At 35.5% G+C, this 72,089-nt stretch overlaps 5 protein-coding genes across 5 annotated transcripts; 3 read left to right on the top strand and 2 right to left on the bottom strand.

Annotated features, from left to right (window-relative positions):
• The first annotated feature begins 5,732 nt into the window (after positions 1-5,732).
• Positions 5,733-9,340, top strand: LOC104237661 (peptidyl-prolyl cis-trans isomerase CYP38, chloroplastic). The gene is made up of 7 exons (XM_070167633.1): positions 5,733-6,041; positions 6,472-6,758; positions 6,869-7,068; positions 7,829-8,064; positions 8,203-8,345; positions 8,851-8,922; positions 9,009-9,340. The coding sequence occupies exons 1-7, from the start codon at positions 5,852-5,854 to the stop codon at positions 9,234-9,236; spliced, it is 1,356 nt and encodes a 451-aa protein (XP_070023734.1). The 5' UTR covers positions 5,733-5,851; the 3' UTR covers positions 9,237-9,340.
• Positions 9,341-9,903: 563 nt separating this feature from the next.
• On the bottom strand, positions 9,904-16,899 carry LOC104237660 (uncharacterized). Its single transcript, XM_009791843.2, has 20 exons — positions 16,627-16,899; positions 16,363-16,514; positions 15,356-15,393; positions 15,047-15,069; positions 13,985-14,091; positions 13,846-13,897; positions 13,674-13,758; positions 12,986-13,076; positions 12,334-12,372; positions 12,082-12,149; positions 11,909-11,971; positions 11,750-11,805; positions 11,594-11,667; positions 11,370-11,462; positions 11,186-11,287; positions 11,003-11,083; positions 10,836-10,927; positions 10,678-10,693; positions 10,482-10,592; positions 9,904-10,392 (listed from the first exon to the last, which is right to left on the bottom strand). Exons 2-20 carry the CDS (start codon positions 16,483-16,485, stop codon positions 10,291-10,293), a joined length of 1,416 nt encoding a protein of 471 aa, XP_009790145.1. The 5' UTR covers positions 16,486-16,514; positions 16,627-16,899; the 3' UTR covers positions 9,904-10,290.
• Positions 16,900-18,636: 1,737 nt separating this feature from the next.
• On the top strand, positions 18,637-21,517 carry LOC104237659 (photosystem I assembly factor PSA3, chloroplastic). The gene is made up of 3 exons (XM_009791842.2): positions 18,637-19,129; positions 19,908-20,072; positions 21,031-21,517. Exons 1-3 carry the CDS (start codon positions 18,734-18,736, stop codon positions 21,352-21,354), a joined length of 885 nt encoding a protein of 294 aa, XP_009790144.1. The 5' UTR covers positions 18,637-18,733; the 3' UTR covers positions 21,355-21,517.
• Positions 21,518-22,041: 524 nt separating this feature from the next.
• On the bottom strand, positions 22,042-26,593 carry LOC104237658 (formate dehydrogenase, mitochondrial). The gene is made up of 6 exons (XM_009791841.2): positions 26,355-26,593; positions 24,751-24,922; positions 23,396-23,936; positions 22,908-23,032; positions 22,499-22,611; positions 22,042-22,390 (listed from the first exon to the last, which is right to left on the bottom strand). Exons 1-6 carry the CDS (start codon positions 26,445-26,447, stop codon positions 22,277-22,279), a joined length of 1,158 nt encoding a protein of 385 aa, XP_009790143.1. The 5' UTR covers positions 26,448-26,593; the 3' UTR covers positions 22,042-22,276.
• A 10,675-nt stretch (positions 26,594-37,268) lies between these two features.
• LOC138882223 (uncharacterized) lies at positions 37,269-38,230 on the top strand. The gene is made up of 3 exons (XM_070162727.1): positions 37,269-37,407; positions 37,599-37,742; positions 37,857-38,230. The coding sequence occupies exons 1-3, from the start codon at positions 37,269-37,271 to the stop codon at positions 38,228-38,230; spliced, it is 657 nt and encodes a 218-aa protein (XP_070018828.1).
• Positions 38,231-72,089: the final 33,859 nt, after the last annotated feature.

The following is a 72,089-nucleotide window of genomic DNA, read 5'->3' on the forward strand; positions in this document are numbered from 1 at the left end:
ATAAGACAAACAAAATTGGATTAATAAACATCAATGTTTCACATAAAAATAAAAAACATCAAATTAATAAAAGATTCTATTACCTTCTTCAATCTTCTCAATATTATCCAGTGATTCACGTAAATCAATAGGAGTAGACCGCAATCAATTTTGTGCACAGATAAGAGCTTCCACTGTTTTAGGAGTTAGAGAACTCCTAAATGAATCAATTACACGACCACCGGTGCTAAAGGCATGTTCACTAGATACAGTAGACACGGGAATGGCTAAAACATCCTTGGCCAACTTTGAGAGAATAGGATATTTAGTTTTATTTCCTTTCCACCAAGCCAGGAGATCAAATTCAGGTTTCTTTTCTATCAGCTCATCATTCAAGTATTTGCTTATCTCTGATGCATTCTCTGTTTTCTTTAATGATTCCATGCGTTTTGAGAATTGTGAATCAAGAAAGTCTAAACTTTTATCACATTCATCAATATCCATGCCATGAGAAATTTCTTTAGATGTTACATCTCCAACTTTTCCTTGTTCATCTGTATATAATCTCTTATACTCATGATACAACTCATCCAAAGATCCGGCAACACTAGTAGTCCTCAATTTTGTTAAGACATTATCATGGTCATACATCTCACCAAAACAAAATTCCACATAATCTAACTTGTAACGTGGATCCAAAACAATAGCAACAAACAACAAGTAATTAGTCTTATTATTAAAAGACCAATATTTATCAAATTTCTCCATCATTCTCAATGCCATGCTTCTCATGTCATCATCCTCATGAACAGAAAGAGACCCAATTGTAGAATGAATAGCAACCAGTTCACGAAAAAATGTATTAGAAGTAGTATACAATGAACCAGAAAACTTTAATGTCACACTATAAAATAATTTTAGAAATTTCGCAAAGCATCTTGCTGCTTGAAAATCTTCATGCCTAGGAGGACCAATGGTTTTTGGATCTCTTTTTTTTCTTATTCACGTACTTCTTTTTCCCATTTTTCGCTTCTTCACAAGAATTACCAACATCATTGATCTTTAAAATTCCAATAGTTTTTTAATCCTTTTCCTTGTTATATTTTGCATCTTTATTTTCATCTGCCAATCCATTATAACCTCCATCAAAGTACTTTTTATAACTTGGATCATCTAATTCCATCCTTACAAAAGCTTTCTCAAATTTCTCAACATGTTCCAACATCTTATATGTGGAATTCCATCTCGTATCAACATCAAGACAAACAAGATGTTTATAAGAAATCTTCTCTTTTTCTACACATTTCTTGAATAAACTATACTTAGCAGGAGAAGGCCGCACATATCTAATTGCATTTCGAATTCGAATTATGGTCTTATCTTGCTCAGCTAAGCCTTCTTTCACAATTAAATTAACAATGTGGGCAGCACATCTAACATGCATGTATTTATTTTCTAAAATTGAATCTTTCCACTTTACACACTTCATCAAGTAATCAAGACAAGTATCGTTTGAGCTTGCATTATCTACTGTCACTGTGAAAACACTTTCAATTCCCCAATTAATTAGACATTCCTCAATAGAACTGCCAATAATCCGTCCTGCATGGCTCTCAATGAGCTGAAAGTTTAAAATTCTCTTTTGGTACAACCAATCATTGTCAATCTAATGTGCTTTAAGACACATATAATTAAGATTTTGAATTGATGTCCAAGTGTCTGTGGTAAGGCACAAACGATGCTTTTCAATTAATTTTTTCAATTTGACTTTCTCTTTTACGTAAAGCTCCAAACAATCTCTTACAATTGTATTTCTTGAAGGGATTGTGAATCTAGGTTCAAGTGCTTTACTGTATCTTTGAAAACCTTCCCCTTCTACAATCTTAAAGGGCAACTCATCAATAATAATCATCGCATCCAATGCGTTTCTAACTTCTTCTATGTTAAGTGGTTTTGATTTGCTAGTTTCTTTACCATCACCCTTTTCACCTTTGGTGGTGAAATCAGTTATAGATTTTTGATTTTTCTCTCTTTTATAAGGATATAATTTACACCGATCCATATGGCTCCACATGCCTGAAGTGCCATTTCTCCCTGAAGCAACAAGTTCTTTTTTACAATAATTACATGTAGCTTTAACTGGTTCACTTTCTTCTATCTTAGTAAAATGATACCAAACCTCTGTCCCTTGATCACTATTTTTCTTTTGAGGACCTTTTTGGTTAGTTCTTTTTCGTTTTTGAGGTGGTCGAGGAGGTATACCTGTCTTTGGTTCTGTTCTAATATCCTCTGTTCTTCCCTGATTATGTCCATTAGCTTGAAAACTTTGACTCTTGCCCATAGCATTTGATTGATCCATGAATATAACCTGTTAAAACAAATAAAAATGAAAATCATTAGTGATTAAAGAAAGACAAAAATATTTGGTAATTCTCGATGAATAGCTGAAATAAGAAAAATTAAAAAAAAACTGTTTATTATGAAGAATGTATTAAATGAATACTGAAAATATGAATGTTAAACTTAATGTTTATGAATTATGTGATATCACATTCTTGCTTAATTATTTGGCACAAACATCTCTCTAGGTATTATATGAACATAGTGAACTGTCAGAGCATACAGATACTATGATTCAATGTATTAATATTTGCTGGAAATAAGATGTTATATGCCTTATCAAATTTGGCTTTATTTATCAATTGTACTTTTTCTAAGTTGTAGTTTACCATCATATATAAAGAAAACTAAGAGAATAGTTTACTATCATGTATGCTTCCAAAAAGAAAACTACAAGAATAGCTTCAATATCAAATTGGGAAAAAAAGAATAGAAAATATACCTTAGTGTGTGCCGTGTGGAACGTGGGGGTTGAAAGTTCTTTTGTTTCAATAGCAGGCAGCAAACAATGGAGAAACTCAAATAATAGGGCAGCAGTCAATGTATAAAATATATTTATTGTTTCAATAGTAATAGGTTAAAGGTAAATTTGACGTATGGGTATCTTAGTTAATTATTTTCATCAAAATCCACCCAAAGTCCAAGGCCCAAGGTAAATATTTAATTTCTTCAATTTTAGACTTAACATATAAATATACTTTATACATATAATAAAATAATGGTTCGGTTTGTTATTTTTTCGGTATTTTTTGTAAAATAAAAAAACCTACCCTAATATTCGGTACGATTATAAATTTTTATTGAAACCTACGGTTTTACTTAAAAAAACCTAATAATCGGTTCGGTTAGGTTCGGTTCAGTCGGTTCGGTCGGTTTTCAGAATTATTTTGACACCCCTACTGGGCAGTCTACTACTCCTAATCTTCTACATGATTTTTAAATTTTTAGTATTTCGGTATACCGAATTGTCAAGATCCTAATACCGAGGACCGAACCGTTGTACCGAAATACCGAAAATTTAGTACTGAATTGAATCGAAATACCAAAAAAAACCGAAACCGAATTACCGAATTAATTCGGTCCGGTCGGAATTCGGTTTTTCGGATTTTATGCCCACCCCTAATTTGAAACTTTATTACCAAAATTATCCATGTTTTGTTATTTACCCGACCTACACAAATTTTGTTTACAAAGCATATACATTCCACCTTAAAAGGCTCTCAATCAATTATTAGTGTTTTCAATCAAAGGATTTAGTTATACACTTTTTCCTTTTTTCTCTCAATCTTTCTCCTTTCACTCAAGATCTTCCACCCTTTTCATTTCCCTAATCTGTTTGTTTTCATTGGGCATCAATTTTCAACAACTCACACTGCGACATGTCATGGACAGAGCAAAGCAATTTACAAAATCTGGATCGCTTAACAAAGTTTCAATGGTATTACTGAACAATGGGATATCCATACCTTTTGTTATCGGCTTGATCTTCCTGTTTGATGAATGGAATTATGTAATTAATGTGTACGTGCTATATCTTTGTTTCACAAACGGCAATTCACAATCGGCAATTCTCAAACACTGAAATGGATGATCTGAATTGTAGTATTCGATTTCTAAATTCGAGTTCGCATAGCCTAACCCTGTAATAGACTATCCAAAAAATTCTCAATCAATCTCAAAATTCATCTGCTCCATAGTTACTTCAGCCCATGCAAATATGCAATGGCGGTGGGGTGTGTGACAAGCTGGTGGGACTAACACACTACTAACGTTGTTATTCTGTAATCTGATCCAAAAAGAAAGTATACACTGTAAAAATCCCATAATTAATTATGTACATCTGATTCGTTCATCCACGTGCTTTACTGCAACCAGCAGTCCAGTAGTAATATTTTTGAATATTCTCTCGCAACTTTCAAAATTTTATAAAATTAAGATAATAGGAGTATTGGTTTGGCAAATTGAATGACTAACGATTTTGGAGTCCACTTGTATAATAGTTTGTGGTTATTAGCCTCCTACTTTTCCAATAAATCAAATTTATAATTTTATTATACATATGTGTGATTTTACTGTATATTTTCATTTTACACTTCTTACTTATATATATATAAAATTTAATACAACTTATCTACAACTTTCATACATTATTTCTACCCAGTTATATACAACTATAATATCATACAACTTAAATATAATTTTTATACAAATTTTATACAATATGTCTTTTGTATATTTTGTATCTGATTTATATTTATACAACTAATTATATATTATACAACTTTTTTACAACTTTCATACATTATTTCTACCCAGTTATATATAACTATAATATCATACAACTTAAATACAATTTTTATACAATATTGTTCAACTTTCATACAATATTTAAATAAAAAAGATATATATAAACAACAGAATATAATTTTTCTATAATTTTACTACAACTTTACTATAATTTCTGCAGTATAATGTATGTCATGTCTTCTTCTTCTTCTTCTTTGAGTTTCAATCTGAAATTCAGCCAAAATCAAGTCTAATCTTCACCAAAACATCCTCAAAATTGAGATATAAACTCCAAACTAAATTTTCAATTGTTTGCAACAATACTCAATCCAAACAAATAATGATTTTTGAAAATCTAAATTCGAATTTAAAGCTTCAAAGCTTTTTAGTGGCTATCAATGGTGGAATTGCTGGTCTCTTTTCATTTGCTTTACATTACTGGAATTAGGGATTGAGAGATAGAGAGAAACGTAGAGAGAGTTCTCAATTATTTACAACAACACCCAATTCAAATAAATAATATTTTTTAAAAACCCAAATTCGAATTCAAAGCTTCAAAGCTTTTTAATGGTTGTCAATGGTGGAATTGCTGCTTTATTTTCTTTTGCTCTATATTACTGGAATTAGAGATTGAGAGATAGAGAGAGACATAGAGAGAGAGGGCCAGGAGAGAGAGAATAAGGATGAGAAATAATTGATTTCTAATATAAAGGGATACTCAATTAATTCTTAAAGTGTATATAATTGATAAATTTGTATATATAAGGTAATTAAATTGAAACTTGAGTAAAGAGAGTAATAAAGTTTCCAATAGCGCATATGTACTTAAAAATCTCTTTCTATATTGTACCGGCCCAATTCAGTGGTAAAGCCCAGAACCCAGTGGGATATCCAAAGTGAATTGATACACTTATCTTATCCGGAGCGTGAGGTTGACTTAAGTCTCTGTATTTCCCAATTTTATCCTTTCCAGTCATAGCCTTATCCCTTGCCACTTTACTCCTGTCCATTACACCAAAATCTTCAATCCCCATATCTATATTTCTCCTTTAATAATTGGCCACATTTCTGTCTTCTTCTTCTTCCTCTTTTCTTCTGTTAGTTAACAGTTACATTTGTCATTCTTTTTTCCTCCAAACCCTAAATGTCCTCCAGATTTTCTTAACTGTAACTACCTGTAAATTCAATGGCAGCCTCTGTTTCCTGCCACTATTTTTCTTCCCCATTGACAACTTCCAGCAAACCCATCAAGCATAAGCCTTCCCTCAGTTACACCCCTTTTACACCTTCTCAAAATAAAGGGCCGATCCGCCATTTTGCTCCACTATGTTCTTCACAACGTTCACGTTCTTCTGAAATCCAAGAAAAAGAGGCAGGTTTTATTTTTATTTTTCATTTGCATTTCCGTTTTATCTTCTTCTTTTTTTTATGGGTATTCATTTCTTTTGAATGAGCTAGTGGGAATTATACGTTTAAGTTTGGTTTAATTTCAAAATGAGAAATTGAGGTAAATATATTGTTGAGGGCACTTGGCATAGGCCAATTTTGAAGTTTAAGTCATGTAGTTTACTATTGCATCCACTACATCACAATGTTTGTACTTAATATTACAAAAAACAATCAACTGCATATGTGTGTGTGTTTGTGTATAGGGTTAAGCTGGATCCGATGCCTTAACTGTACAATGTTAGCATTTGTAAGTAATGAAAAGACGGCACTTAGCAATTGTTTCTAAAGTTCCCAAATGCATGTTTTAAATGTCTAAGGAACTGTTTTGATAATGTTTTATACTGAAAATGCAGAAAGATTGGTTCTTGTCATTGAAGAAGTGTGCAGTTTCGGTTGCATTGTCAGTTAGTTTGTTAAGTGGAGTGCCTGGTTTGGAATTGTTGAGTCCTGCCCATGCAAGCACCCCCGCATTGCCAGATGTCTCTGTATTGATCTCAGGGCCACCAATTAAGGATCCCGGGGCGTTATTGAGGTATGCCTTGCCTATAGACAACAAGGCAATAAGAGAAGTTCAAAAACCACTTGAAGATATTACCGAGAGTCTTAAGGTTGCTGGTGTGAAGGCGCTCGATTCTGTCGAAAGAGTAAGATGTCATTTGATTTGATGCTCCCGCTTTAATCATTTATTGGCTTGAATCTGCACCTTATGTAGCCTTTTGGATTTGTAACGGTTGTTCGTATTTCAACTGTGTAGAATACAAGACAGGCATCCCGAGCTCTCAAGCAAGGGAAAACCTTGATTGTTTCAGGACTTGCAAAGTCAAAGGCTGACCACGGCGTTGAATTACTAAACAAACTGGAAGTTGGGTTAGATGAGCTTCAAAAAATTGTTGAAGACAAGAATCGAGATGCTGTTGTATCTAAACAGAAAGAATTGCTTAATTATGTTGGAGGGTAAGTATAGCTAGGTTAGTCTACTTATAACAACAACAACAACAACTAGAAGCCCAGTGAGTGGGGGTTAGTCTACTTATAAGAATAAAGAATTTATTGCTAGCTTAGTCTGCATTGCTCTTTGTATGCACATTTTCATGCATCCTGTGAGTTGGAGGAATGCCGTGTCTGGCACTAATTCTCTGTTTGATGATGCATCAGCATGTTGCCTAATTACTGCTACATCGGTTGACATCAGTCAGATACATATGCCTAACGATAAGGTTATGTTCCTTTTTCACCAGATAGTAAGGCTGAGAAAGAGACTAATCATTCAGCGACTTAGTCAAAACTTTCTCTGGTCTTCTGCCCTGAATATGTATTGGGTAACTTGGTTTTAAGGAAAGTCAATTATCCATGTACAGTGTTTTAGTGTTTTCTATGCATACCTAATAGAGTATTCTAATGGAAAAGGTAGCAAAACCTCTGTCCAAAACAAATTTTTTCTACAGAAACTTTGTGAAAGCAATTATTTTATTAGAATTTGTTCAATGGAGACACAGAAGTGTCATTGTAGGGATCAATGTCTAAGTAGGCTACTTATTCCGGTTTGACTACCAAAATATTATTTTTTGTTGGCTATGGACCAATTCTAGGATTAGAAAGTGAGGAGCAAGGACGACTTTTAAAAATGGTGAATTTCCAAAATTATGCTTTGCTCATTTAGACCCCTTGTCATTGACTGCAGCTGAGATCTTCCTGGGGCATTCGATTTCTGCAGTGTTGAAGAGGATATGGTGGATGGATTCCCATATGAAGTGCCTGAAGAATATCAAAATATGCCTTTACTGAAGGGAAGAGCAACTGTTGATATGAAGGTCAAAGTCAAAGACAATCCCAACGTGGAGGAATGTGTATTTCGTATTGTACTAGATGGCTATAATGCTCCGGTTACTGCGGGAAATTTTATAGACTTGGTGGAGAGGCATTTCTATGACGGCATGGAAATTCAAAGAGGTAAGCTTATGGTTTTTGATCTGTTCTTTCATGAAACCAATGGAATAAGTTGTCTATGCAGCAAAGAATGAATGTGCTCTCTTTGTAGTTTTCAGCCTGTATATCTTCTTGAAACTCATTGTTGTGGATGTTCTGCAGCGGACGGGTTTGTGGTCCAGACAGGAGATCCTGAAGGTCCAGCTGAAGGTTTTATTGACCCCAGCACTGAGAAAATTCGGACAGTACCTCTGGAGATTATGGTGGATGGTGAAAAAGTACCATTCTATGGAGAAACTTTAGAAGTAAGTCCATGAAGTTGTCATTTTGCCTCTAAATTTGACCTCTTGGTGTCCTACCCGTGATAATTTATTGTCACTCACAACTTTTCAGTAGAAGTTATATATAGTATCAGAGTAAACGTTGTTGGCCAAGCGATCGTCAAGTCTAATACACCCAGTTTCTTGCGTTGGTCTTCAAAATTACCATAGACCAGTTACTGTGGTGAGAAATGCCACTTGTCCCAATGTGTTAGCCATTGGCATGGACTAGCACTCGGTGAAAAGAAACACGTTTCATCTTCCACAGCACTACACACACCTAAATTGGAAACACAATCACAGGCTTACTCAATCAAGAATATTATCCACTATAGTAAACCAGGCAAAATGCCCTTGATAACACTTCACAAAGATTTCATATTTTCCTGATTATCTTTGCCTTTATCATGAATTCACTTTGCTTCATAGTCTATACATTCCTACTTATTCCTTTTGTATTTAACAAAGTTTTCTGGCATAATACCAACAGGATCTTGGTCTGTACAAGGCTCAAACAAGACTCCCGTTCAATGCTTTCGGAACAATGGCCATGGCTAGAGAGGTGAGATTTTTTTGACTTTCTCCGTTGCTTCTGCCTATTCCATATTGTGTATTTACCAAAAATCATTTGATAATGGTTGCTTACAGGAATTCGAGAATAATTCTGCATCAAGCCAGGTGTTTTGGCTATTGAAAGAAAGTGAGCTGACTCCTAGCAATGCCAATATATTGGATGGTCGATATGCTGTGTTTGGTTATGTGACAGAAAATGAGGACTTTTTGGCAGATCTGAAGGTGGGAGATGTGATAGACTCGATACAAGTTGTATCTGGCCTCGATAATCTTGTGAATCCAAGCTACAAGATCGCTGGTTAAATGTCGTTTTTGTGATGAATAATAGGCATTAACACCTGCATTGGGTCTGTTCACAAAATTCTCTGAAGAGCATAATCATTATATTATCATATTATATTCAGTAATTTCAGTTTCTTGTTTTCAAAATTTCATCTTAACGTGGGGGGGGGGGGAAGCTGTAATCTGAATCCCTAGAATTAGGCCAAAAGGTACAATTTAACTTCCCACTAAATTCAGGAACTAAACGTGGAACAAAATCTTTGTTTAATCGTTCTCCATCCCACTAAAACTTTAACTACAGGCGTATTCTTACTCCGAACTGAGAATTCCCTTGATATTGTCTCAGTTGTATTATAAATTCCTGGGTTATCACGAACCAACCACTCCTAAAGGTCTGCAAAGGTATTTTGGAAGATTAAAAACGTAAATGGAGAGAAGGTATCGTTATCATTCACACATACAATTTGACATCAATCGTATGTATGCAAAGTCAAACTATAATTATCACGAAAAAAAGTACCATAAGAAAAGCCAGATATCGTTGTTCACTAAGAAGCATGACTATTTGCCAGCTAGTACGAAGAAGCATAGGGATAACTAGTGAAGAGTTTCCGAAGATCGATAAGAGAATGCCAAGATCATACGAAGCTGTTGCTCTTCCCTTCAAAAACTAAGAAAACACACAAACTTTAGGTACATCAAACCTCTAATATATAATCACCAACCATTGAGTAAAAGAGAAGGTACATCAAACCTCTAATATATAATCACCAACCATTGAGTAAAAGAGAAGGTACTATGGAAGCATGAGCTTCTGCAATATTCAAAAGTCTATACCAGAATCTGTTGTTCCAATAACGTCTCAATACAAAAAACTGTTACAGAACTGGTGGATATTATAATTTCCAGTAAAGGCTAGCAACTTTCTACAAAAACTCTAGTATAAGACTTGAGAGGCCTTTCACGTGTCAATTGAAGAGTTCTGTACAAATTGGCTATATGTTGCTTGAGATATACTATAATCAAATATATCTACTGTAGAATATACTTTCTAGTGATGACTGAGGGGCAAAAATCATATACGACGTTTTTTCTTCTCAGGTGTTGCATGAACCTGTGCTTTTATTCCATAAGTCTTCAATTGGAAATTTTCAAATGCATCAGAAATAGTTCCCACCTGAAGATTTGAGTAGAATAAATGGAACAGAGATCAGACTTAACAGAGCAGAAGAGATAAAATAAATGCAAAATCTTATCTGAACAGACCAGGTGGGGCTTTTTGGAGTACACCCTCACAATCATATCTTGATATGATGTTGGCAGCAAGTGGCTGATACGATCATCAGGTATAGAGAATTTCTCGTCACTTTCATAATCCTGAATTTCAATCAAAATCATTAACAGTGAGGGCAGGAAATATTGAATTCTTGATACTCAAACTTATAGAAGCCGTAGTCTGTACCTTGAAAAAATGGATACTGGCAGAGGCAACACGTCCAACCAGAGCATATAAAGAAAAACAAACAAAACAAAACAAATTGAGAGGCTCAGAGTGGTTATGAAAGTGGGACAGAGAAATCCTGTGCAAGAACTGTAATCGGTTGATCCATTTTGACAAACCTTTCAAGAGGATTATGCCTCCCACGAGTCAGATCTATCTTCACATTGCTAACAGCAACATCCTCTTCTTTAAGTCTCTCACAGCCACTTTTCTGTAAGATAAAGACTATTACGGCAGAACTACTAAAATCTCTCAAAAACACTACAAACTACCATATATTAGCTACCTGTGAACAGATGATATCATGTGCAGTGACATCCTTGAAATGCTCTATTTTGTCTCTGGGAACAGCATACTCATTACAGAACTGCCATGTGCAAAAACAAGAATTGACTTTAAGCTTCAAATGTTACATAATACTCATATAACGTGCTTAAGCAACAGCCATCAATGTAGATAACCTCAGTACCTGGTACAAATCTCTCCTTCGAACGCGAAGGATCAAATCCCTAGATTCCTTCAGTTCTGGGTCTGGAGCAGTCTCAATCGTTTTCAAGATGGTGTCATCTAACTACTTCCACATGTATAAAGAAATTAAGTTGATGGTTCATGAATAGAGGAGATTTAAGCTTACAAAAAAGGGCCAGGCCAACCTTCCAATATTGAGAAGGATGCTCTATATGAGATGCTATCTGTAGATAATCATTTGCCTTCACTAGTGCATCTACAACCATAAGCTCTATTGCCTGTGCAATGATGGAACATCAAATTGAAAGCCTTCACATACAAGTATATATAACATACAAAATGATGACCTCCAAATTTCACATATGCTAGTGGTAAATCAGAGGACAACTTTGTCAAATTTGCTGTGTACCTTCACTTTAGCATGAGTATAAACAGTTCTGTGTAGATCAGCTCGTGTGGCAAATAACTTGTAGATCGTTAAATCTGAAGATTTATCCATACAAATAGTAAGACCACAAGTCAAACGAGTAAACTAATAAAATCCTGCTAAGACATAAGTACTAACAGTCTTTGGCTCTGTAGCATATCTCATCTCCTAAAACTCTCATTGTTTCCATTAACCTGCAGAAGATGAAGACAGTTACATGGTAAAGAATTATTTTTCCTCTCAGACATCCATCAACAGATGCCACGTAATAATAACCAAGAAGATGAAAGAATAGACCTCTGGAACTGAAAATTGCATCCTAGACCACACGCGCGGCTATCTCGGACAATGTAATCAAACCTGCAAGCAAATGAAAGCCCTTACCAGTCATGCAATGACAGTTCATTCAGTAAATACTGGAAAAAGGGTTGGGGAGAAAAGAACGAATGATCATGGTTGAGAAAACCAACTTGTCAACATCGATTCCATTTCGACCATTTGCCACAATATCATATAAAAACTGCTTCTCCCTTGAGCTCTACGTACCAATCAATCAAATTGAAACAAAGCACAAGTTCAAGATTGGAATATGATGTGACAAGATGAGCATAAAAAGCTAATCTCAGAATAAAGTGTAAATGCATGTTTAATGAAGACGGTCAAATTTTAAGATTCCATTTTTTCTCCTGGTAACTGAGTGTGCTGGGAAGCGAAAGACTTACTTTTGTCAATGCAAACTTGGAACTAGCAAGTATCATTTCCTGTCAATGAATATAGATGTCAATAGGCCACATTTAAAACTCTCCCTGCTTACAACGTAAACAAGTCTAATGATCACTTGTGGCATGTAAGATCAATTGTCTTGTAGCTGCATGAAAAAAATTAGCTTGTACAAAATAACTTCATTATCTCAACCAATGTAGTCATGACATTCGTAGAACTCCTTTACTAAGATCTGACATCACTGAAAAGTATTGTAAATCATCAGAATATTTTAGTGCCAACAAGAAGTTATGTCTTGCAAGTTTTAGTGCCAAAAATGCAACCTCTTTTTAAGAAAAGAGCTCAAATCATCAAAACATCTACCACACTTGGAGAGCACGTCAAATTCATTTTGCTTTCGTTGACAATACAAGTTTCCACAAATACTATATATAATAAGCAAACTAACATTCTCATTGCACATGATGTCAGATGTACCTTGTCAACCATTTAGCATAAACATGTGAAAGAGAACAAAAGACTATCACTAAGTCTTATGCATAAGTTTGAATTTGATAAACACCATATTCTTTAAGCCGGTAAGATAGGTTGTGGGCATGGTTGTCATGAAACCTAAGGTAGCACAGTTGTAATCGAAATAATTCATCTTACCTTGACTTTTTTAATGGTTTCTGAATCAATATCAATATGACGCTCATCAACGATGTGATCAATCATATCCACTGACATTTGCTCATGAGACCTAAAGTACAACATAAGACAAGATGGTCACTGATATGCACCACCCCACGTAATGAGATCACCTCAATATGAGTGCAAGAAGCTTCAAAGAAACTAGAACAGCAAAAAAATAGTTAACTAGGAAGAGATTTTCTCAAATATCGACATTACAAGCAGCAGGCAAGAGTAGACACGAAGAGTCGGAAATCACTAAATAAAATCACCATATTCCAACGTTCTTCACCTTGCTAACTTACAACTTCCGGATTTACAAAACATAATGTATTCTATAAGCATAATCTTTATTTCCTGCGCTAAAGTGGTTAGCTCGAGATTGAGCCATATTGACTAACTGAAGCTAAAAAGGCAAAACTAGGGCTTGACCAAGGAATTGCATCCAAGAAGGCAGTATGAAAGCATTCCTGCTCTAGAAAAGCAAAAAACTATTTATTTCTAAGAAGCTTCAATTAAGATTGAGTATGTTGCAGAAATTGCAAGAGATATCTTCTGTCAAAAATTCAACTATTATTAGCCAAGACAAATTGAATAGCATGAGAATATGACATATATCTTTGAGAGGTACTTAAATAACAGAACGCATTCCACAGAAATGTATTACCAGTCCAATCCATTGCGAACTTTAGGAAGAAACTCGCGTTCAAACAAGTGACTAAAAGGTCCATGGCCTATATCATGCAGAAGACCTAAGAAATTCAACCACAATGGAAGGGGATCATTTATTCTGCAGTAGGCAAGAGTAATCCATGCACGAGGTATTCTATATTACTTACCTGCAAGTTTCACAGTCTGTATATCAAAGTGATCAATTCCAAGCTCCATACCCTATCAAGGAATATTAGGATTACATGAGAACCCTCGGGCAGTATCAAAGTTGAGAAACCAAACTAAATAGTACACACAAAACCATACTTGGTGGGTTTTAAGCTTATTGATAGCTTCACTGGCAATCCAATACACTCCAAGGGAATGCTCAAATCTAGAATGCACCGCTCCTGGATAGACCATGTGTGCCACACCTGAAAGTGCATCCAAGAGCTCATGTTAGTAACAAATTCAAGCCACTACCAGGCTGCTAACTCCTGTAATTGAAAGGTTTCCACCAACATTGAGCATCCGGCAAGAGCCAATGGATGCATCAAGTAGTGAGTGTAAGATAGATGATTGAAATTTGTCCAACAGATAACAAGGATATCATTTTAATAGAAGGTAAAATTTATCCATTAAGTGATAGGAGAATATATTGTCTTAAAACCCTTGGGCTTGCCTCTGCCTTTGCAAGAGGCTCATAAGGAAGATATGCATGCATGGTTTTAAAAGCTAATTATGAGTTCTTAGGTCATCATTTACATGAATATCCAGAATTTGCACAACCTAGATAGCACATGTCTTCATAGAACACTCAGAAAGAAGAGATCTTGCATATTCCTTATGAGGATCCCACGACATTCTGAACTGCAATCACAAATGAGATACCACTAAAGCTGAAACAGACAATTTTCATCTACCAAGTGTGCAATAAATATATTCTTTGGTGCATCAAGTGTCACTGATATTCACAAAGTGAAGCTGAAAGTTGCAGACAATTTCAGTACAGACAAGAACCAAAGATAGTTATAAAATTTATCATAGTTCCGCTAACCAAAATCACTTACATTTTAGACTAATGAATAATACAGGCTACTCATGTCTTTCATGGCACCCCATATTTTACTAATAATTTTAGTGAAAGAACTAAAATTTGGGATGCCAAGCATTTCAGGAGACATGTTGATAATAGATGGAAAACTTCTTCAAATCACACTAGAAATCCCCTATTTAATCACAATGTTAATAATTGATGTTCTAACTTAAGCAAAGATTGTGACCATATATAAAAATGGGGAACAATTATGGTGAAAGATCTCTTCCAAGGATTACCTACTCAGTCATTTCATAAGGAAAAAAAATAGGGGACAAGGGCTAGTAACTTACCTAGTTGTTTAAGATCACGAAGCCTGGAAAACAAAAGAAAAACAGTTCAATAACAAATGTCAAAACGACAAAAATAAATTAAAAGATGACCATCAAGGTCACAGAGCAGATTGCAGCCAATATGAATACAAATACTCAGACAAAGTGACAACAACAATAACTACTACGTCTCAATTCCAAACTACTTAGGTCAGTTATATGAATCTTCCATATCCATGCCACACAACACTCAATTTTCTTAAGACAAATTTGGAGTTCTCTAACAAATAGATGATAATGAAAATACAAGTACAAGATAAAGAGACTTGCCTCTGAAATTGTTCTGTGTCAATGAACTTCAGGAAGAGCTGCAATTCAAGAAAGATTAAACTTACAGTAATTAGCACAAAGCTCACAGCAAAAAGTTAAGAACATGTATAAGAAAAGTGAATGAATGAATTAAGAGTTTAGATCTGGAATCAGGATCAGAAAACTGTACTTATCACACCCTAGTATCTCTCTTGCCTAGTGAACACACTAAAATAAATGCTAGGGTAAAACTTCTTCTTGATATATTGGATAAAATATTTAGACGGGAAGCTGAAGAACTGCATCACAGGTTAACCAAGGACAGGTAAAAACAATTTGTTTTAATCCATTCAATTCAAGCAAATTGAAACATGCGAAACAAATATATGAATTTGACCTCAATATTCTGGAATAGATCATAAATGAAGAAAAAATCATCTCATCTTATTAATTATCATGGTCATTAATTTTTCATTAAATGAAACGAAATTTAGCCATATGCGTAATGACTTTCCTATTTTTACAGGCTTTTCAAAAAAAAAAATATTGTGGACAACAAAAATAAAAAACTACAGCTCAAAATAGTTCTCTATTAATTTATTCAGTTAACAGTTAACAATTTTCTCTTAAATACGAGTAAAATTTTGGCAATGAATACCATAGAAAAATTGTGGATAACAAAACTAAAAATGAATTGCAACTAAAATTAGTTCTGAATGATCATTCATTCCATTGACAGTTATCAATGTTCTAAATTATGAGTATAATTTGGGCAATGACTTATCATAGATAAATTGTGGATAACAAAAAATTACGAACTGCAAGTCAAAATAGTTCTGAATTCTCATTTATTCCATTAACAGTTATCAATTTTCACTAATATACTAGTACATTTTTGGCAATGACCTAGCGCAGAAAAGCACAGCATAACATTTGAAAAATTGAAATAGTTCCATTTAGCACCAAAAAGAAAAAAGAAACCGCTCTAAATTGAAATAGCGCGTAAGTAATCATATACGGAGATATACCGGGTCGATATAGATGTTGCCGTGGACGTTGTCATGGATTTGCTTAGAGAATCTGAGATCTTGAGACGAAGGGAAGTTGTAATTGGAAGAGAAACTGAGGTCTTCATTACAAAAAGCTCCCATACTCACTGTTCGCTCTCTACTTCACCACTCTACACAGCAAAAAAAAAAAAAAACAACGGAAATTTGCAAATAGCAAAATCAATAACATTAGCATTCGCAATTTAAAGGGCACAGTAGAGTAATTACGAAAACGTTACATACCGTTTGAGTTGCTTCAAAGAGAGAGAACCGTTACATACAGTTTGAGTTGCTTCAAGAGAGAGAAACAGAGAGAGAGCAGCTGGCGCCAGAGGAGGACGGAGAATATTTGATTTGCACGAAAATGGGAAGGGAATGTGGGTGTGTTGGGTAGTGATAAAGTAGTGCCGCAAAAGGGCCTTTAATTTTATTGTTTTTTTATTTTATTGCTATTGCTGCTACAGGAAGCGACAATCCGCTGAGAAATTGGGGCCAGAGAGGCATTGCGCCGGTGAGTATTCGCCACCGCTATTTTAAAAGGTATTTTTGGACTCGTCTCGCAGTAGCGATTCGAGGAGGAATCTATCAAAACGCCTCGAGACTAATGCGTGGGACTTAGTACTACGAGGCTTACGCCCCAAGCGTCCGATAATACGTTCTAAACACGTCTAACGCTTAATGTTTGGGACTCGCCCAACAGTTCATATGCAATTTATGTGTTGAATTCACTAATTTGCACTGTTAACTCTCAAAATTCTTTAACAAATAAATGATTAAAGTTCATTTTATCTATAAAAATATAAAATTTTTAAATAACTCAAATAACGAAACATATTATTGCATATTTACTAATTGAGAACATCCCGAGGGTGTATATTATTTGAGTATTTCTTATAAAAATAGATAACCAAAATTTATATCTTTACTTGATAGATCTTCATGTCTTAATTCTATGTCTCTCAAAATTATCATGCATTTTTATTTTAGCATTTAAAAATAATTTTATATTACTCATGAAGAAGTAATATTTTAAATTACAGTATTGAAAAATTTATTGTGTATTTACATTTAAAAACGTAAAATATGCAGTTTGATAATATTTTGTAAGAAATTATAATTTTTAATGTTTGAAAGTTAAAAGGTTGGAGTTAATTTATATTTCATAGTAACTTTAACAGTATTGTATTATTTATACTTGTAAAGCATGCTAAATATTTTATTTTATATGAGTTTCTTTAATTCTTTTTAGTTTTCTTGAACTTTTAATGCATCTTTATATTTTATTGTGTTATAATGCTCTATTATTTTCATAAATTTAAAAAATTAAAGATATGTGGGGCTTACGCCCCATGTCTCGAGGCTTTCGCCTCGTCCTGTATTAAGTAAAACGCCCTACTTCATGCTCTCGCCTTTTAAAACATTGTTCGCCACGACCATTCAGAGGTGATTTTAACATTGAGCTTATTATATCTTTGAAGTTATGCACATAAAAAATTATGCATTCAATTGAACCCGTACACACAACACTACATCCACCCCTGACAACCAATCCGGTTTCGTTCTTAATTTGAACTGACTACTTGCATGATTTGTGGACACACAATTGTATCAACACCTAGATTAGTCTTGAAGCAGTGAATAAATGAATTATATTATAATGACAAATAGTATCGTTTTTTATATTTAAACCTAAGATTTTTATTTTATTTATTTATATATATATATATATATATATATATATATATATATATATATATATATATATATATATATGCACATATTTAATAAAATAAAAAAGTTCACCACACAGTCTAGAGAAAGGTGGAAATATTTTTGGAAAAAAAGTAGATGTTTTAAAGAAGATAAGATGGGTTTAGAACTTTAGATAGCCATTCTAACAGGTTTGCAATTTTTGAAATATTTTCGAAACAAGCAAGTTTGCATTTTTTTGAGAATCAATTTAAGATAAAAAATTTAAGATTTTTATTTAAGTGTACGTATACAATAATAGGAAAAAAAATATTTAAAATAATAAGAAAATTAATTTAATAAAGAAAATAGCATATCAGAATTAACATTCAAAAATTTAGATAAAATTATTACATTATTAAATTTGCAAAATGATATGAAAATATTACTATTACAGAATGAGATAAGATAAAACTTATTTTACCCCTAACCACCCACAAGGGAAAAGCAAAAGTAAATAGATTTTGACTGTATAATAAAAGTGGAGTACTATTTATTTAGAGTAGATAATGAAAATGAGAGTCAGATTCCCAAAAGATAAATGGGAAAGCCAATATCAAAACAAAGATTGAACGTCCACCACATGTAACACACCAGAGAAATGGTGGTTGTTTCCTCTCTTCAAACGAACCTCGATTTTTCTTCGAGTTCCTCCCTCGTCTTCAAACCCATCTCTCCTTCTCTTCTTTACTTTCAACGTTTCTATAGAAGATTTCCCTGCACAAGGAATAATAAAGCAGCTTCTAACTCCTCCAATGGCGGCGCCGTCTTGGTCGTCAAGGCTTATATGGACGAGACAACAAATCCTGTTTCCAGTTTCGTTAATAAGGTCGTTGGTTCACTCCCTGTTGTTGGTCTCATAGCCAGAATTGTGAATGAGGAAGGCGGTGTTGGTGGTGATATTATTGATTTTGCTGAGTTCAGGAGACGGGTTGGTAACAAGTGTTCTATTACTGATTCAAGAGCTTTTTATGAATTTCGAGATCGACGTGGCAAGGTAATTTTGTACTTGCAATCAAAGTGCCTGGCTTACTTATCAATTATTAGCTTTTGTTGCAGATGCGGAGCGACGATTTCAAGTTCTAGATTTTGGAACTACAATTTTAAGTATTAATGACCGGTTCTAAATTTAATATTTATATATGTTTTATGAATTTAAAACACCAAATATACTGTTTGAGCAAAACTTAGTGAGTTTGGCCTGCAACTTATGTTACTTTTTGTATTGAATATCTAAATTTTAATCTTAAGCAAGAACTAATCTAATTTGATTTAGCAACTGAAAAAAGTCAAATTGACTCCCAGGAGAAGTACACAAATTAAGACAGAGATAGTACTTTTTATTGAATCAGCTGCTAATTTGCTGCTTCAACATTGCCACTGCCTTCAAAGCCTCATGCTTTTTTGTGGGTCGTTCCATTTTATATGAAACTATTTTTTGTATGTTCTAAAAAGATTATGATATATTTTTATAATTAGATTAAACACTTTCAACTTTAAACGTCTTATTTCTCCTTTAGTGGCATGTTCTTATAGTCATGGAATTGTTATGACATATTCAAAATCACAAATTGTAAGGGTATTCTTGATATGTACCAAAAGTCTATTTTTCTTTCTTAAACATAGTGTTTAGTGAAATATTGTCATATACAAGTACAATGAAATAGTTCAAGTCTTTTTCTAGTTACTAGCCTGTGAAAAAAAGTGGTGATTATGTATAATATTAAATGTCTAAAGTGAAAAATTGACCTTGATTTTTTTTGCCTCATTGATAGACAGGGGATCCTCTGTATGTGCTACTATGCTGTTGGTTAGCTGCAGTGGGAGCTGGTTTACTCAAATCTGAGGAGATTTTGGAGGGTGTAGCAAGGCTTAGTTTAGCAAATGATATTGAATTTGAAGAGCAAAACTTCATTGCATTGATGAATGAAGCAAGAGAGGTCAGCAAGATTTCATTTGCCAACGATTTTTAGCTTCTTTTCATTTACATTACTTTCAACGCTTATCAGTAAAATACTAAAAATGTATAGCATAATTCTTCCTTAGATACTGTCTTCAAAGCGTACTACGACTTTTGTTTCTGTTTCCTTCTTTTGATGTGGGACTCCGCTTCTATGTTGCTTGAATTCTCCAAAAATGCTGGCACAATCATGTTAGATCTTCCAAAACTTCATAACTTTTGGAGGACCTGACACACACACTCAACAACTATATTGTAGGGTTCAAGTAACATAACTTTGCCTCTCTCTTATTGAGAAGCCTATTAGCAGCAGTGTACCAAGTAACTTGATATTTACAGAGCCTATAGTAAATTTAACATGATACATGTGTTAGCGATTAAACATAATAACTCCTATATCGAACATGATAATAGGATACAAAATACGTATAAATTAGTGAGTAAGTTGGTGCACATGTAAAGATTGATATAGGATAGATTTTCTTTTCTATATCTCTTCCTCAAGATGGTTGAGTCAATGGAACATTTATCACACTCTTGTATCTAAAAACGGCATTATATTCAAGGAGCCAAAGAGCGTGTTTATATAAAGGCTAACAGCAAATAAAAAAATATGATGGGCCCTTCCATTACGAGCTTTAATGGAAGGGCCTACAATCACCGATTCGCTAGATCCACCAAGCACATAATGTGCACGGTTCAATAATCATATATCACACTTATGTTTGGGCTCTCGTTAATGGACTATTGTTATACCGATACACTTAAAATATAAAAAAAAGGCAGCCCGGTGCACTAAGCTCCCACTATGCACGGGATCCGGAGAAGGGTCGGACCACAAGGGTCTATCGTACGCAGCCTTACCCTGCATACTACTATATAAAAAAGTTTAGATGAAGTAAGCCCATGTTTTCTAAGATGTTCCATTACTTTTGCAGAAGCGGGCAAAATTGGGAGCTCCTACCCCTAAAATCCCCATGGAAATTCGAGCTGAGAAAGCTCTGGAAGCGATATATGTATGTTGCTTTGGAAGGGATCTGATTGAAGAAGAAGATGAAAAACTACTAAGTACCATGCTTAGTGCTGTCTTTCCTACAGTCGGGCAGCAAAAGGTAGAAAGCATTGTCAAAGAAAAGGCAAAGAGAGTAGCTGATGGAACTGAAGAAATCAAATATACAGAGCCCAAGCAATTATCAAAAGAAGCAGTTCAGCTGCAAATGAAAGACCTTGAATTTCTTAAGCAAAACAGTCTAAATCAGTGAGGCATGAAACTTGTTATCATCTCAAAGTAAATTTAGGTTCTGGTGCTAGCATCAAGAGAAAGATTATCCCACATATTTTCAGTATACAACATCACATTCAAATGAATGATGCATCTTCTTCACACAATGATGTTAACTAATTTAACTGTGCATGTGTATGCTCCCTGCTCTCTCTCCTTTGTGATCAGTTTACCTTTTCTACTTCCAATATATACAGTAGCTTCAATTTTGTATACAAGAATGGTCTATTACTTGCTATATACTAGAGCAAGCTGAACAACTGTTCAAACGGTTACTTGCTTTACATACTGGAGCTTGGAGGGAATGTCCCCTATTCCACTCATACTTCTGAGAAAAATAATCACTGTGAAGTACCCTATAGTATGATTGATATTGCAGACAAAAACTTAAATATAAATATACCACATTCCAATATGCGCCTATGATAATTTTGGATATGCTCTTCTTGGGTGTTAATTGGTTCATAGAATCCCCCCCCCCCAACCCCCCCACCCCCCCAACCCCCCACACACAAATTATTAAATGATCTCATAGAAAATTAAGATATAGTCATTCGCTACTGCACCATGAAGATGCTTAATAATAGATGAGGCATATCTAAAAAAAAGGAGATACATAAGAGGAATTCCCGAGCACAAACTGCCCAGAACACAAGTACAACCACCATAGCAAGAACATTTCCATCATAATAGGAGTACTCAATGAAGAATTATACATAGATCTCCATAACACAAGGGGACATGTCTACATCACAAATGTGACGCTACAGCCGAATGGAGAAACAGCACTACAATGTTCTAAAGGATGATAAGTAGCCAATTATATCAGATTATTACAGACACGGCTTGCCAGTTTATTTGACAGAGAAGCCTAGACCACAACCCTAAGGTACATAAGTGATTTAGCGATACTGAGGAGCCAGTTCCCCATCCTTGACAATGTAATTTTGTGCTGGGAAATCCTCGCCCTTGAAGTACCTGTCCAGCATATCCTTCGTTCCAGCAGCATACCGCAACTACAAAATTTCCCATCACAAGCTTTTCTCAGTTTTCAATTTTAATGTCGTCAAAGCAGAGAATAGGCAAAGCCTAAAGAAATTGGAGAAAACAGAGTATTTACAAACCTGTGCATCAATGGTAGTCCCTGAAATGTGGGGGGTCATAGCTTGGTTTGGCATGTAGCGCCACGGATGGTCCTTGGGAGCTGGTTGTGGGTACCAAACATCTCCACTGTATCCTAAATTTGGGGGAAAATAACAAAAAGAAGGCGGTCAATATAATGATTATTCTACCAAGGATTCCACAATTCAACAAGATATCTAACTATTTCGAGTTTCAATGTAGATTAAGTTCAAATTATTCCATTGAGCAACAGGAAAAGCAGTTTTGTTAGGGAGAAAGAAAAGAAATAAGCAAGAAAATTTTGAAATTGAAGGAAAAGATCTATGATTTGATGTGTGAATGATGTGTCATTTAATATTAATGTTGCGGGCTCATCTCTTTGATTATGTGTTCGGGTGATATTAAAAATACCTGCAATATGACCACTATTACAAGCATCAACAACTGCTTGAGTGTCCATGATTGCTCCTCGAGCATTGTTTACAATTAGAACGCCCTTCTTCATTTTTGCAATTCTTTCCTTGTCAAACATCCCTCTGCATCACATGGTAAAATTTTTGAGGAATTTGACATATAGCGCATGGAAATAAACCATGACCTTAGTGACATGAGAAGACTGAATCAGCACGGAGAAAAACAACTACATCATCTCCAAGAATCTTAAAAAATACTCCAATGGCAATCATATTTTTCTGGCAACACAAGTGGGCGAGAACATCTATCATCGTACTGACTTCTAACATGCTGACAAAACTCCAAAGAGAAAATTAAAGGAAAAACAAAAAGAAAATATAACTCGTGGCAGTGGTTCATATAGAAAGAATATCAAATGTTTTGTGCATCAAGCCAAAAGGTGAAAGATAACTTGCCCAAGCAATAAATAGACACAGAAACCTTACTTTGTTTTCTCTGTAAGAGGTGTATTGACGACCACTATGTCACATTTTGAAAGCATCTTATCAAGATCTTCCTCAAACTTTGCCCCGATTTGATTCTCTAGCTCCGAGTCCATCTTAACACGATCATGGTAAAGTAGATTACAGTTAAATGGCTTCAATCGTTGAAGTAAAAGTTTACCAATGCGTCCTGCACCCACGGTTCCAACAGTCTTGCCTTCCAAATCATAAGCTCTGTACGCAATGCCAGCAACATTCCACTCCCCATTAATAACCTGATGATGTCCAGGCAGGAAATTTCGGACAAGAATTAAGATTCGCATCAGTTCATCCTCCGCAACTGAGACAACATTGCTCCCAGTGACCTCTGCTACTGTCAACCCTGCAGCAGCAGCAGCTTTCAGATCAACATGATCTGATCCAATTCCAGCTGTCAGCAGAAGTTGTAAATTTTTCGCCTTCTTGATCCTTTCAGCCGTGACATAGGCAGGATGAAAAGGAGTAGTAATCAACACGTGGAGATCAGGAATGTGTTTCTCAAGCTCTGCGGAGAGGAAGTCATGGAACAAAACAAAAAAAATTATAGATGGACAGACACAAAAACTTTATCCCAGGAGAAATTTCTTTCTTTTGACCAAAAAGTCATTTTAAGTAACAGTTATAGAGCATAGTCAATGATTCAAAAGTAAAAAAGAAAGACACAGCGGTTTGTGTATTAGACTTGCACCATTCTCATGATAAATGATATCAATCAAGCATTTATACTAAGCATGTCATCCACCAGAAAATGTTTACTATTATGTGAAAGTGAAAGCATCCATATGTGCACTCTACTAAACAAGCCTCTGCAACTTTGATAAATTCTTGTCTTAATCACAAAATTTACCCGTAGTCTTATCAAACTACAACTAAACTCTTGATGTATAGATGTTTTGCAAATGCACACAGGTATATCATGGGAAAACACTCTTTTTTTCCTTCCTGTAAGGAACTACCTCAGTGTCCAAATTTTACATCATAATTCACTTGCAAGTTGCAACAAAGGACCAGCACTAATAAAGCAGGTATTTTCTACTTGCTTTGCTCTTTATCTAAATAAACGTTCCTGATATGACCGTTCAATTCTCCTCACATGAGCCGTTTATTTAGAAATTAAGCACATATATGCATGTTTTCAATTAAAAGAACTCCTCCTTTTCAGCTGGATTCATGCTCCCAAATTCCATACAGAGAGACTTATGTAAGATTATAGTCGTACAAGAATGAAGGGCCAAGGAATTGTCTTTAGAAATGTGTAGGCATCAATGGAGTAAAGGTTGGGATAGAACATATGAGATTACAGATGAGCAATAACTAACCACAATCTGGTCCTTCTTTGTCAGGAGTGACTATGTACTGATGACCTTTAGATTCTAACCATTCGCGTATCCCCAAGGCATTTTCGGCACAGCCCACAAAGTTGGGATTCATTTCAGCATATTCGTTTGCTTTATAGAAAACACCAACAATCTTTTTGCTACCAGGGGAAGCCTGTAAAATAATGAAGAGAGAAAAAGTGAGTGGACAGACAAACATGAAATTTTTACGGTCATATAGCAAGCTGATATGTGTTAAACTTATAATTGACTACTAAAAACTTGTAGATGCACCAGTTTGTAAGAGATAGACTAGGGGATGATGCTAATTCAAGCTCACCTCAAGGCAATTAAAAGCTTGAAAAGGCTATTATGTTTGATAAATCCATGAAAGACTAAGCAAAATAAGCAACATTCGGTATAACTAGCTTTGATTATTTCCTTCAAGCTAACAATTAATAGGAGTTTTCGTGATCTTCACATAAATTAGGCAATTATGAGAGCCATTTTCCTGAAATATAGGGAGAACAAAATAAAGTACTCTAGTTTAATAAACAAACTAGACATGGGAAATCAGATAATACACCTTTGTCACTTCATTAAATACGAAAAATCACTTAGATCTTATTTGTACCCAGCCAGCTGAAATTATTGTACTGAGGACGAGACAAGATTTTCCAAATCGGAACTAGTACAAACACTCCCGTTTCAATTTATATGACACTTTTCGAGAGTCAATTTGACTAATTTTCAAAGATAAATTGTATTAGATCAACTCAATATTTTAGAGTTAAAATTTAGATAGTCAAAAACTATAGGAAAAGTACTATAAGCTGTAATTCTTGTCTACATTTTAAAATATTGATCTAAGTTCACATATGTTTGAATGTGGAAGAAAAAAAAAATGTTAAAAACGGAGGGAGTAATAATATATTGGAAAATTGATGACACGAGTGCCTAGTGCGTGCACCCTGCTACCATTGTCCTTGAGACCCGTGAAACGTTGTCACTCAGGACCTACTTGATATAAAAAGACCAGAAATCGCACGTGAAAATTCAAGTAAACAAGCATCACGTGTAAAGATCGGAAATAACTGTTGTGGTCTGCCGGCGTTAGATTTTCCGTTAAGGAAAAGCAACCTTTCATATAAAAAATCAACACTATAGTATACCAAATACAAAATTTATTTGACACGTAACAGCTGTAAAAAGGACGCATTAATGAAAAGCTAGTAACTCTCTGCCATCCAGCAGCAGAGCAATTTCATTTGGTGTGAGGGAAGGGGGGAGTACATGGCAGACATCCCATTGGTAGAGCGTCGTTAATTTCTACACAAATCAAAAACTGAAAAATAAAAATTTTATGCTATTTTTGTGTGTATGTGTGTGCTTCTTTTCCCCCCACACTTTTCGATTGTTCATTTCCCTTCCTTTTCTCTGTTCCAAACTATAGGGTTACAGACTGTAAATTTTCTAGTTCCCTTTCACTTGATTCTCGAGGAATCGGGCATGATCCGTGCCAAATTCTAACAAGGGGGAAAAAACTAGGTCATATAGAACAAAAGCAAAAAACAGTCCCAAAACTGATTGAAGATAAATGGATTTACCTGAAGTTCTCTGGTAAAAACTAAGGATGAAGGTGATGATGAAGAGGAAGCAAAAGCACGAGCTGCTGTAGAAGCGACACGTCTCATCGCCATCGGAATTTTTTCGATTTGCAGCAAAGAGTTGTACTTACTAGAAAGAGAAGAAGAAGAAGAAGCTCCACTTGGCTTTGATGACTGTCAGTCAAGAGTCGTAATGCCTTTTTATAGGAAATACCAGTAATCAGAAGCAACCTGATTCTACTTAAATTTATCTGAGTACGTGTATATACAATTGAAACACGTGTACAATCACTCCGCATGTGACCTATATCAAAAGCTAATATGGGATGATTCTACTATTTTAGTGTTTGACTTTTCTTTTGACTTTCAATGCAAATTTGGGAAAAATTTTATTTTGTGTCTCGTACAACTAGTGATATAACTGACACTAGTTGTATGAGGCTTTTTTTTTGTCTTACAATTATGTGGATCAGTTATTTTTTTTTCTGGTATCTTTTATTGTTACATGTCTTTTCTCTTATTTCTTTTCTGATATTATTGTCTTTCCTGTTGAGCCGAGAGTCTTCTGGAAACAGCTTCTTTGCCCTTTTCGGGGTAGGGGGTAAGGTTTTCGTACACTCTACTCTCCCCAGACTCTAATAGTGGGATTTTACTGGGCATATTGTTGTTGTTGTAATTCTATGGACCAGATATTTATGGACCCAGAAGTGTAAGATTGGGGTCCACAATTTTGTGAGACAAAAAGTAACTTCACACAACTAATGTCGGTTGTGCGACGTGAGGCATACGATAAAACTTCTCCAAAGTATACGAAGAAAAGTATCAATAGCCTAAGGACCTATTTCATCATCTTTTTGTCTCTGTTTTTGTTTCTTCTGTACGCCCTGATGTGTTTGACCAAGCAAACAATTACGAGTATAAGAAATAGTTCCACGAGATTCTTTGATAAGTTCGGAAATAATTAGGAGAGTATAAGTTTTATATGAAGAAAGATGTCAAAAGTTACATGCTTTAGATGAAGAAAAAAAAATGAAAGTGAACTTTATTGGGATTTAAAAAAAAAAAAAAAAGGTATTACGACGCACACAAGAACCCCATGAGATACAAAACTTGGACTAGAACGAGGCCAGCCGACACCAAGTGGCCCAAGGTGATATACAAAGATGGCTATATAATTCAATTTGGAATTGGCTATAATTTTGAGTTATTGACACAATAATGTTGCAGTTTACTTTGTACACTGAACTTGCAAATGACAAATCAGATTTTTGTTGGTCTTATCTGAATAGTATATTCATTGTGGAACTGGCTTTGAATGTAGTCGGAGAATGGAAGTCGTGGAAAGAGGCGTGTAGATTAGGATAAAGCATATTATTATTGAATGAGAAAGGTCTCAATCTAGAAAACGTCATATGTAGAAATGGATTGCACCTTGTGAAGTTTAGAGAAGCCTAGATGCAATTATGCCCCCATCAATTTACATCCAATTATATACTGACCAATTATTTAGCTAGACAAACATTCCATTACACTCACTGGACGATTTGGACATAAAAATTGTAAAATTCCGAAAAAAAAGTGAAATTAGTTTTCAAATGAAAAAGATCTTTGAAAGTTAGAGTTGTGTTTGGACATGAATATAATTTTGGGTTATTTTTAAATTTTTGTGAGTAATTTGAAGTTGAAAATTTTGAAAAACAACCTTTTGGAGTTTTTCAAAATTCATCTTCAAGTGAAAAGTAAAAATTTCATGGTCAAACGCTGATTTTCAAAAAAATAAAAATTTTGTATGGCCAAACGTGTTTGACCAAAAAGTATGAAACTCTTTGTTAAACTAATTAAATAAAAGGATAAGAGATTAATCCTAGTTAAAGATAATAACCCTGGATCTAAAATCAGTTTAAATGGATAATGTGAGACCACGTTGAAGATGTAATGTAATATATAATAAACGTTGATGTTATTGATGGGATGAGAATAAGTAGTAAATAACAATAAGTTGCACTAAATGTAAATAAGTAGGAAGATCCACCCAATAATGAAAGAGGTGAATGATTCCTTCTTCTGACAATGATGAATGACAAGAATATGAGAGAATATTATACACTTTCTCGGATCTAGTAGAAATAACAATGGATAAAATGTAAAGATCGAATCTCTTTTAGAAAGTTGTTCTTTGTATTTATCTAGAGAGTTCACTTTTCAAAAAGCTTTCTTATCAAGTGGAATATTACATGCCTTTTTGCCTTATCTCTCCTACTATTTATATGGAATATTCCCAAAGAACCCTAAAAGGTACAACAGAAGGAATATTGAATAGCCCTTTGAAAGTTCCAAAGTTGTACTAGCCTTTATTTCTGTCCACGATAATCGACCTCAGCCCCGATGAGCCACTCGATGGCTTATTCTTGTTGACCACTTATCGACCTCGACCAAACTGCCCATGATAAGTTACAATTCTCACGATAATCACATCTTCGTGCTGAATTTTCTTGGTCGTATTTTGACCCATACAGTTAGTCCCTCCACTTATCGAGGTCGACTTTTGGTTGGCCTCAATGAGCGGACTTCATTAGTCACAGTTTGAGAAATTCGGTTAGGGAGGTCGAGTAATGAGAATTTCGGCCGAGATAGTGATGTGGCATTTCGAGAGCCACACTTAGTGACGTTGGTTCAGAATGACGTCACAGCCTCACACATCATCATTACCCCCGATGCATTGCATCGTTTCCTGTGTCCCTGTCGCTTCGATCCCAATGCATTTGATGGTTACTTGTCTCGATCCGAGCGTCGGTATTCTCTATAAATAAAGGGGGGAAACCCTTTGAACGAACCTTTATATTTTCTAATCTTTTGAACCTATATCTTTTCTTTTCTTCTTCTTCTTTCTTTCTGTATTCTTACTTTCAGCAACTTTCGCCATTATCACTTCTGCACTTTCAATTCCTTCACATATACATAACAAAAAGATGGCTAGTGCATCTTCCAACCCTGAGGCCTCTAACCCGATTTCGTTTTTGTATTAGTAAAAAATAAATATGGCATGTGGAATTATGTGTAGATGACAAGACATAATACGTAGATCACTAAGAAGATGACAGCTGGAACACTGCATTAGAAGATGTACGAGATACAAGAGACACGGGCAAATCACTCACGGGATGAAGGAATGCAGTTGCTCGTGTCTAAATCATTCAGTAAGTATGGGTTGAATGAATCAAGACAGTAAGAAGGGGAATAATCACGAACCTCTAGTTAATGAGGAATAAGAATTAGAACCGTTACAAAATCTCCACAAACAATTACGATGGTTAATTATAAACGGATCATTAATACCATTAATGACCATAATAATTCGGCCATAAAAGGGAGGAAATATTATATTTGTAAACCCCTATAAAAGGGAAGAGAATTTCATTTGCAAGGATCATCTGAGTCTATATTGGAGTATATTCACTTTACTTTTCCGCTATTTTGTCTTTGCAATCAATTATTTCTTTATTTATTTTTGTCTTTTCCCTCTATATAATTGAGAAAGTATGAAATTTCTTAGTTATCAGTTACCCGAGTTCTTCTAAAAATTGGCTTTGACCGAAATAAACATTTTTGGTTAAACAAATTGATTCCGTTACTGGGAAACTAATAATCTTTTCACTTTCTAAATCTATTTTTCTGTCAAAAAATCATGTCGACTGACAACGACAATAACCAACAAAATCAACTGAACCAACAGAATCAACAAGAGGATGAAACTTCAATCCCTTCACCTCAAAATTCTTCTCAATACTCCCGAGAAGGGTCACCTGAAAGATCAACATCACATGTGAATAACCAACAAGGGGACGATCAAACTGTTGAAGATGCATTGAAGCAACTAATTGCAGAACACATCAACAATGTTCTCCAAGCTTTCATTAGTGGATTACCAACTGTACCGCCAACTCCACCTCCAAACAACACCGCAACCATAGAGAACCCACGCTCAGGGTTTGTTAACTTAGGCAGTGGAGGAGCTTCCACCGAATCTCGCGATGGAAGGTTAGGTACCCCAAATAATTCTGATTTATAAAGTTTAGTACTAACTCTGCAGAAATAGCTCAAGGAGCAGAACGATCGCATAGAGCAAATACCTATTATGCCATCCGTGAGTAAAGGAGTGGATATTGATAAGTATTCTCAGCAGCCCTGGAAGCCAAGTGTTGCTCCCTTGTCGATTCCCAAAAAGTTTAAGATACCCGATATTCCGAAGTATGATGGGACAATCGACCCACGAGATCATGTAACTGCATTTACAACTGGCGTGAATGGCAACAACTTGAATAAGTAAGAGAATTGAGTCGGTGTTGGTCAAAAAATTTGGTAAAACACTCACAAAAGGAGCACTAACATTATATTCTCTTTTACCAGAAAATTCTATTAATTCTTTTGTTGAGCTTGCAGATTCATTTATAAAAGCACACTCGGGAGCTCAAAAAGTTGAAACGAGGATAGAATACATCTTCAAAATAAAATAAGGAGATACAGAGCTACTCAGGGAATTTGTGGATAGAATCTAGCGTGAAAGGATGATGTTACCACGCGTACCTAATAATTGAGCGGCCATGGCATTTGTAAGTAACCTAAATGAAAAAAGCTCAGAAGCCATGAGGAGACTCAAAGAAAGCTTATGAGAATTCCCTGCTACAACTTGGAACGATGTTTATAACAGGTATAGCACGAATCTATATCACTCAGTCGTGGGGAGATGAAAGAGAAAGCTCAAGGTGATCAGAAATGGAAAAAGGTCCAATAAAAATAGGTACGAGCCTTACATAGGACCAGTAGGAAGGATTCACGTTCTAAACAAGAGAACCTGAGGTACGGTTACAAATCGACGGACATAGATGCGGGTTCGTCATCCAAGTTTGGAAAGGAGCGAGACACGCGGGACAGCAACATTAGTACAAGGGCAAAAATTGGTGAATACAGTTTCAATATTAGCACATTTGAGTTGGTAGTTGTTTAATGAGTATGGGAGATAAGGTGCGTGGCCGAAAGAAATGAGATCGAACCCTAGCGAAAGAAACTCAAATTTATGGTGTGAGTTTCATAATGATCACGGCCATAAAACAACAGATTGCAGATTGCTACAAGGTGAAGTAGAGCACTTGTTAAAACAAGGCTATTTAACCAATTTGTTTAGTGAGAAGGGTAAGCAAGCATATATGAAGAATAGACATGAGCCACCAAAACTTCTGTCACCAAAAAAAATGATTAACGCGATAAGCGGAAGAGAGGAGGTCGACGGTGTGACATATACGACTGCAAAAAAGATGTCAAAAATCACAATTACCCATGGAAAGTGAGTTCGTCAAGTTTTGGAAGAAGACAGTATAACGTTTGATTATGTAGATGCAGATGGCGTGATGATCCCACATAATGATGCACTGGTAATATCTTTACTTGTACATGATACTAATGTGAAACGAGTTTTGATTGATCCAGGTAGCTATGTAAATATTATTCTTTTAAGAGTGGTAAACGAGATGCAAGTTGATGATAAATTGTTAACCCAAATAATATACCTTATCTGGATTTGACAATTCAAGCGTTGTTACAAAGGGGGAGATAGTGCTCACCACATGTGACGACCCGGCCGGCCATCTTAAGAATTTATGCCTCGATCCTTTATTAACTTCTTTCTCCAAGTTTATTTCTGCTATTTTGATTTGCCGGGATGTTCGGTTTTGCGTTTCTGAGAGTTTTGGGACATTTGGTCCCTAAATGAGAGCTTAAATGTTGGAAAGTTGACCGTAGTCGGAACAGTGTGAAGATGGCCTCAAAATGGAAATCCGATGGTTCCTTAGCTTTGTTGGGTGATTTCGGGCTTAGGGGCGTGTTCGGATTGTGTTTTGGAGGTTCGTAGCAATTTAGGCTTGGAATGCCGAAAGTCGAATTTTGAAGTTTTCTGGTTCGATAGTGAGATTTTGATCTGAGGGTCGAAATGGAATTTTGGAAGTTGGAGTAGCTCCGTAGTGTTGAATGTAACGTGTGTGCAAAATTTCAGGTCATTCGGATAAGGTTTGATAGACATTTTGATCGAAAGCGTATTTCTAGAGTTTTGGAGTTCTTAGGCTTGAATCCATGGTTGATTCGTCGTTTCGATGTTATTTTAGGTATTTTAAGGATTGATATAAGTTTGGACAGTGGTATTAGACTTGTTGTTGCCTATGGATGAGGTTCCGGGGGCCTCGGGATGATTTCGGATGGTTGACGAAAGGATTTTGGAGTTTGGAGTTGCAGCTTCAGCTGGTTTTCTGTCATAACCGCACCTGTGGTTTGGGTTCCACAGGTGCGGAGCTGCAGAAGCGGTGGAGAGACCGCAGAAGCAGAAAAAGGGAGAAGCCAGCAGGGACCATAGAAACGGGAGCTTCACCGCAGAAGCGGCCCCGCATCTGCGAAAGGTTAACCGCAGATGTGGAAGATAGGCTTTAAGGGAGAAGTCGCAGATGCGACCATTGTTCCGCAAAAGCGGGACCGCAAATGTGGTAATAGCTGGGCAGAAATATGAAATTTTGAGGGTTTAGTTTCAAAAGTTGGAAATTCGATTTGGAGCTCGGGGGAGGGCAATTTTGGGAGGAAATTGAAGAGGAGATCATTGGGTAACAATTCTTTAACCCTTTCTAGTTATATTCCATCAATCTATAGTTAGTTTCATCATTTAATTTCGGATTGGAGATGAAAATTGGGGAAAAGTTGGAAGAAAGTTCTTTGACCTAGAATTCGACTTTTGATTGGGAATTTGACCTTAGATTTGGATAATTTTGGTATGCATGAACTCGTGAGAGTATGAGGATTCTGAAAATATAAATTTTACCCGATTCTGAGATATGGGCCCGAGGGGCGTTTTGGTCATTTTACCTAATTTTGCGTATTAGCTTAGAAATTCTTTGTAGAATTAGTTACTTGAAGTGTTTTTTTTGTATTATTCAATTGAATTGAATAGATTTGGACCATTTGGAGTTGAGTACTCGTGGTAAGAACGTGGTCTCGGGTTGATTATTGAGCCGGTTCGAGGTAAGTGGCTTGTCTATCCTTGTGTGGGGGACCTTCCTCTTAGGATTTGGTATATTTGATATTTGAAATGCCTTGTACGTGAGGTGACGAGTGTGTACTTGAGCTAATTGTTGAAAATCCGATTTTCTTTAAATAATTTCAATTGTGTTCCTTTTCCTGTTTCATTTTACTTGCAATTTAAACCTGCTGTTAGCTTAGAAAAAACATGTCTAATTGACTTAACTGTTTATTTGCTTAAACTGCCTTAATTGAATTATGTGAAGCATGTTAGATTAGAATTACCTATTTACTTGATATGAAATTGAGCTTAATTGAGTATTCTTGTGTTGCTGCTGTGTGTTTTACTTTAGCACTATGGGACGACATCCCGAGAGATGACCTATACGTATTTATGACTTGAATTGAGGTGCAGGATACCGAGAGATCCCTGGCATATATATTGAGGATACCAAGAGATCCCTGGCACGTATATTGAGGATACCAAGAGATCCCTAGCACGTATATTAAGGATACCGAGAGATCCTCGGGATACCAGGAGATCCCTGGTATATATATTGAGGGTACTAAGAGAACCTCGAGATACTAAGAGATCCCCGGTTATTTCTTTGTGATTGTTTTTGCCTATGTTTCAGTTATTGAATTCCTCGTTTTCCTGTATTAAATTTTTAGTATTAGTTTTCGACTGTACTCCTTATCTTATTGTCATATCTTATATTTTTATTTTATCTCAGTAGTGCCCTGACCTTCCTCGTCACTACCCGACCGAGGTTAGGCTTGGAACTTACTGAGTACCGCTGTGGTATACTCTTGCCCTTTCTGCGCATGGTTTTCATGTACAGATCCAGGTACTTCGACTCAGACTTACCATCCTTGAGGCGAGGCGACCGTTCGGAGACTTTGAGGTATATTTGTCGCGTCCGCGGACCGAGAAGTCTCTTTCCACTCTTTCTTATAGTTATAGCCCTTCTGTATTTATTTTTGTTTAGACTATTCTAGAGTTAGAGCACTGTGCAGTGACCCTTAGCTTGTGATTCATGGGTTTCCGGGTTTTGGGAAAACTGTATTGGCTTCGAGAATTTATATTGTGTATGCTGAGCGGCACTTTTAAACGCTGTTATATCACTTTATTTCTGTTTTAAATTATTTTTATTCCGCACTTTGGTTTATCTTCCGCAATTTAGGCTTACCTAGTCGTAGAGACTAGGTGCCATTACGATGGTTCATGGAGGGCGAACCGGGGTCGTGACACCACATTCGCGGAAGGAGTAGTCAAAGATACGAAATTCCAAGTGATAGATATGGACATTGTGTACAATATGATCCTCAACAGAACTTGGATTCACGAGATGGATATTGTTCCGCCTACTTTACATCAGGTTATTAAGTTCCCTTCATAATGGAGAATTAGACAAATCCGTGGTGATCAACAGGCCTCTAGAAGTATCAATTCAGTGGCAGATTCGAGCATAAAGAATGATGTTGTAGACAAAAAATAGCAATTACAGTTCAGTTGAGGATTTAGCAACACAAACCTTAACTGGAGATAGGCAAACGGATGTAGACTCAAGACCTGATATCATTCAAGAGCCAGAAGAGAATGAAAACATAAAAATAACAATTGAAAAACTCGAAGTAGTGGTGTTGTTTATACATTGGCCGGACAGAAAAGTTTACATCAGAACCAACTTGAGCCCCGAGATGAAAGGTAAGTTAATTGAATTCTTAAAAGCTAACGCAGACTGCTTTGCTTGGTCGCATTCAGATATGACAGGTATACTACCGAAGGTGATGACTTATAAGCTAAATTAAGATCCAGCATATCCACCCGTCAAACAGAAGAAAAGGAAGCAAGGATCCTTCAAAAACCAGGTGATTCAGGATGAGGTACAAAAGCTTTTAAAAATCGAGTCTATCCGAGAAGTAAAATATCCTAATTGGCTAGCTAATACCGTAGGTGGTGCCGAAAAAGAATGGTAAGTGACGAGTTTATGTAGACTATATTGACTTGAATAAAGCTTACCTAAAGATTCTTTTCATTTACCGCACATAGACCAACTAATTGATGCTACTGAGGACATGAATTGTTGAGTTTTTAGATGCCTATTCAGGATATAATCAATTAAAAATGAATCCTTTAGTTGAGGAAAAAACTTTCTTTATTACAGACAGGGGGACTTAATGTTATAAAGTCATGTCTTTCGGCCTAAAGAATGCTGGAGCCACGTACCAGAGGTTAGTAACGAAGATGTTTCAAAAGCATCTGGGAAAATCATGGAAGTCAATATCGATGACATGCTAGTCAAGTCAGCACATGTGGGGATCACATCCAACATTTATCAGATACATTTCAGAATCTCCACAAATTCAATATGAAGTTAAATCCCGGAAATTGTGCATTTGGCATGTCTTCAGGTAAGTTTTTAGGTTTCCTTGTTTCTAACCGAGGAATTAAAGTAAATCCAGCATAGATTAAAGTCATTGAAGAAATACCGGATATACTCACGAGCAAAAAAGAGTTGCAGAGGTTGATAGGTAGGATAGCAACATTAGGAAGGTTTATTTCTAAATCTTCGGAGAAAAGCTTTAAGTTCTTTTCAGTGTTGAAAAAGCAAAGACAATTTGTGTGGACTGAGGAATGTCAACAAGCACTCAAAAATCTAAAGACGTACTTGTCGAACCCACCGTTGCTGGCTAAACCAAAGGATGGAGAAAGGCTGCTCATCTATCTCGCTGTGTTAGAAATGGCAGTAAGTGTAGTGTTAGTTCGAGAAGACAAAGGTAAAAAATCTCCAATTTATTATGTTAGCAAATCTTTGTTGGATGCTGAAACTCGATATCCTCATTTTAGAAAAACTTTCTTTATCACTAATCATGGCATCTAGAAAAATAAGGCCCTATTTTTAATGTCACCTTATCTCTGTAGTGACCGCTTACCCCTTAAGAAATATATTGCATAAACAAGAACTATCAAGTAGATTAGCCAAGTGGGCTATAGAACTAAGTGAATATGATATTACATATCAACCTAGAATTGTGATAAAATCGCAGCCTAGGAATAGTACCAGAAGCAGAAAAGGAACTACAGGTATTCAATGGGTCTAATCCAAGTACATGGACCCTAATTACTGATGGCTCCTCGAATGTAAAAGGAGCGGGTTTAGGCATTGTTCTAATCCCACCTTCGAGAGAAACTATAAGGCAGATAATAAAATGCCATCCCATTACTAACAATGAAGCAGAATATGAAGTTGTAATTGTAGGTCTGGAATTGGCACGAGAGCTCGGAATAATGCAGGTTATAATCAAGAGCGACTCGCAACTTGTAGTTTATCAAATACAGGGGACTTATATAGATAGAGAGGTAAGGATGCAGAAATATTTGGAAAAGGCACGAGACTTAATCAGACAATTCCAATCTTGGAAAATCGTGCAAATACCCAGGGAAGATAATACTGAAGCAGACGCGCTAGTTAATTTCGCATCCACTGTAGAAGTAACAAATGAAGAAAATGCTTCTTTAGTACATTTGTTTCATTCGGCACTCGATCAAGATAAAAATGAGGTAAATTTCAATAACTTAACTTGGGATTGGAGAAATGAGATCGTTAATTTTTGCAGTACGGGATTCTACTTGAAGATAAGAAAAAGGCTTAGGCACTTCAACGAAAAGCTGCCCGTTATTGTTTGGATCAAGGCAACTTATATCGAAAGATGTTCGGTGTACCTTTAGCAAGGTGTCTTGGACCTTCTCAAACAAAGTATATGATAAGAGAAGTACATGAGGGACAATCTGGAAATCACGCAGGAGGAAGATCCTTGGTAAAAGCTCTAATTAGAGCATGATATTATTGGCCAAAAATGGAAGAAGATGCAGAAAGCTTTGTGGCCAAATGTGACAAATGCCAACGATATGGTAACAGTATACATCGCACAACAGAGTTATTATATCTGGTTATTGCACCATGGCCTTTTATAAAGTGGGGGATGGATATTGTGGGTTTGTTACACAAGCCAATGGAAAGGTACGATTTTTACTAATACTAACCGATTATTTTACCAAGTATGTAGAAGTTGGTGCCTTCAAACAGGTACGGGAAAAAGAACTCAGGGACTTCATTTGGTAAAATATCATATGTCGGTTTGGAGTACCAAAGGAAATCGTGTGTGACAATGGCACACAATTTATAGGTGCGAAAATCACAGAATTCTTTCAGAGTTGGCAGATTAAAAGGATAACTTCAACACCTTATCATCCTGTGGCTAATGGACAAACTGAATCAACAAACAAGGTTATTATTAATAACTTGAAGAAAAGATTAGAGGAGTCAAATGGTAAGTGGCCAGAAGTGTTACCATGAGTCTTATGAGCTTACCACATGATAGCAAAAACAGGTACGGGAGAGACTCCATTCTCACTTATGTATGGTGCTGAAGTCTTAATCCTAGTTGAAATAGGTGAACTAAGTACGAGATACACCCAAGCAACCGAAAAAGAAAATGAGGAAGAAATGCGAATAAATCTCGACTTACTTGAAGGAAGAAGAGAAACAACTCTAATAAGGATGGCAACACAGAAGCAGGTTATTGAGCGATATTACAATCGGAAAGCTCATCTTAGGTACTTAAAGATTAGGGACTTCGTATTTAAAAAAAATCAATCATCAAAAGCATCCAATACAGGAAAATTGAGTCCAAATTGGGAAGGACCTTATAGGATTCGAGGTATTGCTGGAAAGGGCACATATGAGTTAGAAACAATGGACGGCAAAGTACTCCCATCAAATTGGAATGTTGTTCATTTGAAGAAGTATTACTTCTGAAAGGGAAAACCCCCAGCCAGATATCGTTTATACAAGGTTTAGATTTATTCTTTTTTAATTATACTAACCATTTTAGATTATAGGCACAAAGCTAGCCCACGCCAAATGATGATTTTAGACCTAAAAGACACGTGGGATGCAAAATCATCCCCGGTCTGGGTTGAACCTTTCTGATGGAAATAAAAAGGGTTAAGCAGTCATCATCTAAAATTATACCTCCGAGCCCCGTATGTATTTTCCTTTTCAGGAAATGAACCAAATAGAAGGAATGATCAAGTGCTCGAGACTTCATCTTTCAAATCTCTAACACTTTGGGGACTTTAGGTAGCAGGCAAAGAAGACAACAAGTCAAAGAAGAAAGAAGACTGAAAGACAATTCAAGCCTGGATTGACCCAAAAAATCAAAAGTCAAGAGCAATCAAAAGTAGAGCCAATCAAGAGCCATGAAAGCAAGTCTGAATCAAAAACCTTTTGTATTAAGCTTTCATAAAGTCTAAACTCACACACATAAATTATAACATCCTACGAGTACTAAGGTTAAAGGCAATGTTTAGTTATGGGTCGAAAAATATATTCTAGAAATGTGTGAAATCTGTTGTAAAAAAAACAATTATGAAAGAGTGTTACGACCCTGGTTTGCCCTCCGTGAACCATCGTGATGACACCTAATCTCTACGACTAGGTAAGCCTAACTTTACGAAAGAAAACCAAACTTGCGGACGTAAAACAATTTAAAAACAGAAATAAAGCAATAACAATGTGTAAATGTGTCGCTCGGCATACACCATGTTTAACTCTCAACACCAAACATAAATCCAAGACCCGAAAACCCATGAATCACAAGCTAAGAAAATAAATACTACATAGCTCTAACTCCTGAATTTCTAATAAAGAATAGAAAAATACATAAGGGCTAAATACTACAGGCAGGAATAGAAAAGGGACTCCTTGGTCTGCGGACGCGGTAGATGTACCTCAGAGTCTCTAAATAGTCGCCTCTCTCAACGATAGTAGGCCTGATCAGCGGTACCTGGATCTGCACATGGAAAAAACATGCGTAGATGGGGCATGAGTACACCACAGCGGTACTCAGTAAGTGTCAAGCCTAACCTCGATTGGGTAGTGACGAGGAAGGTCAGGGCCCTACTTAGATTAAATAAATATAGAGAATATGAGACATGACAGTATAAGATAAGCAGTACAGTTGAAAATCTACAGTAAGAATCTACGCAGGGTAATAAGGAGTACAATAACGGAAACAGAAATAATGGCAAACACCAGGAAGTACCACTCATAACAAGGATGATAACCGGGGATCTCTCAGTATCCCGAGGATCTCTTAGTACCCTCAATATATTCCAGGGATCTCTTAGTATCCCGAGGATCTCTCGGTATCCTCAATGTATGCTAGGGATCTCTTGGTATCCTCAATATATGCTAGGGATCTCTCGGTATCCCGAAGATCTCTCGGTATCCCGAAGATCTCTCGGTATCCTCAACGTATGCTAGGGATCTCTTGGTATCCTCAATATATTCTAGGGATCTCTTGGTATCCCGATGATCTCTTGGTATCCTCAATAATGCTAGGGATCTCTTGGTATCCCGATGATCTCTTGGTATCCTCAATATACGTGCCAGGAATCTCTTGGTATCCCGCACCTCGGTCCAGATCATAAATACGTACAGGGGATCTCCTGGGATGTCGTCCCGTAGTCCCAAATTAAAAACACATAGAAGCAACACAATAATACCCAATTAAATGCAAAATTTCGTACCAATTAACAGTTAATTTTACCCTAACATGCTTCACGTAATGCAGTTAAGGCAGTTTAAGCAGATAGGCAATTAAATCAACTAAACATGATTTTCTAAACTATAACAGGCTAAATTCGCAAGTAGAATAAAGCAGGAAAAAGGAACTCAATTGAAATACTTAAAAGTAAAACTGAATTTTCAACAATTAACTTGAGTAAGCACTCGTCACCTCACGTACAAGGCATCTCAATTACCAAATATATCATATCCTAAGGGGAAGGTCCCCCACACAAGGTTAGACAAGCCACTTACCTCGAACCGGCTCCAAAATCAACTCGAAACCACACGTTTGCCACGAGTATCCGACTCCAAATGGCCCAAATCTATTCAATTCAATTACATATCGTAAATAACATCTCAAGCAACTAATTCTACGATTTAATTCAAAGGTAAGACGCGAAATTAGGTAAAATAACCAAAATTCCCCTCAGGCCAACATCTCGGAATCAAGTAAAATTAACATTTTCAGAAACCTCGTACTCTCACGAGTCTAACCATATAAAAATCTCTCAAATCGGATGTCAACAACCCATTCAAAACTCAATAATTCGGCCTAAGAAGTTTCTTCCAATTTTCCCAATTTTTAATCCCCAATACGAATTTAGATGATGAAATTAACTATATATTGATGGAATATAACTAGAAAGGGGTAAAGAATCGTTACCCAATGATCTTCTCTTCAAATCCCTCTCAAAGTCGCCCTCTCCCGAGCTCCAATTTGATTTTTCTAGCTTTTGAAACTAAACCCTTGAAGTTCATATTTCAGCCCAGTGATTTCTGCATCTGCGGTCAAGGGACCGCATCTGCGGTCCCGCTTCTGTGGAACATTGGTCGCATATGGGATTTTCATTAAATGGCATAGGAGTCGCATCTGCGATACTACTTTCGCAGATGCGAAACCGCATCTGCGGTGGAACTTCCGGATCTGCGGACACTAAAGAGACACCCAAATTCCGCTTCTGCAGTCTCCAAAGCTGCATATGTGATCCTTAAACCGCAGATGCGAAAATACCAGAAGCAGCAAAAAAAATCTGCAACTCTTCAACTTAAATATTCTTCCGTCAACCATCCGAAATCACCCCGAGGCCTCCGGGACCTCAACCAAAAGCACAAATATCACCTAATACCTTATTCAAACTTGTACCAATCCTTAAAACACCTAAAACAACATCGAAACTCGAATTAATCAAGGATTTAAGCCTAAGAACTCCAATTTTTCCTCAAAATACGCTTTCGATCAAAAACCTAACCAAACTACGTCCGAATGACCTGAATTTTACACACACATCTCAAATGACATGACGGATCTACTGCAACTTTCTGAATTGCATTCCGACCCTCGGATCAAAATCTCACCATCGGACCGAAAATTTCAAAAATTAAACTTCGGCATTTCAAGCCTAAATTAGCTACGGACCTCCAAAACACAATCCGAACACGCTCCTAACCCCAAAATCACCTAACGGAGCTAACAGAACTATCAGATTTCCATTTTAAGACCGTCTTCATACTGTTCTGACTACGGTCAACTTTTCAACACTTAAGCTCTTATTTAGGAGCTAAGTGTCCCAAAACTCTTCGAAACTCAAAACCGAACATCTCGGCGAATCAAATTAGCAAAATTAAACTTGGGGAAGTAGTTAATAGTGGATCAGGGCATTAATTCTTAAGACAACCGGCCGGGTCATCACAAAGAGTTTGTAGATGTTTTACAAAAAGTTACTTGAATACATGTAAAGTGTTATATAATTTGAAAGTTCAAAATACAAAACTTCCTCAAATTATTCACAAAATTTCTTTAAAATATGTATCTTCCTACTTCTTTCATATGTATACACCAATATGAAGTTCAAACGTCTTCTTCATTAGTGTCATTTAATAAAGGGCCCACTTTGATAAAAAAAAATTGTGTCTATTCAAAAATCACGAAATACTAAAGCTTTTTTAAATGCAAATTTAAGAGTAGAACAAAAACTCAAAAAATATATTATATATTAAACTTGGCCAAAACTAAGTATGAACTTAGTTAAAACCAAGGTACTTTAATAATAAACCCCAAAACATACCAGGGGTAAAAACTTGCCAATTGTTCAAAAAAGAAAAGAAAAAAAGAGAAACAAACTTCCCAACTAAAAGTTCAAAGAACACTATGGGGCAGGATCTAAAGCAGTACTATCAGCAGCAAGAGAGGCGGAATTCAATGAAGCATCATCAATAATGGGAGAAGACACAACTTGAGTAGAAGAGGTTTGAACATCAACTTCACCAGGAGTAAGTTCATCACCTTCGGGAACGCCGACCTCAGGTGAGGAAAGGTTCTGACATTGCTGAGTTTTTCAATAGTTTCCTTAGCTTTTGCAATCTCAGCAGTCAAGTCAAAGCCTTCCTGGCTAGCCTTCATCAAAGTCTTAAGACGCATATTCAAAAAAGCCCAACTTACATCAAGAGTTACTTTATCTTCAAGAGCCTCGTAATCTTTTTCCCATTGCTCAATTTCAGCCTCCAACTCTTTTCTTTCAGCCAAAGAAGCATCATAAGAAGCCTTCAAAGGGGTGAATGATCTCTCCAAGAACTGGATCCTATCTGATGATGCACGAAGGTCTTCCTAAGCCTGAGTGAGTATTTGAACAAGCTCCCTGGTGTAAAAATCCTTCTGATTAAGCAAGTCTTTCAAACCCCTAATTTCTTCAGTAGCTTTAAAAAGTTGCTCCGCAAATGAAGACTCAAGAATATCTTTGTCTTTACCCACTTGACTGGAAGAGGCTTTTTTAATTGCCAGTTCTGATGCCATCACTTGTACTTGTTGCTCCAAAGCACACTTCTCCTCATCCAAAACTTCTTTTTCCAACTGAAGACTCTCGTACTGCTCTCTCCAATTATCTGCTTCCATACGATAATCATTGACTAGCTACTTGGTATTGACAATTCTCTTCATAAGCTTCGTGCCTATCAAATTGATCTACACAAGAAAGAAAAGAAGTGATTATCGAACAAAGGTAAAAATCACGAGGGAAGTAAAAAAAAGTTAAAGCTTGTACCTTCAAATATGAATGAACAATATCATTCATCTATGTTAAAGAACTGTGGCTTTCTAACTTGGGCTTCTCAATTGGGCCAATTAAAGGTTTTAGCCATACATCAGCTTGACCATACTTTTTCAAAAGATTACCATCCTCTGGGACTTCAATGGTAACTTTTTCATCCTATTTCTACTGGAAGAACCAACTTTGACACGAGAAGTGGTAGCAGTAGGGACAGTTGAGGAAGTGAAAACAGCCACGACAGTGTTGTCAAAGGCGAAAAATGCAAAAAAACGACAAGGGTCATTGGGGCTTAAAGCGCAAAACGCATCAAAGCGTGAGTTTTAGTGCAAAAAAGCGCAATATAACAAATAGTAAAAAATATATTTACATATCACGTAATAAAAACATAAGTGACAAATATATTTAAAATTAGAGCAATGTAATATTATTTTTATCAATGTAGCAAAATTATGGTGAAAAATATGATAAACTATCAACTAAACAAAATCAACTATTTTACTTCTAAAGTTTAATCACTAGCATTATCATATGCATCTATATTGTCATCTTCTTCTTCAATAGGATTACTCTCATTGGTATCGCTAGAATTATAGCCTTCAATATCTTCTTCCTCTGATTCCTCAAACTCAACATCATCTATATCTATATTAATACGTCGAACTTGAGAGCTTGAAGAATCGGTTGCCAAAGTTTTTGATGGTCTCCTTTGTCTCATTAAGTATGAGTATGTTTGTGCATCTTCACTTCCTGATGCTCTAGCCACATCGCCCCAAATTAAGTCATCATCTCCCCAAACACCAATTCATTTTCCGCTTCAAAATTTACACCCATTTCTCCAACCAACCACTCATTACTATGATCAATATGATCCATTGAGATTGGATCAATGATATTCTGCAAGTCAAAGCGAGTTCTTAGAGCACGATTATACTTGACATACACTACATCATTCAATCTTTTATGCTCTAATCTATACCTCTTCTTGCTATGGATCTGCACATGAATTATGTTATGTTATTGTTAGTAAAATTGTAAGTTTGTATTAATTAACCAAATAAATTAAAATAGCGAATAGTTATATGTAACTAATGTCTAATAAAAACTCACATGTTCAAACACACTCCAATTACGCTTGCAACCAGCTAAACTAGCGGTTAAGCTCAAGATTCTAATGGCTAATTTTTGGAGATGAGGGGTTGAATTTCCATATAGATTCCACCATTCAGTTGAAAAAGATATAACTTAGTGGTAAGTAAATATTGAACATGAAGCTTTGAAGTGTTAATTGTAAACATTGAATTTTAATATACCTGGAGATCTCATTGCTCTTGATCTTTTTGCCATGGGAAGTCCATATTATCCCTCAGCTCTTGTATATAATGGTAACTCAGATACAATCTTATCTTGAACTTCAATACTTGGAACCAATTTCTGAATACAAGCATATAGTCCATTTGTTACTTCTCTAAATTCTCAATGGCTAGATCTTGATAGAAATACTCGGGATTCAAATAATGTCCAGTGACATGTAATGGTTGATGCAATTGGCATTCCCATCTTTGATCAATGATCTCAAAAATATCTTTGTACCTCGTAGACTTCCCTTCAAATGATTTTGCGATGGCTTCTTTAGCTCTATCCATAGCTTCATAAATATATTACATAGCAGGGTTTTTCTCATTGTCAACTAATCGTAAGACTTTAAAAAGAGGTCCCATTATCTTCAGTATATAAACAACTTGATTCCAAAATACATGCATCAATATAGTATGAGTTGTAACTTTTCCCTGTGGTTTTTTTTACCATTTATTATTCACCCAATGCTCAGATGTAATCATGGTTCACAAATTAGTCTTTTGATTATACAACCTCTGCAAAGTTAGAAAACTCGTAGCAAATCGAGTAATTCCACATTTCACCAATTCTCTTTTCTTTGTGAGGTCTCTCGTCATATTAATGACTCCTGTATGACCATAGATGAAACCAACAATTGCAATTGCTCTTTTGAAGGTTCTCGTAATAGTTGGAAGCTTGCCTATGTCTTCTAAAATAAGATCTATACAATGAGCAACACAAGGCATCCAATATATGTGTTTTCTCTTTATTTGTAGGAGCTGGCCTAAAATAAAAAAAATACTTAAATATATTATATACTATAATATATGAGAGATCAAAGCTTGAGCATTCTTAAAGTAAATACTTACTGGCCAATATAAAGTTGTTGCCATTATCACTTACAACTTGAACTACGTTTTGCTCTCCAACACGCTCCACATATCTATCAAGTAGCTCACATAGTTTCTCTACAGTTTTGACAAATGAAGATGTATCAATGGACTCCATAAACACGGTACCATATGGAGAATTCACCAAAAAGTTTATTAATGTTCTTTGCTTCCTATCTTTCCTTCCATCTACCATAATGGAACATCCATGCTTTACCCATTCTTTTCTATGTCGATTTAAAAGTTTATTAGTAAACTCTACCTCCTTATTTAGTAATGGAATCCTTAATTCATGATAACTGGGAGGCTTCAAATTTGGTCCATGCCTTCCAATAGCATCAACTGCCTCCTTAAAACTTTTCAGACGAGCAACATTGAATGGTATGCCAACATCGTAAAAGAAGCGAGCAACTCTTTGAATACCCATTGCTCTTGCTTCTTTGTCATATGAATCTTTGATACCCGTCTGCCTAAGTTGCCTTTGACTTTGCAAATATACATCCATAAGGCATTTTCCTTTACCTTTAGTTAATTTCTTATTAAGGCCACCAGGAAAGCTTCCCCCACCACCTTTTCTTTTAGGAATGATTTCCTGAATTTCATCCTCTTTCACCAATATCTCGATGATCAAACTCATCATGTTCAGGATACTCTCTACCATAAATATCTTTCCTTACTTTCTTTTCCTCCATATAAGCTTGCAATTCTTCTCGAACTTCATGAGGACATTTGGTACACTTTGTTGTATTTCTGAAATTCCCAACTAGATATTGTTTTGCCCGATTTATTTCGCCTGTAGTTGTTTTCCCCCAAAAAAATTACAAGTAACTCTTGTGGTATCATTAGGATCGATCAAGTGATTATATTTCCAATCGGAATCCTTTTGATTACCACGAGATAAATCCTCTGCCATTTTATTTCTAATATAAATCAAAGATATAAAGTTAAGTTAATTGTTATAGCATAATCGGCTTTGGAAATATGCTAATTAAATTTTCTACGTAATTATATTTTCTATGGAAATATGCTAATTACATTTGTAGACATGTGATTTTTGACCCTCCCCAAGATTTTTTACATTTTAGCGTAAAATATTTAGTTTATGCCTAATATAGTTATTTCAACTAATTTTGAATCCTTTTGCTTTATTTTATCACAAAAAATGAAAATTACAAAAAATATTTTAGTTTACATATCTTCGTGAATTTAAATAAAAAAATATACAAAAATAGTACCTTATTTTTATTTTTATATAATCTTGAAAACACAAAAAATAATTTTATATTTTATAGTTTAGTTCAATTAATTAAAATTAATTTTATATTTTTATATTATAATTGTACATAATTTTAGAAGGAGGAATTAGTTTTAGATCGGTTTATCCCGTCTTTATAAATCTTGTAGTCCATTTTCTTAGTCTTTGGCTCAATTCCCTAGCCCATAAACTCTAGGCCCATACCCCTAACCTAATCTCTACCCCTATATAATAGTATAACACCTAAAATAAAGGTAGACCCCAAAAAAATATATCAGCAGCTACACCATAAAGAAAAGCCATCTCCATTTTTGGCAAAGGGGATAGACGATTCTCAGATTTAGTACTAAAAATATCCCTAAGGTTCAATTGAACAAAGAAAGATCGATAGCAACATTGTGTGCGTAAGAGAGAGAGAGATCGACTATATTGACATCTTTACATATTTCTCTCGTTCTCGTTTTCGACCTCGCGTTAGCCAAGGGTCTTTGGGAAGCTTTGCTCAATTGGCTTCGAAGTGCTTAAGTCCAAAATCGGAATTTGGAAACAGCAAAAACCCACCATCCTTTTCTTCTTTGTTGTAAGCTCTGAGAAGTTTCAAGTCCAATTTGTTACTCTCACTTTCGGTCCTTTCCGAGATAGACAAACGCAGTCATTTCTCCATCACTCGTTCAGCGTAGTCCAGACCCGTCCAACTATGGGTATCGATTTGAAAGCCGTGGAGGGTGTTTGATTTTGTGGAATTGCTATTCGAGTTTTCCGGTCGTATTTTGCCGTCGTCGCTTATTTTAACTGATGTAATTCACCAAAGATTTAATTGAAAGTTTTGACAGGTTCATCTTTTTACTCCTATTTATTTCATTAACGGAAGGTGTTTGTGAGCTAGTTTATATACTAGTCTGTGATGCAATTTTCTCGTGAATTTTACTGATTTTCCATTTGTTTGGCGTATTTGACTGAACTAGTCTAGTTGTGAAATTGGGAAAATTTGACAAGTACCTAATTTTCTTTGACATGCTCTGTTTCGACACTTTGCTCTGAAGAAAGAAATAAAATTATTAACATCACTAATGGAGAGTGCAAATACTGGACATGGCTTATAAATTTGTTTAAGGATTTGCTTAACCACAATAAATCAATTTTTTCAGAAGAGAATGTATAGTTAATAGCTTATGGACTATATTTTCTAAGACTAAACATAATTATAGCATTTAGTGTATTACTTGTCTGTGTAAATGAGATACCATAGTTAATAGATTTAATTTCCATATGTACGGTTGGCTTGTTTATAGGAAGTTGTTTTCGTTTTGTTTTTGCTTATTCTTGTTTGCTAAGGCTGATGCTATTTCGGTTGAAATTGGTCGACGAGAGATGTATCCAATCGCGATGTGCCTCTTCATTAGTTTGTTTTAGGTGCGATTAATAATAAATTGTCATAGCTACGGGTATGGTTCCCGTGACGTGGTCATGACACTTAATTTCTAAAAACCCAGGGTACATTTATGTGACTCAGCTATAATTTAATTTTGTTAATAAAATAAACCATCGTGATTATGGGTACGGTTCTAGTGACATAGTTACGATGCCTAATTTTCAAATTCAGGTGTGCATTTATGTGACCCAAATCCAAATCTCAACAACGTTAGATAAAATATGTCGTGGATCACGGGTGCATTTATGTGACGTGGTTCAAGACGTGTTTTAGATGACGTCAATTTTTCCTTAAAAATAATTAAAAGTGGTTATAAAGTTTGAAATTGAACCATAGGCTAAAACATGTATTAAAATCAAGTAAGTAGGCCAATAATAACAGTTGAGCGACCGTGCTAGAACCATGGAACTCGGGAATGCCTAACACCTTCTTCCGGATTAACAGAATTCCTTACTCGGATTTTTGGTTCGCGGATTGTAATACAGAGTCAATCTTTCCTCGATTCGGGATTTTAAACCGGTGACTTGGGACACCATAAATTATCCCAAGTGGCGACTCTGAATTTTTAATAAATAATTCCGTTTCGATTGTCACTTTAAGTTGAAAAAAACTCACTTATACACCTTCTGGGGGTGTAGGTAAAAAAGGAGGTGTGACAATATTTTCTATAGTAAATAATTGTTTCAATCTATTCTGTAAATTGTAATTATATTTTCTATAGTAAACAATTGTTTCAATCTATTCTGTGAATTGTAATTTATAATTTGTACTTTGTAATTTTGTTTTAAAAATGTATGTTGCCTTAAAATGTTTTTTAATGTACAATTCTTATATCCCTAAAGCAAAGCAAAGAGAAAAGAAACTTTAATGTAAATCAAGATAATAAGTCCGACCGATCGTTTCATGAGTTACCGTTCCGTTTCACCCATTTCTGCTTCTGTATATCTTGTTCAGCTGTATTTCATCGCATCATGTTGGTTAGTTTGGGTTTGGTGTGGTTTAGTAGATAAATGATACACTAAGTCTCTTAAGTTAGCCTTTTTGTTGGAAAAGTAAACCGGAAGTTAACTTGTGAGTAAACGATCTCGGAATTTGGTTTTTATGATTCGAATAACTTCGGGAGGTGATTTGGGACTTAGGAGCGTGATCGGAATGGGTTTTGGAGGTCCGGGGTAGATTTAGGCTTGAATTGGCGAAATTGGAATTTTGGCGTTTTCAGTTGGTAGTGGAGATTTTGATATAAGGGTCAGAATGGAATTCCGGAAATTAGAGTAGGCCCGTGATGTCATTTGTGACGTGTGTGCAAAATTTCAGGTCATTCGGACGAGGTTTGATAGACTTTTTGATCGAAAGCAGAATTTAGAAGTTTTGGAATTCATAGGCTTGAATCCGAGGGTGATTTGGTGTTCCGGCGTTGTTTTGAGTGTTCCAAGGGTTGGAACAAGTTTTTATAGTGTTGTGCGACTTGTTGGCATGTTTGGTTGAGGTTTTGAGGGCCTCGGGATGGATTTGGATGGTTGATAGAGAGTTTGGATTTTTGGAGTAGCTGTAGAATTCTCTGCTCCTGTTGTTTCCGCACCTGCAGATTAGGGACCGCAGGTGCGACAACGCAGAAGCGTAGTAAGGGCCGCAGATGCGACCAAGAGTGTGAAGGGTAGGAGCCGCAGAAGCAGAGAGCTGAGTGCACCTGCGATGGCGCATGTGTGGGTATTTGACCGCAAATGCGGTTTTGGGCGGATAAGTGACTTCCGCAGGTGCGACCCGTTGGACCGCAGGTGCGTGTTTGAGACCGCAGGTGCGGAATCCCTAGGCCAGAGCCTTTATAAGGTTTCCTTCGCGATTTTCAGCTTTGTTTCACCATTTTTAAGTTGGATTGGGAGCTTTTTAGGAGATTTTGAAGAGGGAATTCAACGGAACTTCGTGGAGGTAAGATTCTTGGAAATAAAACTCGTTTCTATGGTGTTATTCACTGATTAGACATGGAATCTACGGAAATTAGTGGTTTAAAAATTAGGGGTTTAGTGTTTGAAATTGGAGACTTTGATTTAGGGATTTGAGGGGTCGTTTGTGGTCATATTTTGATGTATTTGGTATGTATGAACTCGTGAGAGTGTAAGGATTCTAGTTTAGTATTTTTAGTAGAATTCGAGACGTGGGCCCGGGGGTCAGATTTGGTTAATTTCGGGATTTTTTTATGTAGATTAGTTATTTTCGAGTTGGCTTTGTTCGCTTAGCATATTTTGACGATATGAATATGTTTTTGGTTAGATTTGGAGCATTCAGAGGCCGAGTCAATAGGCAAAGGCATCGCGGGCTAGAGTTTGGACCGGATTAAGGTAAGTAATGATTGTAAATGTTGTCCTGAGGGTATAAAACCCCGGATTTCACATCGTTGAGCTGCTTTAAGGTGACACACATGCTAGATGACGAGGGTGAGATCGTGCACCATTGGGGATTGTGACATAGTCCGTCCCGTACGACTGTTAAGTAACTGTTTGATATCATTGTGTTTTGGAAAGTATTATGATGTTTTGGGTTGAATGTCATATTTGGGCATCGTGCCAACTGTTTTGGACCCTTATGGGCTTTTTACTGCTATTCCTCACTGTCTCGACTTAATATCTATACTCAGTCATGTTGTATTCTACTATTTTCATAACTCAGTCGTATTTACTTCGTTTTGATATTTTTAAATGATATTTTGAGCTGAGCATCTGTTTTATTGTGGCCCGAGTGGCTTGAGAGATTTCTGACTGAGTGAGGCCAAATGCCTGTATTTTGAGGATATCATGGGATCGGGTTGCGTATCGCAGCATGTGTATTGATTTATGATATATGAGAGGCCGATGGCCTGATTTGTTATGCCACGAGATGGCTTATGATAGCACTTGGGTTGTAGGAGCCCCTCCGGAATCTGAACATCCCTAGTGAGCGTGGGTACCCAGTGTGAGATGTGATATTGCCCGAGGGACTGTTGTTGTTTCATGTTGTTGCCCGAGGGGTTGATTACGAGTGACTGTAAGGTAGCCCGAGGGGTTGGTTTTGTGAGTATTTTGCCCGAGGGACGGTTATGGTACATGTTTTGCCCGAGGGGCTGTTTACATTTTTATCCTTTTACTCACTGTTTTCATCACTCGTTTAAAACTCTTGAAAGATGTTTTAAAAGGTTTCACTGAACCGAGTTGTTTTACGAGTTTTATTGCTTGACTGCATTGTTTAGGACTTATACTGTTTTGCTGTAGCGTTATGACGTGGTTTACATATTTTCTTACTGCTCAGCTGCCTTTACTTTTATTACTTACTGAGTTGGCATACTCACATTACTCCCTGCACCTTGTGTGCAGATCTAGGAGTCTAGGGTCGCGATGCTGATCAGCCTTCCAGTAGGTCTCCGGAGTTGACTAGGTAGCTGTTTGGCGTTCGCAACCCAGTGCTTCTCCTTCCTATCTTATTCAGCTTTGTATTAGCATTTGTTTTTCAGACTATGTTGTCCTTTCTTATTCCAAGATGAGTTGTAGTTGCCCATGACTAGTGACATCCCGATGTCGAGTTATGTTATGTTTCCGCACTGTTTATTTTAACTTATATTATGGGATTTTTTCTAATTAATGGCTTTAAATGACTTATTATAAATGTCTGGTTGGTTTTGGGGTTTGTGTCGGCTGGCTTAGTTTTACGATAGGCACCCCGGTCGTGACAAAAGTAGATAGCCATGCAAGTAAAGTATACTTATTGCTCTGACAACTTTTTATTTATCTAATGTTGTCTCCCACTAAGTCATTAAGTTGAATATTTTAAAGATAAGATGACATATACACTATATTATTATAAAAGCACGAATGTTGAAAGCTAAATGTTGAACGATTAAAATATCCTCAAAATATTGATAGAGTTTTATGTCCTTAATTATTCACATTAATCTTCACAAGAAAGGACAAAACTGAAAATACACCCGCTAAGATGACGAATTATAATAGAATAGGAATTTAACCCAGAAATTCTGATATATACGCGATCAACTAAATCCATCCAATTTAATTTGGGTATATGTAAGACTTCATTCATAAGAAAACCTCTTTACGTTAACTATATTAGCTAAGAAAAGCCGTCACAAAAATTATCAAATTATCAGTATCTAAATTATCTTTGGATACTGATTTGTTTGTCCCAATAGGACGATTAATATAAACGCTTCTTCAATTTTCTTTGCAAAGTACACGTTTTTCATTCTAATAATTTCGTAGTGATTTTCAATATTTATATGTTCTTACTAATGATTACAATTTATCATGTTATTCTCTTTTATTATTATTTTTGCTTTTTTATTTTTTTTTCATCATAAAGATTTTGATATCCCATGTAGTCTAAGATATTCGCTAAGGCAAAGAAACATAAGATTAGAAATGTTTTTATATAGCTTATTCTGCTAAAGACCCCGGGAAGAAGGTTAGTAAGATCTCTTATATGATGAAATCTATAAAATATCTTTGAGAACTATGGCTGAGTTATATGATTTTTGGTATTTTAAGATGAGTTGTTCCATATAATAACTTTTAGTGTATTAGAATGCTAAATATCGAATTACAAAAGTATTTTCAAAATAGTAACCTTCTATTATGCTCTTCTACAATTAAATTATGTTGATGTATAAAAACGTACTAAAATGTTATCCAAGAATTGGACTTAGGAAATTTATCATACAATTTAAAATACTAATAGGATTTTTCTACGTGTAATAGGCATATAATTAAACTAATTACTGTACCTTAGGAATGTGCAAATTCCACATCACCCTTCTTCTCAAAAGTATGCCTATTCATCACAAATGTACGCAAAATATACGCGCAATATACAAAATTTACAAACATATAGTATCAGTTTTCTTTCACACGAATTTTTACTTTATAATGACTGGCGAAAGATACGTGCAACGCATGTACATAGAAATTAATAGTATATGGTGAAGGCTAATAGTAGCGTAAGAGAGTAGTAAATTTAAGATAATGACTTAATAATCGAATAAGTAAGTGACACCTTCTTGACATAATAAGGCAAAAAAAAACGTCGTTATAGAAAGAAATTTCTTTTCAACTTATCTTAATTGTAGCGAGAGATATACATGCAAAACACGTACATAGAGACTAATTATTATAAAAGCACGAATACAATGTTAAAAGACCAAAATAGCCCTAAAATAATTTTCACTAAAAGGATATAACTGGAAATTGTACATATTAAAATAAAGAGTTATAATTATAATAAAAATTGTACTTAGTATTTGAGATTTAAACTGATATGTAAAAGATATGCCAAATTTGTAATGAGTTCTAACAACTTTTTTTCCTCCTTTTTTTTTTTACGAAGAATGGTTGCTACTACTTAAAAGGGTTTTAGTTTGAATAGGATTAAAAGGAGTCTTCGTCAGTTTTTCTTATTCTCTTACTTTAATTTAAAACAAAACCTCATTGCCTCAATAATGGATAAAAATGTCCTTTTTTACATTATCATTCACTTAACTTTGCAGGTTATTTTGGTCAAAGAATATAAATAAAATTCTAACAAAATACTATTTCCGGATGAAATAGGCTTTTTATTGGAAATTTATGTTTGCCGTGTTGGGTCTTTTGGGGAGTTTTTTCTTTAGTTTATTTTAAATTTTCTCTTACTTTTACTTTACTTTTTGACAAAGCAAAGAATAATCTGCTAATTAAGGTAAAATATAATGAAATAAAATAAGTTATTATTCCTATTATACCAAAACTGTAACGAATTAATTATATATTCTTCAAAAGCTAAATATTTTTTATAAATAGTTTTGTGTTAGATGAAATTGTAATAATTAAAGTTTAAGTTTACCTAATAACAGAGTTTTTAAAGATTTATAGTGAAATTTATAATAGAGATTTATTTCGTAAAGATGTGATTTCATGTTGAATAATATTTCAGATGTTACTCATTCATTAAGACTTTAATTCAACTAATAATCAACGAAAACTTTTGAAAAAATATCACTAGAAATTATTATTTCGTACAATTGTTCAGAATAAAAATACTCAACTTTCCCGAGATTAACACGACGACAATAACAATAACATGGCAACTCCCAAATGTTTTGTGCTAGATTTAAAAGGCTAATATTTTTTATACTTTTTATCTTTTAATAATTGGGGAAACAATTAGAGGTAAACTCTCTTCTAGATGTATCTTGCTTTTTGGGGTGTTGTAGTATCTATCCGAAGATATTTAGATAACGATCAAAAATTTATCAAGAGAATATGAGATTGTTAGTAAGTACAACACAAAGAAAATCTAGAAATGAATGAACAGAAAACTACTCAAAACTTTTTTTAGTTATTTAAAGCCACCAAAAATTAATTGATTTTAAGGAAACAACAGGAAAAGATTGAAATTACAAAATGATAAATCCTTTTCTTAGATTAATCATCAGAAAGATTGAAAATCCAATATTAGTTTTTATCATAAAACCTTGAAAGATTATTTTAATATAGTCATAAAACCTTAAAAATTTGATCAACAATCAGGTAAAGTATTTAAATTTATAATTAAAAAATATATAATTCTAGCGTAATATGTTTACTTATTGTACTACTGATAAAGGAAAAAATTATAAATTTTTGTGACATCAGCCAATATAAACCAAATCACGCTTAATGATTTTATCAATGTACTCTGAGCCGAAGACAAGAACAAAAGGGAAAAATATCTCCATTTTATTGAGCTACCAGCAATAAGGTACATTAAATATTTATACTCAATTTTTTTTAATGTAACTATTAATGATGAATCATAAGGTCCCTCTTCGTTTAAAGACTTACTATTAATAGAAGAAAGTTTTAAAATATTCAAATAAGTTATAAAAGAAATGTTACTAAACTTAGACAACGACATTTTAGAATGCTTTGGTGAGGCAGTCCTCGATCTTCGAAATACTATAAGCTATCCGAAATTTATTAATAACTATATAAGTACAGTGTAATCCAATCGGTGTTAGAAAATTGTAGGAACATATTATGAAGATACAGTAGACGACTTTAGAAGGATACAAGGTAGTTCATCTAATAATCAACTTTTGCCTGCATTGAAAATAATTAATTATTAATTAGAGAGTATGAACAATAATGTATGATATACATAAACTTGATCAAGGGCTAGATGATTAAGTTTCATTGGAGCGGAGAAATAATGGAGGAAAATTCATAAAAGTATATACGAAAAAAATTCAATGCATTCATCAGGAGCAAATTTTCAAGACTATATTACAAAAAGATAATTCCAATAAAGTAGAATTACTCTTTGTGGATGGACTTAAAAAAATAAAAAATATTTCTATATCGTGCTTTACTTGCAAAATCACAAGGTATGATAGCCCTAGCAATATCAATAAGTGGTGTGGCAATACAATTTAACTTAGGGTCGTATGACTCACTAAAAATTGACATTCCTCTTTAAATAAACTAGTAGTCGTACCTGCGCGATGCGCGATCAATATTAAAAAAATATTAATTAAATTAAATTATGATCATGCTTGTTTGATCCTATTAGATCGTATTGCTTTAATAAAATTCAATTGTCATATTGTTTGTCAATACGATATACCCAATAATAAAATCTCTATTAAATCAAACGTACTTATATAGTCAGTGAATAACTTTTTTGTTCTATTTTTCTTTATTATATAAATAATATTTAGTATTCGCTTTCTTTTTGTAATATATGAGAAGATATATAATTTATTACTATTGAATTTTTTTTTAAAAAATTTTTATTATGTTGTTCTTAATAATATTATCTAAATTTTAGTGAATAAAATCTATGTTAAACTAACATGACTTATACATGCAGCGCATCGAATAACGTTTTTGTTATGTATTTTTCTTTATTATATCTTTCAATATTTAATACTATTACTTTGTTAATAGAAAGTTTCATTAGCATATTACGTTATTTAATATTTTTCTCTGAAGTTTTTTTTATTACTTTATTTTTGTTTTTTTATTTTTAAATAATTTTAAAACTCCAACTTAAAACTACTCCCCAATTTGAATTGGTAATTTATTATTTTTTTAATTTTGTTTTTTATATTAAAATTATATTAAAATTCCAACTTGAACTACTCCCCAATTTGAATGGGTAATTTTTTTTCTCTTTTTTTCGTTTTTATAGCTTTTTTATTTTAAAATAATTTAAAAACTCCAACTTGAAACTACTCCCACCCAATTTGAACGGGTAATTACTTTTTTATATATTTATATTTTCATTTTCTAATTATAGTTTATTATAAGATATCTATTTTTATTTTAAAATTATTTTAAAACTCCAACTTGAAACTACTCCCCGATTTGAATGGGTAGTTTTTCTTCTCTTTTTTTTTGTTTTTTTATAGATTTTTTTTATTTTTTATTTTAAAATAATTTAAAAACTGCAACTTGAAACTACTCCCACCCAATTTGAATGGGTAGTTTTTTTTTATATTTATATTTTCGTTTTTTATATATATTTAAATTCAAAAAGAATAACCAATAATTAATTATTAACTAAATAATAAATTTAGTAACTAATTATGTCATGTGGCTTTTTTTAAGCTGCCACTTGGATTAACGAAAGGGTTTTTTCCTCTCCTTTAAGTAATATATAGATTCTGTTGTTCTTAATAATATTATCTAAATTTTTGTGAATAAAATCTTTGTTAAACTAAAGGGACTTATACAGGTAGCGCATCGAATAACTTTTTTGTTATGTATTTTTCTTTATTATATTTTCAAATATTTAATGCTACTACATTGTTAATAGAAAGTTTCATTAGCATATTACGTTATTTAATATTTTTCTCTGAAGTTTTTTTTATTTCTTTATTTTTGTTTTTTTATTTTCAAATAATTTTAAAACTCCAACTTAAAACTACACCCCAATTTGAATTGATAATTTATTATTTTTTAATTTCGTTTTTATTTTAAATCTCACATTAGAAACTACTCCCGATTTGGATGGGTAGTTTTTCTTCTCTTTTTTCGTTTTTTATAGCTTTTTTTTTTTGCTTTTTAAAAAAAAAGTAATTTAAAAGCTCCAACATGAAAATATTCCCACCCAATTTGAATGGGTAGTTATTTGTTTATATATTTATATTTTCGTTTTTATATTATAGTTAATTATAAGATATCTATATTTATTAATTTAAATAAAGTAACCAATAACTAATTATTAATTAAAAATAACTACCAATTTGAATGGGTAGTTATTTTCTTATATATTTATATTTTTGTTTTTTTATTATAGTTAATTATAAGATATCTATTTTTATTTTAAAATTATTTTAAAACTTCAACTTGAAACTATTCCCCGATTTGAATGGGTAGTTTTTCTTCTGTTTTTTCCGTTTTTTATAGCTTTATTTTTTTTTGCTTTTAATATAATTTAAAAATTCCAACTTGAAACTACTCCCACCCAATTTGAATGGGTAGTTTTTTTTATATTTATATTTTCATTTTTTATATAGTTAATTATAAGATATCTATATTTATTAATTAAATTAAAGTAACCAATTAATATATATATATATATATATATATATATATATATATATATATATATATATAGGAAGAATCTACTCCCCAATTTAAATTGTTTTAACTAAATAATTAATTATGCCAAGTGTCTTTTTTCTAGGCTGCCACTTGGCTTAAGGAGAGGGTTTTTCCTCTCCTTTTAATAATATATAGATATAGATATTTAAATTCAAAAATAATAACCAATAACTAATTATTAACTAAATAACTAATTATGCCAAGAGTCTTTTTTCTAGGCTGCCACTTGGCTTAAGGAGAGGGCTTTTTCCTCTCCTTTTAATAATATATAGATGAGGCAACCATCATAAAAATATGAAAGCAAAGTAATGATAGTGAATCAACAAGAAAAGCACAATTGATTATCTAGGATGAAGCGTCAGCCAATCAAAATAGTTGTCATAAGCTTTAGAGATCTAATGGACGTCGATGAATCGTTTGACCAAAAAACATGATTTTTGAAAGTGAGAACTACCTATAGTTCTAAAATTGATGAGAATATAAACAGTCTGCTAGCTTGGTAAATTCATGCTTATAGTAACAAATAAACGATTAACAAAAAAATATGCGAGCAAGAAAATATTCAACAACATATGAGTTCAACTTGCTCCAAGTGAAGATATAGATACAATTAGCATGACTTGATCATTCTCCAATTTAATTGGGTTTTAAGTGCAATGCTGAACCTTGCTTAATAAGAGGCATATTTCTCATTATTTAAAAAATACAAGCTGTGCAAAATTTATGTGAAAAAGTTATCTTAATTTGTATAAATAAATATGTCGATCAACTAAATAAAATATTGATTATCGATTTTTTCTTGTATATAATTTCTTAAAATATTTAAATTATTCTGCTTTTATATAAATAATTGAGTAAATATATATAAAAACACAAGTGGGCCATGTAATCATTACAAAACCTTTGCCAATACTATTAAAACAAAAGTGATTTATTTAAAGAATAATAAAATAATAAATATTACATGCTTTAGAATTCAGATAAAGAGTACTTCATCTCTTAAACAGAGACAAAAACATAGAGCACAAATATTTCAAACAAAGTTTCTGATTCTCTGAATTTAGCTAAGATTTTCTGATTTACCAAAAGAAAAGGAAAAAATAAAGAAGGATGAAGAAGAAGAAGAAAGAAGCATAAAGAAGAAGAGAAGAAGTAACGTACCAGTAAAACTTGAATAAAGATTCTTCTCAGTTCTTGCGTTTTTTTCTAGTGGATTGCATATCTATTTATAAGACATTGGTTTTCCTTTTCTTTGGGAATTGAGTTTTGATTTCTAATTTCTCTTACTTTTTTTTAAAGATTCTGATTTTCCTCTTCCTATTTCTAATTTTTTTGGGTTGGGTTTTGATTTAGTTTCCTTTTTAAATTAGAATTCTGATTCTCTATTCTAAAAAATTTACCAATTTTTAAAATCTTGGAAAGAGTCCACGCTTCAAGAGCCTTGCGCTTTTCCCGAAACTGCGCTTAAGCGGTGCTTCACTACTTGGTCTTCACTTGAGGTGTGGTGAAGCGGCAAACTGATTTGGAGCCTCATTTGTGTGCTTAAGCGCGCCTGAGCGTGCCTTTGACAACACTAAGCCACGGGAGGAGCAGCAGCAGCAGCGACGAGAGCAAAATCTTGAGGTCCGGTAGGAGCGGACATTGGGAAAGAGGCAAGAGGAGCTTCTTCAGAAACAAAGTCAAAACCTTCATTATCAAACCCACGGGAAAACAATTGATCAGTAAAGTTATGAGGTGCAACATTCATCTCCTCATCAGGGCTCGTTAAAACAACACGTTCAGGCTCATTCACGGGAATTGAACTTGGAGGAGGGGTGACCTTATCATCCGAAATAATGCGCCTTTTAGCTCGAGGCCTGCACACTAAGGAACCCTCTTCTCGTTCCTCTTCACCATCAGAGCCATGAGCTCTCTCAACTTTTCTCTTTGAGGAGGAATTTAAAATTATTTCTTGAGTAAGAGATAAAGAAATCTTTGATGAAGTAATAGACGCGGCACTGACACCTTGAGTGGGAAATCCTAACAAAGGAAAAAGTTAGATATCCCCAAGTAAATACGAAAGAAAAAAAATTAAAGGAAAAGATACCATGAGTTTGACTTTCCAGCCAAACCTATGAGAAAGGTATTTTCAAGATCTTCTTTCCATAGGGACAACCGATAACATCTTCCCTACCCAAGCACGGAAGTCTGGTATTTCATAAAAAACTTTCATGATTGCTAAAGAGAAAAAAAACGTCCATGAGATCATCATTTTCTTCCTCCTTCATAAAAGAAGAAAAACATGAAAAAGAACTTGCGTGCAAAATTCCACTTTTCTAGAAAAGGCATATTCTTTTCACCCACTAAACCACTTGTGGGAGTAGCGACGAAACGGGTATACCAGCCACGATCCTTATCATCTTCAGAGCTAACCAAAACCCTTTTGCTCCTGTCAGCGAGAGTGAAAACCCCTGAGCAGAACAACTTAGGGGAATACAAATGAAGCAGGTGTTGAGAAGTGAAGGGTAAATAGGCCAAATTAGATAAGTATCGTAAACATGCAACGACTCTCCATACAATAGGACCAATTTGTCCTAAGCAAAAGTTGAAGAAGCGACAAAATTCTATGATAACTGGGTCGATAGGGGATCTAAAACCTAAAGTAAAAGGATAACGAAAGAATAACCAGACAGGAACGAAGTTATCCTTTGGTTTGGACCAGGAATTAAAATTGGAAAATCAGGCTTCCAGTAGCATCCTCTTCTCACAAAAGAAATCAAACCATCAGTAATCTGAAAAGGATAGACATCGGCACGATCATGGGAAGTCATAGAAGTAACTTGGTTTCTAATTGATTCATGATCAGTGGAGAAAGAAAATTTCGCAGGGATAATTTCATCTACTGTTGGTTCTCGAAGGGGTTCACCTGATTCCCTATTTTTGGCAGAAGATCTATGGGTTGAAGAAGCCCTAGTCCTAGATAAAGAATGTGTAACAATGTTGGGTTGAGAAGTAGAACCACGGATAGATAAAGACCCTAAGCTACGTAACTTACCTCCTTTTCTACTCCTAAGAGGACTAATTGAAGGAGGAAGTTTATCTACAATGATTGTTCTACGAGGATTGGGATTTAGTGAAGACATGGATGCAAGAAAGTAATATGAACTGAAGAATAAGAACAATTAGAGGAGAAAGATACTGTAGATTGAAGGCTTTAGTAAAACTAAAGGCACATGGGATATTTATAAGAAGGAGCAACTATCATGTAAAGTGAGTCATGATGGAAACGTCATAATGAAGTAGTCACTTCATGACTGATGCAGTCGCAAGAAAGCCCTAAAAATGCTAAAGAGTCTCAAACCCAATCGGCGGAGGCCACGTGGTCAATGCATTAAATGGAAGTGACATACGATGCGTTGGTTCTGAAGAAGACATAATGATACATGGGAAACGACAGCAAAAATTTCCGCCATAAATAAATACCACTTCCCAAATATTCAATTGCATAATATTCGGTAAGTGGGGGGATTATCAGTATTAGTAAAAAATAAATATGACACGTGGAATTATGTGTGGTTGACAAGACATAATACGTGGATCACTAAGAAGATGACAGCTGGAACACTACATTAGAAGATATATGAGATATAAGAGGCAGAGGCAAATCACTCACGGGATTAAGGAATACAATTGCTTGTGTCTAAATCATTCAGTAAATATGGGTTGAATGAATCAAGACAGTAAGAAGGGGAATATTCACGAACCTCTAGTTAATGAGAAATAAGAATTGGAACAGTTACAAAATCTCCACAAACAATTACGATTGTCAATTATAAACGGATTATTAATACCATTAATGATCATAATGATTCGGCCATAAAAAGGAGGAAATGTTATATTTGTAAACCCCTATAAAAGGGAAGAGAATTTCATTTGTAAGGATCATCTGAGTCTATATTGGAATATATTCACTTTACTTTTCTGCTATCTTGACTTTGCAATCAATTATTTCTTTATTTATTTTTGTCTTTTCCCTTCATATAATTGAGAAAGTACGAAATTTCTTGGTTATCAGTAACCCGAGTTCTTCTAAAAATAGAAATACACATTTTTGGTTAAACAGTTGTCTGCGGTCATGCCCTCTTATGATGAAGGGGAAGCCATTGTTGCATAGGATGAAAGCTTCCCCACTATGGAGGAAATCATTCCTCGTAATTCAGGCTCCAGGTCAGACTTCTCAAAGTCGCCTGTGGATGAGCCTGAGCTTGTGAAATTCGAGATGGAAGCAGCCCATCTTGCCAAGATTAGGGCTAAGTACAGCATCCCTGCTCACATCGATCTGGTCCCAGCTGGGAATGACGTAGTTCAGGTTCATCGTCTTAGATATTGCACATTCTACGCGTACCCATTCCAAGTGGGCTATTCTCTTCCTCTTCCCCCGTTGGCAAAGGAGTTTTGCCGTTACTACGGCATCTGTCTGGTCTAGCTCTCCCCCTATATTTACAAACTTTTTCTAATATTGATAAAGTACGCAGAGCTAGACAACCGTGGGATTTCCATCCGCCATCTGCTGCACCTTTTCACGCCGAGCTTTCACAGGGTTACGATTATACATCTCCGCTACCATGGGACCAAGGGACTGGTGGTGAAAATGGACGATAAGCCAAATCATCGATTTTGGTTTAATTTTTTCTATTTCAAAATCGAGCACGTGGTGGCGAATCCCAGTGGATTTCCTGAGACGTGGAACTTCGCCCATAAGTATGTTGCTAATTGATTGTTTGTTGTTTCTCTTTGGTGAATTAATCGATCTTCTTCCTTCTTTGTGCAGCTGAGAAGGAGAATCCTACATTGATCGCTGATATTCGCGACTGGGTGATCAAATTCTACCTCACACAGTGGGGATCCGTGAGTGGTCGTCGTTTAACAAGAAGTTTGGGCGTAAACCTTCTTCGACTGGTAAATCAAGTTTTGATCTTCAGCTATTTTGACCTTAATACCGTTTTCTTTTTCACTTTATGTAGTTTTTCTTTGTTGTTAGGTCGGAGGGTTACGAGGAAAGCGAAGGCTCCTACCCCCGATTTTCGTCAATCTGGTGTCTCGATCGGGTCTCTGCTCGCTGCAACTGTAGCTGAGTTCGCACATACTGCTTCTTCTTCTCAGGCCCCGGCCTGCGTAGGCCTGGTCGCCAGGCGGGTGCCCCATCAGCTGAGATTCCGACTTCTCTTATACTGCATTTAGTGGATGAGTCATTGTCGAGCGAGGAAGAAGCAGTTCCGCTAAAAAGGCGAAGAGTAGAGGTTAGCGGCGAAGAGCTAGGGAACAAAGAGCCAATGAGGGGTGATCCCGAGCTAGCCATAGTCACTCGAGGGTGGCATGGATTTAGACGCAGAGATTGCGTCCCCTTTAGATGTGGAGATTGCTCCCTTGTTAAAGGTCGCTGTGGAAGGGGGAGGGTGATCAGAGGCAACAGAGTTCGTTTTGAGAAGTGATCCATCGACGTTAGAGTGGGCCGACGTTCCTTTCTCTGTCAAAGAGAGGGTGAAAGTTGTGGTCGTGGATGGCTACGAGTCTGGTTTCGACACCGACCCGAAGAGGAAAGGATATTCGATGAGGGGTTTACCCAGGTAAAGGTGAGGACGAATGGATCTACTTGTTCTATAGTCATTCCCTTGGACTGTGACTGGTTGACGAACATAGAGAGCATAGTCCCTTCTTTGGTACCTCTTTGTTATGGTGCCGAGAAGAGGAATTTACGGTCGCTTAAGGATGTCGATCTGTCGTTAGGTATATCTTGAATGACTTTGAGGGTAAGTTTATATTTGTTTTTATTGTTCTTGTACCTCCGTATATATTTGCATAATCCATATCTTTCCCTTTGAATCAATATCTCTCTCTCTCTCTCTTTCAAGAAGCACTCCCTCAATCTCTGTCTTCATAAGTTAATTTTTTTGGGTTTGCATACTTCTTCATTCTAAGGTACTTCTTTTTTCATTGATTGTTATGATTTCGGAAAAGGGTCAAAACTACCCCTATCGTTTACTTAGTGGTTTACAGTTGTCCTCCGTCCACCTACTCGTCCAAAAAAGCAGACGACGTTAATTATATTAATAAAATTAATCTCGCGACTAACAACATAACCCTTGGGCCTTTTATTTAATGAGGTGGTATATTTTTATTGGGCCACGTGGAATTTTGGGTCAGGCAACATATGAGTTTAGTACCCGCCCCATAAATCAAACCTGCCTCAATTCTTCTTACAATTCGGGTTAAAATATAACCTTTCGACTTCTTCTTCCTCCCCTATTTCATCTTACATGGCTTCTATGGTCTACCCATTTTCCTTACTGGTATCTTTTCTTTTTCGCCACATCCAAAATCCTTGCGAAGAGATTATAGTACAAAAGATGAGGGCATAAAGCACTGAAACTATAAATTTAATTTGATACTTGAATAGCTTTGAGTTATACAAGTAGACATATGCACCAACTTGATGAGTGATTTGTGTCTAAATAAATCAATCAGATGACGTTCTACATCGAAGACTATCATCTAAGACCACAACGACATACAAACACCAACCTTAACTTAAAATTTCCCCCTTCCCTCTTCCTCTACTTCAAAAGAAAGATAAAAAAACTATTGTAGTAAAGGATTCAAAACTTCAGAACATAAAATCTGAAACTTAAAGTTATATATTAATAAAATAAATCAAGAACATCAAACCACATAAGATAAAAAGAACCACTTTACATCCAAACAACACACTAAACACAAAAAAAAGATTGAAAAATCTTAATTGATTCTCACCAAAGCAGAGCTGGCCATTGTTCGGCCTATACTTCTAGCCAAGACCGCTCTTTCTTGGCTTTATCAAAATCCTAATAATAATAATAATAATTCATAAGTCAGATCTGCTTAGCAGATGACTCTTTTCCCCCAATCGGCTAAAAGAAGATTGTTTAATGTAATTTTGACCCGGATAAAAAACCTAGGATCGAATATTGTTAGTAAGTCGAGTTCGACCCATTTACTTGATCCAAAATAAGACCAATATGTTGGTTCAGACCTAAATTGCCACGTGGCCTAGTGAAAAATTGTCATGTCACTAAATAGAAGGCCCACATGTTCTGCCGTTAGTCGCGGGGATAATTTTGTTATTAAAATTAACATCGTGTACTTTTATGAACGAATAGGCGGACTGTCACGGCCCTAAAACTGACCCGGTCGTGATGGCGCCTATCGTGAAACTAGGCTAGCCGATACGACTCCCAAATTAACCATTTATCAATAAGAATCATGTTTAAGCCTTTAATTTAAACAAATATTTCATAATATAAGTCTAAATGAACAGTGCGGAAATAATATACAAGCCTGACATCGGGGTTTCACAAGTCACGAGCATTTACTAAGGTCTGAATAAAATGGAAAAGTTTAAAAATGTACTAAATACAGTCTAATGAAAGCAAGAGGGAGAAAAGCTGTGTTGCGAATGTCGGGCAGCTACCTTGCTAATTAACTCCGATGACTCTGCCTCTGAGCAATCGACACCCGCTACCGGGTTTAGAAAATACCTAAATCTGCACACAAGATGCAGGGAGTAATGTGAGTATTCCAACTCAGTAAGTAATAAAGGTAAATGAAAGTTGAGCAGTAAGAAAACACGTAAAACACAGCGTAACACTACAGTAAATGCAGTACCTTACCAAAACAGTACAAAAATTATTTATTTCGTAAATCAAGCTCAGTTTCCGTTAAACCTTTTTAAAACAACTTTCAATAGTCTCAAACGAGTGATAAAACAGTGAGTAAAAAGGATGGAAATATAAACAGCCTCTCGGGCAAATCATGTACCATAAACCGCCCCTCAGGCATAATATCAACAGAACTAGCCCCTCGGGCTACCTCACAATCACTCGTAATCAGCCCCTCGGGCATAACATAAATCAAGAACCACCCCTCGGGCATAACATGGAACAACATCAGCCCCTCGGGCTATATCACATTTCATACTGGATACCCACGCTCACTTGGGTATACAGACTCCGGGAGGGGCCCCTTACGCCCGAAGCGCAATAACAAGCCATCTCGTGGCATAATCAATATATCACTCACTCAGGGTACCCGCGCTCACTGGGGGTGTACAGACTCCGGGAGGGGGCCCTTACGGCCCAAGCGCTATATCAAGTCACATCGTGGCATAATCAATAGGCTTTCGGCCTCATATCAAGACACCTTGTGGCGTACAACTCAGGCCCTCGGCCTCATAACCATAAATTAGTGTATCACTGTTGCGGCGTGCAGCGCGACCCAAAAGTATCCTCACAACACAAGCCCTCGGCCTTACTCAGTCAGAAATCTCTAAAAGTCACTCGGACACAGTAAAATATAATGCTCGACCCAAAATATCATTTAAAGTATTAAAACAGAGTAAACATGGCTGAGTTATAAAAATAGTAGAATATAGCATGAATGAGTACAAATATAAAAATCAAAACAGTGAGGAAATAACAGTAAAAATCCCCTAAGGGTCCAAAACAGTTGGCACGATGCCCAAATATGGCATTCAGCCCAAAACATGATGATAGCAAATAGTTTTCAATCAAATAAGCAGTAAAACAGTCATTCGGGATGGACCAGGTCACAATCCCCAATGGTGCATGACCCCACGCTCGTTATCTAGCGTGAGCGTCACCTCAATATAGCACAATAATGTGAAATCCGGGGTTTCATACCCTTAGGACACACATTTACAATCATTATTTACCTCTATCCGGTCCAAACTCTAGCCCGCGATGCCTTTGCCTCTCGAATCAGCCTTCGGATGCTCCAAATCTCCAAGTGTTTCCCTTTGATTCCCTCTTCAATTATTCTCAAAAAGCTCTAAAATTGCTCAAAAATGGTGAAAGTTAGACCCAAAATCGCGGACAATGGCTGTTTAACCATTCTGCCCAGCTAATTAATCTCCTTAATCGCGATCGCGGGACCCTCATTGCGATCGCGAAGCACAAGCTTCTCAGAGCCCAAAATTACCCTACACGAATGCGTCATCTACCACGCAAACGCGATGCTCAGACATCCTAAACCTACGCGATCGCGAACGAGGGACCGCATTCGCGATGCACAAACTCATGGTCAATCTCTGCTCCACTTAACCCTACGCGAATGCAACCTTCCACACGCGTTCGCGAACAATAACCTCACAGCCTATCGCGATCGCAGCTCCATCTATGCAAATACGAAAAATACCTGGACTGCCCCTACAAAAGCTCTATGCGATCGCGAGACTCCCTACGTGATCGTGAAGAAGAAAAAACTGCAACAGTTGAAGCTAAAAATCTGCAACTTTCCACAACATGAAATAGTCTGTTTAACCACTCGAAACTCACCCGAGGCCCTTCGGACCTCAATTAAACATGCCAACATATCCCATAACATTATTCAAACTTTTTCCAACCTTCGGAACACTCAAAACAACATCAAAACACCAAAATCACATCGGATTCAAGCCTAAGAATTCCAAGAACTTCGAAATTTTGCTTTTGATCAAAAAGTTTACCAAACCTCGTCCGAATGACCTGAAATTTTGCACACACGTCGTAAATGACACAAAGGACCTACTCCAACTTCTGGAATTCCATTCCGACCCCTATATCAAAATCTCACCTATCAACCAAAAATGCCGAAATTCCAATTTGGCCAATTCAAGCCTAACTCTATTCCGGACCTTCAAAACACATTCTAACCATGCTTCTAAGTCCCAAATCACCTATCGGAGCTAACCAAATCATAAAATTTCCAATTCGAGGTTATCTACCAATAAGTCAAATCTTGGTCAAACCTTTCAAATTTTACGCTTCAAACTGAGAACTGTTCTTCAAAATTCATTTCGGTTACCCTGAAAACCAAAACCGACGATTTACGTAAGTCATAATACATCACACGGGGCTAGACATAACTGGCAAGCGAAGTGAAAAATCTCAAAACGATCGATCGGGTCGTTACATCCTCTCCCACTTAAATATGCGTTTGTCCTCGAACGTGCCCATAGTTGTTCCAAAAGCCAACAAGTCGTTGTATAACCTTACCATGCAGATACCCAAGGGTGATCCCACATCACCCTATCTCATATAGGTCCGATAACACAATGCAACTGAAATTTCACAATCCAACCTGACCCATAAACCCTAGAACCACATTTCTACTTCTGAAACCATCTACAAGATCGAAATATCACATCTATACTCTGGGTAAGCCTGAACCAGCTGTAATAACCCATACTTGCAACCTCAGGTGCAATTACATGACGTACCACATAACTCAAACACTTGTAGTGATAACTTCTAATCACAGCAGTTGCTTAAAACATCCAAATTTCGATAATAAACCTTTTATCACATAAAGCCTCATTCCAACACTTCCGTATACTGCCAATGATAAATGAAACACATAGGAAGTCATAACCACTCCTTAGATCAACCATTCGTGAAACCACTTCTCCTTTAGCAAGGACCATAGCAAATTTCTGAGCCGAACATCAATATTATCCCTCTAACACGCTAAAACCGAATCCGTTTGTATTCATTCTAGATCCCAACAATCTCATCTAATACCAACACAACTACTCTAGTGACATGACACATCAATATAATATAAAACCACAACTCGTGCAATCCGCGCACCAATAAGCAACAATCTGAACGTACTCAAATCGTGAGAATGACTCAAATGAGGGAGCTGTACCACAAGATCACTCGTACCACCACACACAATAATGAGAACCCGTCACACATCGTAGAACCAGAACACACGAATCTAACCCAAAGGGTCATACCTCTGTTGATACCCAATTTTTTCCTATATATTTTTATGTACATAAATACCTTTGAAATAATATATATATGCATATATAAGCATGCACAAGGTTTTTATAAATTTTTCCATAATTTTAAGGATTTAAACTAGTTTATTCCCTTTCCTTTTATTCATATAATCACCAATAATTATTTTCTAAATTATTGTTATGATGATTTGTTCATTTAATTTCTATACTTATGCCAAAATATGGTTAATATATTTTTATGCATTTTTATAAGTGCATTTGGTATTTTAAGCTAAAATTGCATATAATTGCAATATTAGCCCATCTAATGTATAATTATTTTTACATGTGTAAAATTGGCCCCTATATTTTTAAAATGATAAATACATATTTTAAATCATTTTGGTATAGAAAATTATTTTCCAAAAATTATTTATTACTTATTATAAATTAAATAGGGATATTGGCTATTTAAATTATAGCCAGATCTGGCTTTCAATTATAGCCTAAATTGAACCCAACCCCAGCCCAATTTCATACCCAATTACCCGACCAAAACCCTATACACACTTACTCGACCCAGAACCCATTATATCATGGCCGTTGATCTTTCAGATCAACGACCCGTATCATTTCCTTCCTTTTTGAAACTCCTAACACCCCCTAACCCTTGTCATTCTCTACAGCCCGCCGCCTTTAGATGCTCTTATCTCCTCTCTTCTATCAGCCTAACCCTAAATCCTTTTCAACCGTCTCCCTTCTTCGGTCTTCTCCGACGACCACCCTTCAATCCCAAGCCTCCAATGGCTCCTCCATTGCCTTCTCATCTTCTCTAAGGCTTCAAGGGTCCTAGGCCACGCCGACTTATGTCTAGGGTTGCTGTTTTGGCTGTTCATGGCTTCTCCGGTGTGATTTTTGAGCAAAATCACACTATATTGGTTACGATCTTTGAAGTTCTAAGCAGGTTCTTCCATCTCTGTTTGGGTTTCTTTTGAAACCCTAATTTTCGTTTGTATCTCTTAGATCTGGGCTATTTTTAAACGATTCAAGTTTGCGCCTTCTATGTTTTACACTGTTCTCGAACCTCTTTTGCAAAAGTCATCGATTTCAAGTTGTTTTACTTTCTTTTAAAGTTAGGGTTTTTTTTGGAACTTCTTCTACACTTTGTTTAAATCGATTCTTCATGTTTTAACTTCTATTCTTTGCATATCTCGAACGATTTCATGTTTTTACTCCTTTTTCAACTTGTCTATGTTGAAAACCCTAACTTCTTAGCCCCAACCTTGGGTTTTTGAGTTTTGTTCAGTAAACCTGTTTGTTTCTATGATTCTGTGATTTTTTGCCCTACGTTTGTTTGTTATGGTTCCTAATTGTGGTTATCCCTATCTATTGTGTGATTTTGCCTTATCTGGTTCACCAATGTTTATGATTCTTCACTTCTCCTGCATGTATCATGCTTAGCTTACTAACTCAGACTATACTCTCCATGAATTCCTAATTTTATGTGTGATTCTTGTCCTACTCGACCTCTTAGAGTTCTGATTTTGCTTACCATGTGTTTGTTCTTATAGAGTGGTGCTAAATCAGTGTTACCTCCTATTCTTGCATCCCTAAATCTTTGTGATTGATCTTTCACTGATTCCGTATGATTATTCTACTGATTTATACCTTGTAGAACGTTTTTCTGACCTTATTCTATGGTCAATTATGTTGTTAACTGATTGCTCAAGTATTTCCTTGATTTATGTGTGTTGAACCTGGCTTCTATTACATATTGTGTACTTGTACTATGCAGAAAATATTTCCTTAATTAGCATGTTCAGCTTTATGCGATTTCTTTCCTTATTTGTTGTCTATTACCGTTTGAGATTAACTCCTCAATTAAAGAGAGTACTTACCTTGATTTCCTGATTAATTGATTCTGAGTTCCTTAATTGCTAATGGACTTTGATTTTTTACCTTATTTACTACCTACTTTCAAACTATAAAGACCATAGTCTTTCATTATCACAACACACGAACTCTTGGTTCAAAACTATCTCTCATACTCAAACTTTCTACTCTCTCTTTGGTACTACTTGCTACTGCTTTAAGTTAGCCGGCTGCAAGCCAAGGCTAATCATTGTGTTCTCTTGTTGTTTCACCCTGCTTACTATCATCTTTTACTGGTATGTTCTAGTTTCGATTCAAAGTTCCAACAACAATATGATTCTCTTATTACTTCAGTTCATCCTATTCCTAGTTTGATTCTATTTGTGGTTTTGTTGTGAAGCCTGTAATTGATGTTTATCTTATTATGTACTCCCCTTCCTTTAGATCAGCATGTTACCCCTCTGTTTGTTTCTGAGCATGTCTACACCAATCATCTCTTACTTGTTATGTGTTTACCACCATGAATCCCTAAATCCTTAGCACCCCTCTATGTGGTTGTGTTCTTCATATCTGGTTTTGTGACTATGCCAGGGTCAGCTGTTTCTGAGCATGTATAAACCAGTCCTAAACCTTTGCTGGGTTATGTGTTTGTAGTCAAGTGTTCTATGTATCCCAAACCCCTTGACCCCTGTGTGTGACTACTGAGTTTACTTGGTTCTGTGAATTGTCTATGTATAAACCTGTCCTAAGTTGTTTAGACTTCTGTTCATCTCTTCAATCCTTTTTCTTTTAAAACAGTCTCTATTGTTTTACTAAATTGCTTCCAAACAGACTTTTGTTTTAATACAGTTTTCTACTAAAACCTTTCAACTTGTGTCCTTCACTTCTCACTCTACTCTTAGTCAATAAGTTCTGCCCCTCCAGTATGTGTACTGCCTTGGGATCCTTTTAAGAACCCTCTAAACTCTGGCATACTAAGGCTGGCCCTTCCACATTGCAATTGTTCAATCTTTGGTTACTAATAGCCTGTTTGGCAAGCTTCTTTTTGAACAAAAATGCTTTTTTGGCCAAATATTGAGGTGTTTGGCCAAGCTTTTGAAAGTAAGATTTGCTTTTGAGGAGAAGCAGAAGCAGTTTTGGAGAAATAGAAAAAAGTAGATTCTCTCAAAAAGCACTTTTTGAGAAGCACTTTTGAGAAAAAATACACTTAGAAGCAATTTTTTAAAGCTTGGACAAACACTATTTACTACTCAGAAGTGCTTTTCAAACTAATTAGCCAAACACAAACTGCTTCTCACCAAAAGTACTTTTGAGAAAAGCACTTTCGAAAAAAAGCACTTCTCAAAATAAGCTGATTTTTGCAGCTTGGCCAAACGGGCTATAAGTCTAGGTGTAAGCACTGTCCGGGATCCTTGAGATCCTTAGGGAACTTTGATGCACCTAGACTCTGACTTTGTCTATGGATTTGAGGCATATGAGGCCATTGGAGGCTTTGGGAAATCTGGGCCTAATTAGAGGCTCCCTATAGAATAGCTTCTTGATTTTTTTATTTACTTATGTAATTCATTCATTGGTATGTAATAACTTGTAAACAGATATTGGGGTATTTAGTGAAAAGGGTGGGTAGATACATGTTTTATGGGGTAATTCGGGTAGAAATCATGCTCATAGGACTTTACTTTTAAATCTGTTTGCTCTACTAAGTAGAAATCATGCTCCTAGGATTTTATGTTTAAATCTAATTGTTTTCCAATAGAAATTATGCTCCTAGGACTTTATGCTTAAATTCGATTGCCTTACCAAGTAGAAATCA

This window comes from Nicotiana sylvestris, chromosome 2, assembly GCF_000393655.2.
Source record: "Nicotiana sylvestris chromosome 2, ASM39365v2, whole genome shotgun sequence".
NCBI lineage: Eukaryota > Viridiplantae > Streptophyta > Magnoliopsida > Solanales > Solanaceae > Nicotiana > Nicotiana sylvestris.

Excerpts from the sequence above, each read along its gene's own strand:
- LOC104237661 (XM_070167633.1), top strand. The coding sequence starts at position 5,852 with ATGGCAGCCTCTGTTTCCTGCCACTATTTTTCTTCCCCATTGACAACT. Across the intron at positions 6,759-6,868 it reads CGCTCGATTCTGTCGAAAGA|AATACAAGACAGGCATCCCG; the intron begins GTAAGATGTCAT and ends TCAACTGTGTAG. Across the intron at positions 8,065-8,202 it reads CGGCATGGAAATTCAAAGAG|CGGACGGGTTTGTGGTCCAG; the intron begins GTAAGCTTATGG and ends GATGTTCTGCAG.
- LOC104237660 (XM_009791843.2), bottom strand. The coding sequence starts at position 16,485 with ATGGGAGCTTTTTGTAATGAAGACCTCAGTTTCTCTTCCAATTACAAC. Across the intron at positions 12,373-12,985 it reads AAACCATTAAAAAAGTCAAG|GAAATGATACTTGCTAGTTC; the intron begins GTAAGATGAATT and ends ATTCATTGACAG. Across the intron at positions 11,288-11,369 it reads ATCCTTCTCAATATTGGAAG|TTAGATGACACCATCTTGAA; the intron begins GTTGGCCTGGCC and ends ATGTGGAAGTAG.
- LOC104237659 (XM_009791842.2), top strand. The coding sequence starts at position 18,734 with ATGGTGGTTGTTTCCTCTCTTCAAACGAACCTCGATTTTTCTTCGAGT. Across the intron at positions 19,130-19,907 it reads TTCGAGATCGACGTGGCAAG|ACAGGGGATCCTCTGTATGT; the intron begins GTAATTTTGTAC and ends CCTCATTGATAG. Across the intron at positions 20,073-21,030 it reads TGATGAATGAAGCAAGAGAG|AAGCGGGCAAAATTGGGAGC; the intron begins GTCAGCAAGATT and ends TTACTTTTGCAG.
- LOC104237658 (XM_009791841.2), bottom strand. The coding sequence starts at position 26,447 with ATGGCGATGAGACGTGTCGCTTCTACAGCAGCTCGTGCTTTTGCTTCC. Across the intron at positions 24,923-26,354 it reads TTTTTACCAGAGAACTTCAG|GCTTCCCCTGGTAGCAAAAA; the intron begins GTAAATCCATTT and ends ATTATTTTACAG. Across the intron at positions 22,612-22,907 it reads TAATAGTGGTCATATTGCAG|GATACAGTGGAGATGTTTGG; the intron begins GTATTTTTAATA and ends CCCCAAATTTAG.
- LOC138882223 (XM_070162727.1), top strand. The coding sequence starts at position 37,269 with ATGGAAGAAGATGCAGAAAGCTTTGTGGCCAAATGTGACAAATGCCAA. Across the intron at positions 37,408-37,598 it reads GTGGGGGATGGATATTGTGG|GTGCGAAAATCACAGAATTC; the intron begins GTTTGTTACACA and ends CACAATTTATAG. Across the intron at positions 37,743-37,856 it reads AAGATTAGAGGAGTCAAATG|TTGAAATAGGTGAACTAAGT; the intron begins GTAAGTGGCCAG and ends TCTTAATCCTAG.